Genomic DNA, 72,089 nt, shown 5'->3' with positions numbered 1-72,089 from the left:
AAAAGTACTGAGATTGTCTCTCAGATACATGTCGGTGGCTGACCACCAATAAAAATAGGATCAACTACCTACTAGACACACACACGCGCGCGCGCACACTCACACACACACACATACACACACATATATACAGGGTGTTACAAAAAGGTACGGCCAAACTTTCAGGAAACATTCCTCACACACAAAGAAAGATAATATGTTATGTGGACATGTGTCCGGAAATGCTTACTTTCCATGTTAGAGCTCATTTTATTATTTTATTACTTCTCTTCAAATCACATTAATCATGCAGTGGAAACACACAGCAACAGAACGTACCAGCGTGACTTCAAACACTTTGTTACAGGAAATGTTCAAAACGTCCTCCGTTAGCGAGGATACATGCATCCACCCTCCGTCGCATGGAATCCCTGATGCGCTGATGCAGCCCTGGAGAATGGCGTATTGTATCACAGCCGTACGCAATACGAGCACGAAGGGTCTCTACATTTGGTACCGGGGTTGCGTAGGCAAGAGCTTTCGAATGCCCCCATAAATGAAAGTCAAGAGGGTTGAGGTCAGGAGAGCGTGGAGGCCATGGAATTGGTCCGCCTCTACCAATCCATCGGTCACCGAATCTGTTGCTGAGAAGCGTACGAACACTTCGACTGAAATGTGCAGGAGCTCCATCGTGCATAAACCACATGTTGTGTTGTACTTGTAAAGGCACATGTTCTAGCAGCACAGGTAGAGTATCCCGTATGAAATCATGATAACGTGCTCCATTGAGCGTAGGTGGAAGAACATGGGGCCCAATCAAGACATCACCAACAATGCCTGCCCAAACGTTCACAGAAAATCTGTGTCGATGACGTGATTGCACAATTGCGTGCGGATTCTCGTCAGCCCACACATGTTGATTGTGAAAATTTACAATTTGATCACGTTGGAATGACGAAACTAAAATGAGCTCTAACATGGAAATTTAGCGTTTCTGGACACATGTCCACATAAAATCTTTTTTTTATTTGTGTGTGAGGAATGTTTCCTGAAAGTTTGGCCGTACCTTTTTGTAACACCCTGTATAAAATCTTGTATGTATTGTATGTTATCCGGGGACCTAGAAACGACGGAGAGGCTCCGTCCCCGCCGCAGCCGCAGTGGTCCACAACCCCACGACGACTACCGCAGTCCACTTCACCCCTCCGCCTCCCACACCGAACCCAGGGTTATTGTGCGGTTCGGCCCCCGGTGGTCCCCCCAGGGAACGTCTCACACCAGACGAGTGTATCCCCTATGTTTGCGTGTTAGAGTAATGGTGGTGTACGCGTACGTGGAGAACTTGTTTGCGCAGCAATCGCCGACATAGTGTAACTCAGGCGGAATAAGGGGAACCAGCTCGCATTCGCCGAGACAGATGGAAAACCGCATAAAAACCATCCACAGACTGGCCGGTTTACCGGACCTCGACACAAATCCGCCGGGCGGATTCGTGCCGGGGACCAGGCGCTCCTTCCCAGTCCGGAAAGCCGTGCGTTAGACCGCACGGCCAACCGGGCGGGCCATCTAAAATCTTAGTTGGTCATCATTTTTAAAATATTATAAAGCGCAGAACATCTCACACGCAGACGCAGAATAAAATAAAATATGCAGATGTATCTGGCTGGTTGACCACTCAACAATAGGATGAAACAGCTACTCTGGTGTTAGGAAGGAGTTCTTACAATTCACAAAAGTTTTAAATGCGCACAAGACATTTCGTCCTTCATTAACTAATATTGTGGGCCAGACCTCATTTAAATCAAGGCCCAACCTTCTGTCAGCGCACAAAATGTGTTTCACTGGATGTAGTACGTTAGGTTTTCCGTGATTTTCCCTAAATCGCTCCAGGCAAATGCCGGGATGGTTCCTTCGAAAGAGCACGGCCGTCTTCCTTTCCCATCCTTCCCTAATCCGATGAGACCGATGACCTCGCTGTCTGGTCTCCTCACCCAAAACAACCTAAGCCATTACTAACGGGCGTGTTCTAGCTGGAGGACGAAGCTATACATTAAAAGAGTATAGCTCTTAAGCAAGAACGTAAGAAGAATTTCATATCTTATTCGCAACAGGTTGAAGGTTGGCCACACAGTCCTGCTGTGGACTTGGAAAAGTCGCGGCTTATTGCCGTCACCTAGTTTCCCATTGGCGCAGCCCTTTGTGGCTTAACAGCAAATAATGTGCAGAAGAGAGGTGAGGAGCTAATGTCCTGATCTCTAGACTTAAAATCAATGACGTGGCATAATGACTCAAAGAGGGACGCTTTTGATGGCGATTCATCCGCTGGATGGGGACAGTGAGATCCATGCTCTTGTAGACAATGTTCCTTAGGTGCAATTGGTCGCCGTACGACGTTGCCGCCAGAAGTTCAAAGTGTAGTTCGAGTACGCGTTTAGTGCGCAATCCCAGTCCAGCATGAGCAACTTCGACGTTTCCAATGTTCCAGACTGCGTGGCAGACGCGTAGCCCTTGTTTCGTGTCTCGAAGAACCCTGTCGATTGCAGCGTCGTTAATAAGTTTCACATAGACGGTGTTACTTACAATCGTAAAGAGGATGCTGACGATGTCGGCAGCCGGTATCTTGGCCTCTTTCCTTAAAAAATGCTCGGTATCCAGCGCTTTTGGTCTAGCAAAGTCGTTTCTAAATGCGAATCTCAGTTTTGATTTGCGGTGTTGATTCGCCAAGATCTTTTCGCGCTACGGCGTCACGGTAGTGTCGGCCGAAAAAAGTAAACACGCTCGGCCGCTAAAGCCGTAGGCCTATTGTGTTGTTAAGAAGTACGACGCAATATTCCTTCGGACATGCATGTAAATGTAAATGTAAATTTTCGTTTGTACAAAATTGTAAATCTCCGAAAGTTCTTCCCCGAATGCTTTAAAATTCCAACACACCGTTGTATTCAAATACGCTAGTGTTTTTACATAACTATTTTTGTAATATGTATTATACATAATAAATATGTAATATATAAAGGGGAAAAGTCATTATGAAAAATCTGGAAAAGCTCTTGAGCAATTTTCTCCAGATTTTTCCACAATACTCTACTGAACATTCGGGCGAACATGGGCTATAAATTTTTCGAATATATGGGCTATATATAATGCTGAAACGTTGTTAGCAAAGAGGAAAGTTGTATTTATGGCTTATCAGCTTATGAGTACAACCCTAGTACAGAATCTGAATATGCAACAACAATGAACAAGATGCAAAGTCAGAAAGTGGGAAAGAGGAGATGGAGAGAAGGGAGGGAGGAAATGGAGATAGAAAGCGGAAAGGAGGAGATGGATGGAGAGAAGTGGCAGAAGTGGATGGAGAGACAGGGAGAAGAGGGATATAGAAATGGGGGAGGAGGTGGTGGGGAGAGGGAGGAGGAGGAGGAGGAGGAGGAACAGGAGGGAGAGAGGGCAGCAGGAGATGGAGAGAGAAGTGGAAGCAGTTGGAAAGGGGGGAGGAGGTGATGGATAAAGAGAGGAGGAGGAGGAGATGAGCAGAGACCGGGAGGAGGGGAGATGAGAAGAAGATTATTACGTATATCCAATTCCCATCATGTTGGAAACGTGTGTTTTCTGTTTTTTTTTTTCTTTCCCATTTAATCAGTCTGAGCCACACAACGTGTGGCTGCGAACAGTTAGTTTGTTAATTACTTTCTTTTTTTCCAAGTTAAGAAAATCGCACGTACCAGAAGTGTCTCTACTAAAAGAATCCAGTAATAACACCAGTAAGTACACTGATCAGTCAGAACATTATGACCACCGGCCTGCTGTCAATATACACTCGCCCAGGCGATAGCAGCGTCACCTGGCGAGGCGTGACTGCTGCTCAGACACACGCACAGTGAACGTACCGTGCGTGTGTAAAATGGGGAAGGCGCGATCTACCTGGGTTTGACCGAGGGCAGACTGCGATGCCTCGGAGGCTCGTCACGAGCATTTCGGAAACTGCAAGACTTGTCGAGTGATAGAGGAGTGCTGTGGTGAGTGTCTTCAACACGTGGCGAAACCGAGGTGAAACCGCCTCCAGATGTCGTGGGATTGGGCGGCCACCCCTCATTACAGATGTCGCTTGTCGTAGGCTGGGCACACTGGTAAAATAGGACAAGCGGTGAACTGTGACGGAACTAATATTAGATTTCAATCCTGGACAGAGTACAAGTGTCTCTGAACACACGGTGCACCGAATACTCCTAACGACGCGCCTCTGCAGCCGACGACCAATGTATGTGCCAACGTCAACTACGCCGCAAACGATGACTGAAAAGGGCACGTGACCGTCGGCACTGGGCGTTGGCACAGTGGCAAAGCGTTGCATGGTCTGATCCATCCCGATATCTTCTTTTTCATCCTGATGGAAGGGCGCGAATCCGTCGTCTTCCGGGGGAACAGTTCCTTGACACCTGTACTGCACGATGCAGACAAGTTGGCGGCGGCTTCATTAGGCTCTGGAGAACATTCCATGGGCATCCGCGGGTCGAATGGAGCTGGTGCAAGACACCATGACGGCCAAGGAGTATCGCACGCTGGTTGAAGCTCACGGACACCCCCTCATGACGATAGTATTTCCCGACGACAGTCACATTTTTCAACAAGATAATGCGCCGTGTCATAAAGCCAGGAGCGTCATGGAGTGGTCTGAGAAACATTGTGGCGAGTTCTAATTGATGTGCTGCTCCCCCCCCCCCCCAACTCGCCAGATCTGTTTCCAATCGAACACATCTGGGCTATGATTGAAAGTGGCGTCAGAGCCCATCGCTTCCCTCCCCGTAATTTACAGGAATTAGGTGACTTCTGTATGCCATCTCACTCCAGTGCCTTACAAGGCCTCATTGCTTCCATGGCACGACGCGTCATGTTGTTATCCGTTCCAAAGGTTAGTTAGCGTTATGTTAGTTTACTGCTATTATTTGTGTGCTATTTATCTTTCAAAGTTTGTTTCCTACGTTATTGTAATTGTTTTCGAAAATATTTTAACTATTGATTGTGTGAGAATATGTTATTCGTGATGGGCTTCATAAATTTGTATGACGGAGGTGGGAGGGATGTATGTAATTATTTCTAGTTATTTTCTATAGTTTCCCGCTTTGTCATGAGTCTACGAAACTGTACTCACTAGCAGACATGTGCTGCTGTTCCCGAAACATTCACCTACACTGCTATCTAGTTTCACGGTTCTGGTCGTGAATTTTGGACTTATATTTCCGCAGACTTTGATGGCAGATTTTGATCAGATTGTCTGTTCTCGTCTGTGTGTGTGTGTGTGTGTGTGTGTGTGTGTGTGTGTGTCTATGTCAGAGCGAGAGACAGCGGCAGAGAGCGCTTTAGTTCAGTTTTCTATTTTCATTCTTTGCATATAGCATTGTCTTCTATTATTAGTTTGTGCTGAGGGCTCTTACTGCACCAGTGCGTGTGTTGTTGGCCTGTGGTTCACACTGATAAGGTGCTATGCGGATGTAGAAGGTCAGCTTACTCTTCAGTGTCGTTCTGCGTATCTGATACTGAGATTTCTACAGTCTGCCCGATATAAATTGAGCGCAGTCTTGACACCCGAGCTGATAAATGCCAGATGTATCACATTTGCCTGCGCTGGTATTTGTTGTCCTCAGTTACTTTCAATTTTGTCCATTAGAAATGATTGGCGAAAGCCTACGAATAAAAAAAAACAATGGGTTTACTTATAAAATAATTTTTTCTGCTAGAAGTCACAATTTTATTATCATTTATCTTTTGCACGACGCGTTTCGGGAAATGGTTCCTGTTATCGAGGGCGTTCTTTGTTTATTACGTCGTTTACTTCTGATTTTTCGATGTTGAAAGCGCTGTATTGTTGTGTTGCCTTTACTGAAATAAAAACCACTTGCAATTTTGTAATTAATTATCGAACTTTATACAGAGTTAACGACGGAACGCTGGCTCGATGCAAAACAGCGCGTCATAAAAAAGAGGAGAAAATTTGGGGCTTGGATGGCTTCGTGGATTCTGTTGTCAATGGCCTTGTTATCAGTGTAGTAGGTGACCAGTAATGAAATGTATTCCTCGGATCCAGATATGGAAGGCGTTCAGCGATTACCGTACGACAGTCAGTAGGTAATACCGTCAGTGGAATCTATATTTAACTATATGATAAAATCCCTGCAATTACGTCACACGTAGCTCACGGAGAAAAATTGCCCTGTGTTTGAGTTGTTATTACAGCAATATGTTAGCTAAGAATGAGAGCATGTTGTGTTTTCCGTCTGGTCCCTTAAGAGACGTATTGTCGGAGTTTAGCCGTATATTATTTGGTTCTGTCTAAAAAATAAATGACATTCGAAGCTACGTTGTTTCCCGGCTTGTCTCTTTTTATCTATTAAGTCTGGTCTACACGTAAAGTTTTGTCGTCAGAGTCTTACATGATCATGCAAGACTGTCGGGAAACTGACACAAATCGCTTGGCTACGCTGTTCAAACTTTCGCTCACTTTTTTGCTCAGTCTTTCGCTCAGTCGTTCCGAAATCGTCATGGAGGAAGAACTGTTAGTGACGACGGATGCAGTATGTTCACTTAAACTGAAGAAAAACTCTGCACTCCGTCCACTGTGGTCCCGGGACTGGTTATCGAAGAGAGGAACATTCTACCACGTGGATCTTCTCCGAGAACTACAGCAGAAACCATAAGACTGGTTGGGTTCAAATGGCTCTGAGCACTATGGGACTTAACATCTGAGGTCATCAGCCCCCTAGAACTCAGAACTACGTAAACCTAACTGACCTAAGTACATCACACACATATCCATGCCCGAGCCAGGATTCGAACCTGCGACCGTAGCGCTCGCGCGGTTCCAGACTGAAGCGCCTAGAACCGCTCGGCCACTGCGGCCGGCTCCAGAAGATTGGTACGATTACCGATGTATAGTCACAGAAAAGTACCCTAAACTGTTAAATCTGGTAACCTCAAAAACTGAAAAAGAGGATAATGTCAGAAGAGCGGCTGTCAGCCCCCACGAGAAACTCACCGCAACGTTAAGAGTAATAGCGACTGGCAGAAACGACATGGACCTTGAATTTGCAGAAAATATTTTGTGGGTAGATTAACGTCCGCATAATTTTAGCTATCATTCCCGAAGTTAGCAAAGTACAAGGGGCGTTCAGTAAGTGGTTGAACACATTTTCTCTGAAAGCACTTTGGTTTTATTCAGGATTCCAATAAACCGTATTATTCCCAGCTCTTTCGGCTACAAAACCCTACTTTTCAATATAACCTCCATTCAATGCGACGGCCTTACGCCACCTTACTGGGAAGGCCTGTTACCGACATGGGACCACTCCAATGGTCGACTCCCGAGCCAACGTCTTGCTGCATCAGTAACCTACACCTACATCTACATCTACATGGTTACTCTGCAATTCACACTTAAGTGCCTGGCAGAGGGTTCATCGAACCATTTTCACACTACTTCTCTACCATTCCACTCTCTAATGGCGCGTGGGAAAATGGAACTTCCCCATAATCCAGTTGCCGCTTGTGCATCCTTCACTGGGCCAAACAGATCGAAGTTGGAAGGTGTGAGATCCGGGCTTTAGGGTGGAGGAGCTCCTTTCGGATGCACACACTTGTGTGAGGCGTTGCGCTGTCATGAGAAAGCAGAAGTTCGTTTGTTTTTTTGTGTGCCGAAGAACACACTGCAGGAGTCACACAGCTGTGTGCAGCCGACCCGTACGCGGGAAAAATGAAATGATTGTATGGCATTGTTAGCCGGGGAGGCCCCATGCTTTCAAAGTTCGGCCGCCGTATTGTAAGTCCTTTTTAGTTGACGCCACTTCGGCGACTTGATGATGAAGAACACACAACACCCATTCATCACGAGGCAGAGAAAATCGCTGACCCCGCCGGGAATCGAACCCCGGATCCCGCGCGCGGGAAGCGAGAACGCTACCGCAAGACCACGAGCTGCGGACACACTGGGCGGCAGATCAGAGAGGTTTGCGCGACCTCGCGATTGTGACTGACTCCTCGCCCACAACCTCGCAGTACTTTTGTTCACTGCCAGGTCTCCGTAGACATTCTGCAAGCGTCTACGAACGTCTGCGATGCTGCGGTTTTTCGCCAAAAGAAACTCCGTGAAAGGAACATCGTTACTGCGCTCTTCCTCAAACGCGTCTCCGTTACAGACGCAATTTTGAAAGATACGTATAGCGACGCCACCAATCGCAACTGCATGAAACCGTAGGGGCTGAAGTGGAATATTCCACGATGTTTCACAGCAAATTCCGAATTTGTTCAACTGAAATTGGCCGAGAAAAATGTGTTACATTAATTATTGATCGTCCCTCGTATTTAGAAATTCCTGCTATGCTTGAGAAATCTATATATATAAAAGAAAGTCGTGTTAGTTACCCTATTTATAACTCAAGAATGGCTGGGCCGATTTGGCTGAAAATTGGTGGAGAGGTAGCTTAGAACCAGGAGACGGACATAGGATACTTTTCATCCCGTTCGACGGCTATACAACGTGGTGTAACAAAAACGCTTCTGGCATGGAATAACAAAACGCAAATGTCGGCTAAACGTCACTATAAAACGTGGTATAACAAAAACGCATCTGACATGGAATAACAAAACGCAAATGACAGCTAAACGTCTATGGTTAAGTATCAGTATATATCATTAACTAAAAATTTAAAGAAATAATTTGTATTTTCTTTGAATCATCATTCACAACGCCGCGACCAAGACGATCGAATATTTCTCGACAAGGCCGTAATCGAGCGGATTGATGTCATTTCCTCATAATTTCTGTAACTTTGTCTCATCGATAGACGAACTTATCAACAAAGTATTCCCAAACATCATTACTAACTACAAAAGTAATGAATGGTTGAGTGAGCGAGCAATGTTAGCGGCTAAGAATAAAGATGTAGATGACCTAACTACATAATTCAGAATGAGATCATTGGTAAAATGTATTCATTCAAATCTATTGACTGTGTAACAAATGAAGATGAAGCCACCAACTACCCAATTGAATTTTTAAACTCCTTGGATGTGCCTTGCTTACCATCGCACAATTTACGCCTAAACGTTGGCTCCGTAGTAATCATGCTTCGAAACATAAACCAACCAAAACTGTGCAACGGTACGCGTTTGGTGGTGAGTAAATTGATGAACAATGTTATTTGCGCGACGATACTCAAAGGAAAATTCGAAGGTGAGGAAGTTCTCATTCCGAGGATCCCGATGATCCCAACCGATACGTCATTTGGCTTTAAAAGACTTCAATTTCCAATCCGTCTTGCATTCGCCATGACCATCAACAAATCACAATGCCAATCCTTGAAATTTTGTGGTTTAAATCTGGAATATCCATGTTTGTCACATGTTCACGGGTCGGGAGACCATCTGCGTTGTTTGTTCTTGCCCCTGATAATAAAACAAAAAATGTCGTGTATCACAAGGTACTTAATTGAAGAGTGGACGCTATGCACCAAAAAACATAAAGAATAAAGAATCATTAAAATACTTAATTTTTTTATTTGTATTTCCTAATAAAAAATTGAACTTAGCATCCAAAATCTGATTATTTATTGGCTTTAAGGCGCAACAGAGTTCGCCCGGTCAACTAGTTATTTGTATTCATTATATTACTACTTGAATTGTAAGATTCTCATATGTTTTCTACAACTGTAAATAATTCACCTTTACTGTACTGGGACAAAGATGAATAAGCGTACTGTGTGAGTAGTGAACAAGATCCTTGAATCCGTGTTTAGTTTCATCTGTGGCTGACTTGTTAGTCAGTCAGTTGTGCAGCGCCGAGACATTCTTATTTGAGGCAAAGTAGTGTGGGGTTGAGTTGTTCATAAAATGAGATCTGTTTTCTGAGTATTTGGGAGAAGCTATCTAGAATAATTTATTATAGAGATGAAAGACAGGTGTACAATACTTTCTTGTTCTTGTATTGATGAAGATTTTGGAGGAATTTTAAAGGTATGTTTTTAATTTTTGTAATGAGATAATTTTGTAACTGCTAGAGTCTTCTTACGTTGTGCAGTCTTTTGTCAGTAAAAAGAGTTTGATTCCTCAAACATGACTTTCTTTAAAGTAAAACCGACTTCCATGACTCATAGTAAAGTTTTGAATTTTTGCCCCTTATGCCACATGAAGCAACAAATTGTTTGTGACAAAAAGAATTTGGAGTAGATTATTTACCTTTAGTTGCTACGGTCGCAGGTTCCAATTCTGCCTCGGGCATGAGTGTGTGTGATGTCCTTTGGTTAGTTAGGTTACAGTAGTTCCTAGTCTAGGGGACTGATGACCTCAGATGTTAAATCCCATAGTGCTTAGAGTCATTTGAACCATCTTTAGCTGCTGCATCTGCTGATTTCTATTTGGTTTCGAGAATGTAAACACTACGTACACAAGAACAACATGCTGAGCAAGAGGTAAATCACTTTTATTTCAGGACAGATCTCATGTTGCATTCTTGGGCGAACAGTGTGTAGTCAGGATTTTCAGGTGTCGTGCTAGGAAGTACATTATTATTCAGTGAACAGAGTTGCTAATTTCAAAAAGTTATTTCATTCCGAGTAGAGCAGTAATTTATTTTTGTGGATCTTCTTAGTCTAACATTACACTTCATATCACGCATCATTCATAATGTGCTTCAGTACTGAGTTTTATAGTTTTCATTAGGCACACAATAGTATTCCTTGGCATGTAATAACAGACATCAATAAAAGTTTTGCATCATCCCGGTTCTCAGAACTCTTGAAGATAGTTGACTGTGAATATATCGCAGTATCACAGACACAGTCCCTTTGACTGTTCAGAGATGTCACTGAACCCAGCGAAAGATGTAAACAACCAAGCATGAGCAGCGCCTATTAGACGGAGGGGGTCAGACAGCCGATCAGTTCCAGTCATTCCACCAGGAAAGAGGTATACGGCTCTTGTTGTGTATAGTTCAGCCATGCCTAGACGGTCAATACCGCGGCTCGATCGCTTCCGCTTTGTTACCTTGTGCCAGAAAGGGCTCTCAACAAGGGGAGTGTCCAGGCGTCTCGGAGTGAAGCAAAGTGATGTTGTTCGGACATGGAGGGAGGAGATACAGAGAGACAGGAACTGTCGATGACATGCCTCGCTCAGACCGCCCAAAGGCTACTACTGCAGTGGATGACCGCTACCTACGGATTATGGGTCGGAGGAACCCTGACACCAAATCCACCACGTTGAATAATGCTTTTCGTGCAGCCACAGGACGTCGTGTTACGACTCAAACTCTGCGCAATAGGCTGCATGCTGCGCAACTCTTCACTCACGTCCATGGCGAGGTCCATCTTTGCAACCACGACACCATGCAGCGCGGTACAGATGGGTCAAACAACATACCGAATGGACCGCTCAGGATTGGCATTCCGCTCTCTTCACCGATGAGTGTCGCATATGCCTACAACCAGAAGATCGTCAGAGACGCGTTTGTATGCAACCCAGTGAAGCTGAATGGCTTAGACACACTGTCGAGCGAGTGCAGCAAGGCGGAGGTTCCCTGCCGTTTTGGGGTGGCATTAGGTGGGGCCGACGTACGCCGCTGGTGGTCATGGAAGGCGTCGTAACGGCTGTACGGTACGTGAATCTCATCCTGCGACCGATAGTGCAAACATATCGGCAGCATATTTGCGAGGTATTCGTCTTCATGGACGACAATTCGCGCCCCCACCGTGCACATCTTGTGAATGACTTCCTTCAGGATAACGACATCGCTCGACTAGTGTGGCCAGCATGTGAAACGTCCCCTTAGATAAAATTAATGAATTACTGTGCTGATAAACCTCTTACATTATTTGCTTTTCAGACAGCTGAGCAAAACTGAAAGTACTCAGACATTTCGCTCTTTACCTATTCTGGTCAACACTAAACTGACACACAATATTTTTAGCGCAACGCAATCTGACTTTCAAAAATCCCTACAAAAGAATGGCCTGACTAACATTAACCTATACCTTTCATGAATCACTTAGCTCACAAAAATCTTCGTTACTCGAACTACTGCAATACAGCGAGCGCCAATACTGCCAGCTAAATAAAAGATTCTAACTACTGAAAGCACTAACTACTGATGGGCATAGTTAGCAAATGAAAGCTTTTATAGAGAATAAACAATGTATTTACCTTAAAAGTGTTCAAAAGTCATAATATATATTTCAGTTCATGACATCCAGTCTTACAAATTTCCAGATCGTCCGCTCTCAAAACTCTGCCATGTCTCTCCCCACATCCACCACTGCTGGCGACTCACCTCCAACCGTGCAACGCTACGCGCTGTTAACAGCCAACTGCCCAACACTACAATAGCCAACAACAATGTAAACCAGCCACAGATTACACACAGCACAGCCAGTGATTTTCATACAGAGCGCTACGTGGCGTTACCAATATAAAAACCTAAACAGTCTACTTACATAGCCCCCATGCTCCCCACAAAAAGTTTTACAAATTGTTTTGGGCAGTGGCCAATACAGATTTGAAAAAATTTTTCATAATTACAATTACAAAGAAATCAAATGCACACACTTATTGATACAATGTTGGTCAAAACCTGAAATTTTCTCACAGTCCATAAAGATAGTCCTGATCGTTCATCACAGTAAAATTGCAGTGTTTTTCTCAAAGTCTGAGCAGTAAAGAAAATGCACACGGAAGTAGTGGATTTCCATGCAGTCTTGAAGAAGTAGTGTTGTCCTTCCAACAGAAAGACAGTGCTGACTCTTGACATGCAGACAGGTAATGGGCCACAACAGAGCAAACCCACAGCAGAGTCAGTCGAAGTTTTGAAGAATATAGGTAGGTAGATGTAGTCCTGGTAGAGATTATGGTATTGGTGGGCCACCAGAGGTGCAGACCCACTGCAGTCCTTGTAGAAATAATGGTATTGGTGGGCCATCAAAGATGCAGACCTACTGTAGTCCTTGTAGAGACGGCCAGCAGACATCTGTTGCGGCTGTGCGGGTGCACAGTCACCATTAGAGAGTCTTGCAGACAATATAGTAAGTCCATAAACCACCACTTGAGCACTCAAAAACTTTTTGGTGTGTCCTTAGAACCAGCAATGCTGTGAACCAGACCCTTGCTGAATTATTAACACACGTGCAAACACTAACAGTTCCAACTTCTCACATATTGTGCATATACTATGACCAACAGAAACGTGTGCACTGAAATGAATGCTTACAAGTTACTTAATTTGCTGAACTGGTGTCCATTACAATTTTATAACATGAGAATACAACTACAAAGATACAGAAAACATCATTAAGGAACATAACAATATAGATAACATTTGTAGGAAAACAGGCTTTACAAAAGAATAGAAATAAACATGTACATCAGTGTTACAAGAATTATGACATAAGTACATACATAAAAGATCAGAATAACTTTTGAAACATCAACTTCACACATGAGCATTAAAAGAAAACAGAATAAATAATGTCTAAACATCTTTACAAAGTAAATAACATATTATCAGAAAAATTCTACAATGTAAATCTTATTAGCTAAACACATAAAGACAGGAGAAACACAAATTCACATAGTGTAATAACACCAAAGTACAGGACAGGGTTTGTTTTCAGTGTGACATTTGGTACTGCAGTCCAACCCAAAACTTCATTCCGTAGATCTTTCCTCTTATGTCATTTGTTTCCACCAAAAAAATCCTATCCAAGCATGCTTTCTATATTCTGTTCACATCCTCTTTCAAATATAGTTTTTCTCCACTGTACACTACTTTTTTGGCCAAACCATTTTCTTGTAGCTTCTCAATGCATTTCTTACAATTCATCACAACTCGTTCTCTTATATAACCTACCCCCCCTTAAGCTAACTTAAATCTACAGAGCTCAGATGCTAAACTAAGGGACGAGGCAATGCAGCACCACAAAACAATTAACACAAACAGCAATGACAAAAAATGGAAATTGTCAAAGCAAGAAGCATTATAGAAATCTGCAAAGCAAATACAACTAATATGAGGCAATGAGCAGCAACAAGAAAATAAATCAGTAGTAAAACTAGCTTAATACAATGTAAAATTCAGTAGAACTATGCCTGGCAAACAGTGGCAGAAAATGCAATAACTTATACCTAAACGTGACAAACCCACAAGCAGAAAAAATTAGTACAGTAAAGATGGCTATGTCTAATACCTATGTCACATCTTTAACACTAAAGTGATGCATCACAAAAACTTACTCTGCAAGAAAGTTACCAAGTCGTAAAAAAAATTATTTATACAATTCCTGTGAGGGGAAATGTCTATTTGTGTTCCCTTTTTTTTAAGAAAGTAGATCATAAAATTATTCTTCACTGGGTCTGTAGACAGAAAATAGTGATATTAGTACATCTATTAAATTTTATTATAACCAATGCTACAGTGAAACTAGAAACTAGATATTAAACAAAAGGAGCAATCTCTCAACTAGAAAGACAATAGGTGTAAAATGTTTCTCATCAATTTATTAATCATTTTAGTAAGTATCATAAATTAAGAGCCCAACAGTGTAATCATATGTTTTCAAGATTGAGCGTGTCGTATTTGCGATGCTTTCTACAAAGAAATGTCAATAGCGAGGAAATGGCCTCCTTTTTTTTCCACCTGTACCTCTGAAAGGCGCACACTAATGGCTTTTTTCCAGGCAACTGTCGCACAGCTGGGTGCTTACAATGCATTATGTCAAGGTGACCTACCTTCCTTACCGAAATATTTACGACATCAGTTTCCGCTGCAGTGACAGTTTGATACAAATAAAATTTCACAGGTCGAAATATTTGCGTTACAAATCTGTAGAAACAAAATCCTATAAATATAACAGTGTCCAAAAAAATTTTGGCGGCACTGTGATACATTCACGCATGTACACACATTTCATAACTCTTAAAGTACGATTCTTGGCTTCCAACATCCTTTTTCACATATCAGAGTCCCTAACCACTATTCATTACTCCTTACCTTATTGCACATATACATATTCGTCGACACGTCAATCTTGCGTTGACACTTCAATATTTCATCATAATAAATACATAGCATAATCAAATTCCCCATATAACATAAGCTTATTGATCATCAACATACCTCAACAACATAATACACATAGTCATCGTAATAATAATATTATAACATCTCAGTCAAATCTCAAAAATGTCGTAGCTTTCTGCAATAATTTCAAAACCTAAAAAAAATTCTCTGCTCATTTCAGTAGTGTCATCTACCTCAAACATACTTTAAAAATCATGATCCTATACCAAATACATCATTCAAAGTTCTCATAGTATCACAATGGTTCTGAAAAAATATGAACAGTTCACAAAGTACAGACAAAATACAGTTTCATAAGTGTGAAATTATCCAACTGTGTAATTCTGTAAACATGTGTCACTGATGTAGTAAAAAGATGTTTGCTTCTCTGTCAAATAATCAGATAGCTGTGTAGTTCTGTTTTAGAGGAATATGGTACCGATGTGTAAAGTTGTATAAGCAAATACCATATTAGCTAGGGCTCCTTGTGTTTGCCACACAAAGTAAGCGTGTACCCCCCTGAGGATTAATGTAATTATACCCTCAGGTGTTACAGATTACAGCAATGGAATGAAATGTATCACGGAAAACTTTCTTTGTAATTCAAAAATCTTTAAAAATAAATGTTTTAAGTACAAAATTAATCACTCAAATACGTGTCCTGTAGCGCTAAATGTGCGTCTTGCTGTAAGATAATTCTGTGGAAGTGTCGTAGTTATCGGCCTCTGTAAGCAAAATCATGTTGCATACATTGGTAAGGAATGCAAAAATTTTTTTCAAGGTTAGCGTCTATGTTTTTTTTCCCTGAGCCAGTCAGCGCACGTGGCTGCCTGCGGTGCGAGTCATTGTCTGCTATCTCTTTGTTGGCGTGCGTCGTTATTGGGATTAGGAGACCTAACTTCTACAAATTCACCTTGCCGAGAGGGCCCAGCCCTGTTTGAATCCCGCCAGTTCTGATGAAATTCTGGTCTGTTGTTATGATTATATCGTCCGTCGTCATGTTCGTAGTTCCTGTAGTTTCTTTCTTGTCGGTTAAATGGTGGAGAATTTCTCCCTGAATTATCACTGCGCGGTGGACCGTTGCGTCTGAAGTTATTCTGTCTCCCGTGATAATAATAGTTCTGGTTGCCATATTGTCTGTTTCTATGATTGTCTCTGTGATAGTCACTACTGCGGAGAGGTGATCTTTCCCTGTAATTATTACTACTCTGCCAACGGTTGCCATACTGGGGGTGTCTGTTTTGGTCACGATTTGTGTTGTGAGAATAGCCTTGTCGTGTCCAGTTATTATTTCTTTAATTGCGGAATTGTGACGGATGTGACCTGTAATTGTTGTGTTCCTGTTTTCGCGTTCCGAGATTGTCAATGTCAATTTCTAATTCTTGTAAGAGTCCCTGAAAAGCTTCAATTTCGTCTTTGCAACGTCCTGCCAAAATAATATGTCGTAAATGTTCAGATAATTTGATTAAGCAAATGCGGATGAGTTCTGAGGGGCTGTATGGGTTTGACAGGTACAGATTCTTGTGCAACATGTCTTCAAAATATTTCACAAGACTGGAAAATTCAAATTGTTCGAAATGTTTCATCATTATGATGCTATGTTTTACTCGGTCTTGTGTAGCTTGAGACCAATATGCTGAGAGGAAGGCATGGTAAAATTCTCTTTCACTGTGGCAATCGTGAATGACCGATCGCATTCTTACAGCTGGTTCATTCTCTAAGTAGCCACACATAAATTCTTATCTGTGCTCTAATGACCAGTTGGGAGGAAAACAATGAGAGAATTGATGAAGCCACGCTTGTGGATGAATGTCGTTGCCAGAATTCTTAAATGTTTTGAATTTACGTGTAGTAATGAACAGCTTATAGTCAAAATCATCGTGTCGGCGAGTTGCATATCGGTCATTGTTACGTCGTGTCGGCGGTTCCATCTCAAAATTCGGTGCACCTTGCCAATATCTTTCATAATTTCCGAAATGCCCTGTGTTATTATTTTGTGGCTTTTCCGTATTTCTAGTCCCTCTTCCTGTGTTGGAGCGCGAGTGTCCTCTGAAATTTCTAATTTTTGTATTACTTGTGCCAACTGATCTTGTACTTCCCGGATTTCTCTTTTGTGTTGCGTATTAATTTGATTCTGATTTTGTTTGAACTTTCTAATTTGTTCATACTCTTCTGTGTCAGTGAACGCTACAGGGCTTGTGTCATTCAGATCATCATCTACCTTTGTAGATAAGTTAGTGAACTGATCCGAAAGTTCGGCTACTTTCTCCGATAATGAGCTAATTTCCTCCATGTGTCTTTCTGAACCAATTTTCAGAGTATCTACTGTGTCCTTTAAGTTTTCCTGAGTTTTTGCAAGTTGCGTAACCGAATCGGTAGATGCAACTGAGTCAATATTAGCTTGCAAGGTCTCATGATTTTCATGAACAATGGTTTGCAGTTCTTTTATGGCTGCTTCGTGATTCTGTAATACATTTTCATGCCGCGAAAAAATAGGTTGAAAATGCTCACAAATTTGTGTTTTTACGTCATTACAGACTTTTTGACATTTCGATTCAATGTTATGTAACTCAGTAGTTAAATCTTCACGTGTTTGTTCAAGTGTGGTGTCTAACTTCCGAAGATTTTGTTCCATTGTGTCTAACTTTTGAAGCTTTTGCTGTGTTTGTCTCTGATTTTGTTTAATTGTGTCTAACTTTTGAGGCTTTTGCTGTGTTTGTCTCTGATTTTGTTCCATTTCTTGCATTAATTGCAATAATAATGTATTAGTGTCTGGAATCTGTTTCTCTATGCTTTTTGGCAGTGCATTTTCACCGGCAACATTCACATTTTGACAAGCAGAAAATGTGGCTTGACTCATTTGAGAAAACGGTGAGGACCCAAAACCTGAGTCTACAGTATTTGCAATATTGTGTTCTGGCATTTCGGATTCCTGAGGCGAGCTGTTGCCGACCGATCCATCGATAATGCTTCCCTGTTCACTACTTGTTTCACTGTCTACACCATTATTTGCCGCCCTCTCCATTTCCCTATGCACAATTACCAAATTACTACTTTGAATGTCTGTTAATTCATTACACAGTGGTGCTGATAAGCTACGCTCGTCGTCACTATTATTTCTCAGTTTACTTTGGAGCCTAGTGTTATGTTTTTCACACGCCATTATTGTCACAATATTTCACACAATAACACAGAAAAGCACAATTTGAAGAGCAAAAATAAGAGAACACATTAACATAGCACTGAAAATAAAATCTAGTTAATTGCAAGCGCAGCTGCGAAATACTTGGTGCAAATCTACATGCATGCCACAACTGTTTTACTGTACAACAATGAAAGACTGCAACTACAAAGGAGATTCTCTCTACAACTACGCGCTATCAATAAACAAAAGCTACACTAATTACACAAACTACAAGAAAAAATTAGAAGATTCCAGTGAGGTATCCTCGGCTAAGGGTCGACATATGAAACGTCCCCTTAGAGAAATTAATGAATTACTGTGCTGATAAACCTCTTACATTATTTGCTTTTCAGACAGCTGAGCAAAACTGAACGTACTCAGACATTTCGCTCTTTACCTATTCTGGTCAACACTAAACTGACACACAATATTTTTAGCGCAACGCAATCTGACTTTCAAAAATCCCTACAAAAGAATGGCCTGACTAACATTAACCTATACCTTTCATGAATCACTTAGCTCACAAAAATCTTCGTTACTCGAACTACTGCAATACAGCGAGCGCCAATACTGCCAGCTAAATACACTCCTGGAAATTGAAATAAGAACACCGTGAATTCATTGTCCCAGGAAGGGGAAACTTTATTGACACATTCCTGGGGTCAGATACATCACATGATCACACTGACAGAACCACAGGCACATAGACACAGGCAACAGAGCATGCACAATGTCGGCACTAGTACAGTGTATATCCACCTTTCGCAGCAATGCAGGCTGCTATTCTCCCATGGAGACGATCGTAGAGATGCTGGATGTAGTCCTGTGGAACGGCTTGCCATGCCATTTCCACCTGGCGCCTCAGTTGGACCAGCGTTCGTGCTGGACGTGCAGACCGCGTGAGACGACGCTTCATCCAGTCCCAAACATGCTCAATGGGGGACAGATCCGGAGATCTTGCTGGCGAGGGTAGTTGACTTACACCTTCTAGAGCACGTTGGGTGGCACGGGATACATGCGGACGTGCATTGTCCTGTTGGAACAGCAAGTTCCCTTGCCGGTCTAGGAATGGTAGAACGATGGGTTCGATGACGGTTTGGATGTACCGTGCACTATTCAGTGTCCCCTCGACGATCACTAGTGGTGTACGGCCAGTGTAGGAGATCGCTCCCCACACCATGATGCCGGGTGTTGGCCCTGTGTGCCTCGGTCGTATGCAGTCCTGATTGTGGCGCTCACCTGAACGGCGCCAAACATGCATACGACCATCATTGGCACCAAGGCAGAAGCGACTCTCATCGCTGAAGACGACACGTCTCCATTCGTCCCTCCATTCACGCCTGTCGCGACACCACTGGAGGCGGGCTGCACGATGTTGGGGCGTGAGCGGAAGACGGCCTAACGGTGTGCGGGACCGTAGCGCAGTTTCATGGAGACGGTTGCGAATGGTCCTCGCCGATACCCCAGGAGCAACAGTGTCCCTAATTTGCTGGGAAGTTGCGGTGCGGTCCCCTACGGCACTGCGTAGGATCCTACGGTCTTGGCGTGCATCCGTGCGTCGCTGCGGTCCGGTCCCAGGTCGACGGGCACGTGCACCTTCCGCCGACCACTGGCGACAACATCGATGTACTGTGGAGACCTCACGCCCCACGTGTTGAGCAATTCGGCGGTACGTCCACCCGGCCTCCCGCATGCCCACTATACGCCCTCGCTCAAAGTCCGTCAACTGCACATACGGTTCACGTCCACGCTGTCGCGGCATGCTACCAGTGTTAAAGACTGCGATGGAGCTCCGTATGCCACGGCAAACTGGCTGACACTGACGGCGGCGGTGCACAAATGCTGCGCATCTAGCGCCATTCGACGGCCAACACCGCGGTTCCTGGTGTGTCCGCTGTGCCGTGCGTGTGATCATTGCTTGTACAGCCCTCTCGCAGTGTCCGGAGCAAGTATGGTGGGTCTGACACACCGGTGTCAATGTGTTCTTTTTTCCATTTCCAGGAGTGTAAAAGATTCTAACTACTGAAAGCACTAACTACTGATGGGCATAGTTAGCAAATGAAAGCTTTTATAGAGAATAAACAATGTATTTACCTTAAAAGTGTTCAAAAGTCATAATATATATTTCAGTTCATGACATCCAGTCTTACAAATTTCCAGATCGTCCGCTCTCAAAACTCTGCCATGTCTCTCCCCACATCCACCACTGCTGGCGGCTCACCTCCAACTGCGCAACGCTACGCGCTGTTAACAGCCAACTGCCCAACACTACAATAGCCAACAACTATGCAAACCAGCCACAGACTGCACACAGCACAGCCAGTGACTTTCATACAGAGTGCTACGTGACATTACCAATATAAAAACCTAAACAGCCTACTTACACATGTTCTCCAGCCATGAAACCTATCGAACATATCTGGGATAGATTGAAAAGGGCTGTTTATGGACGACGTGATCCACCAACGATTCTGAGGGATCTACGCCGAATCGCTGTTGAGGAGTGGGGCAATCTGCTCTAACAGTGCCTTGATGAACTTGTGGATAGTATGCCACGACGAATACAGGTGTGCACCAATGCAAGAGGACGTGCTACAGGGTATTAGAGGTACCCATGTGTACAGCAAATTGGACCACCACCTCTGAAGGTCTCGCTGTATGTTGACACAACATGCAATGTGTGGTTTTCATGAGGAATAAAAATGGCTGAAATGATGTTTATGTTGATCTCTATTCCAATTTTCTGTACAGGTTCCGGAAATCTCGGAACGGAGATGACGCAAAACTTTTTTTGATGTGTGTATATTCATTTTCTTTATTTCAAATTTTGCATTTCGTGAAGTTTACATTTCGCGACACTGTGCGTAACACAGGGCCAACGAACAGACAGTTTTGCTCAGCAGCGAATACGTTATCTACAGTACACGGTACATGAGGGAAAACTTTTCGAAATTAATGTATTCAGTTCTCCCACAAATAGACAAAGTTTTATAGAAAGCTTACAGAACTAGTAATAGGTTGAACTGGATGATTGGGTTGTGCGTAACCATTCTGCTACTGGGAAAATTTCCCTCATACGTATAAGGAAAACTATTGTTTTAAATTCTGACCTTCGTAACAACCAGCACAGTTAACGAGAATAATGTCTTTTGTTAACGCTTCCAGCTTATATTAAAAAAATAACATCATTAATGAGCTTTCACGCAAGTATACCCGTTTTCGCGTAAGTATATGTAGATTCCCAGTAACATCACGTAACTTATGCGCTATATATTTTCGGCTGGCATCAAATTTATCGTTAGGACGAATGGTCTTCTATATTTGACTGTGAGCGTCCCGGGTGTTGGTCTTCGAAATCCAAGTAGGAAAGTAAATCAAGGTACCACAAAGAAGGTTTATAAATTTCTTCCGTTCTAGCATTCTCTTAGCGGTAAACTGTTGTAAACGAGTTGATTTGTTTCGTGACATACTCTTTTGTTACTTCAGGATCCACTTCATTGTACTTATTAACCAAAGCGGCGAAAGTCTAGTTTTTCTTGTAGGTTGCAGTAAATCTCAGATTTTACTTGCCGCATGCAAGGAAAACGTTGGTACGACCCGATGGACTCCGTGAAAATTTCGTGAGTTCCGCGTCGTAAATCTGTCATTTTGTTTCTTCACTACACGCACTAAAATAAGAGTTGTAATCTCTGGCGTCAATGTGAGCAATCTGGCAGCGCAGCTAATTTCGAGCGATAAGACTGGCGTGCCTCTTCAGATGTGCATGCTCAGACCAGTCCCGCATGTGCACAAAGCTCAGGCCATCAGTCCTTTGCGACTTTGTCAAACTTCAACCAGTTCATGCAAGACTGTCAAACTCCCGTCCACATGTAACGTTTTATTTGACAAATCTGGCTTAACAATGCAAGACTGACTATCAAACGTTACGAGTAGACCACGCTTTAACTGCAACTGTTCGTAACCTCATATAACACCAGGTTTGTTGGACGAGCTGGCTGGCCAGTGCTGTCCATGTGAAATGCACCGGTAAACCTGTTGTCCCGTTTTATCGCAACTACGTCCATTGACGTCACTGCAAGTTAGATGAACCAGCCGGCTCGCCAGTGTTGCCCAAGTTAAAGTGACGATAAAGCTGTTTTCTCGTATTATCGCTGAGTCGATGTGCGCGCAAAGCACATCATAAAAATGGATTCTTATTATCGTACTTTACTGTACTCGAGACAGATTCCCTTCCGCTCCACGTGAAACGAAATCCAGTGACATTCCAGCAAACGCAGGAGAATACGTATTGTACTGTTTGCATCAGGTTCATTCTTATGACGAACCCATTATAGTGATGAAACACTCCATCATCATCATTGTCAACCAAGTGAGGCAATGCGACAGAACTCTTACAAGGTCTAGAAAGATTTTCTTTGTTACATAATTCTTTCAGACCTGCAATGAGAGGACTGGCCGTTGGGGTTGGGATTACCTCTGATCATCTGCTCTCTGGTCTAGAAGCCGGCCGACGCTACATTCACTATATATACCTTGTGCCACAACTCTAGCTCCAAGCATCGTTGTTGCCGTAAATATCACCATCGCTACCATTACTAGACGCATCGCAACACGACCTGATGGCCTTTACTAATAGCTGGCCAATTACGGCTTGTTTTGTGAACGAGGGACTGATGACCTCATAGTCTAATCCCTTAACGTCCAGGTTCAAATGGTTCAAATGGCTCTGAGCACTATGGCACTTAACATCTATGGTCATGAGTCCCCTAGAACTTAGAACTACTTAAACCTAACTAACCTAAGGACATCACACAACACCCAGTCATCACGGGGCAGAGTAAATCCCTGACCCCGCCGGGAATCGAACCCGGGAACCCGGGCGTGGGAAGCGAGAACGCTACCGCACGACCACGAGCTGCAGACCTTAACGTCCAGGTAATCAAACAACCAACGGGCCGTGATCAACAACGTTGGTTTCACGCATCTTGGCCACCCCGCGTTGAACTGTTACGACGACCAGGACAAGAACTGACAGTGTGCTGATGAAGGGGAAGGTAGGGTGAAGTGGCCACTCTAGGGGGAAAACTGAATTTTCACAAAACCATGGTTTTTGATGGAAGATTGTCGCTTTCGTATGTTGAATCTTCATATCACTAGGCATCATACTAAAGTCTTGCAAGTATATATAAAGAACGTGATCTGCACGCATTTTACCACGCTAACGGGACTAGGTGGCCAGTGCTGACATGGAGTACGTACTCCGAGTGTGAACACCAACCCTCTTTCGGCTTAGGTAACGCCACCTGCTTGGCATCTCGCTTTACGTGAAAATACAGGGTCATTCAAAAAGAATACCACAACTTTAAAAATGTGTATTTAATGAAAGAAACATAATATAACCTTCTGTTATACATCATTACAAAGAGTATTTGAAAAGGTTTTTTTTCACTCAAAAACAAGTTCAGAGATGTTCAATATGGCCCCCTCCAGACACTCGAGCAATATCAACCCGATACTCCAACTCGTTCCACACTCTCTGTAGCATATCAGGCGTAACAGTTTGGATAGCTGCTGTTATTTCTCGTTTCAAATCATCAATGGTGGCTGAGAGAGGTGGCCGAAACACCATATCCTTAACATACCCCCATAAGAAAAAATCGCATGGGGTAAGATCAGGGATTCTTGGAGGCCAGTGATGAAGTGCTCTGTCACGGGCTGCCTGGCGGCCGATCCATCGCCTCGGGTAGTTGACGTTCAGGTAGTTACGGACAGATAAGTGCCAATGTGGTGGCGCTCCATCCTGCTGAAATATGAATTGTTGTGCTTCTTGTTGGAGCTGAGGGAACAGCCAATTCCTGGGCTGTGAACAAATGCTTGCTGGACGCGTGCTACATTTTCATCACTCGTTCTCGGCCGTCCAGAACTTTTCCCTTTGCACAAACCCCCATTCTCTGTAAACTGTTTATACCAACGTTTAATGCACCACCTATCAGGAGGTTTAACACCATACTTCGTTCGAAATGCACGCTGAACAACTGTCGTCGATTCACTTCTGCCGTACTCAATAACACAAAAAGCTTTCTGTTGAGCGGTCGCCATCTTAGCATCAACTGACGCTGACGCCTAGTCAACAGCGCCTCAAGCGAACAAATGTACAACTAAATGAAACTTTATAGCTCCCTTAATTCGCCGACAGATAGTGATTAGCTCTGCCTTTTGTCGTTGCAGAGTTTTAAATTCCTAAAGTTGTGGTATTCTTTTTGAATCACCCTGTACTTTGCTCTTCTCTCCCTTCTTCTTCTTGTTATTTTTTGAACACACTCATAGACTTAACACAATCTTTTTTTTACCACCTATTGCATCTCAATTTTTCCTAGAAATCATATTTTCAGCTCATTGCGGGGAACATGAAATTGCTTTGCTGTTGTAGAAGAAGGTATCTCATCATTATTTACCGCCTCTGTCGCATTTCCTGTCGCAACATGTTTGATACTGCGAATTCTGAACATATTATCTAGTCACGTTGATGCCCTAGTATCCCAAGCAATACAAAGCCAAAAGATGTTGAACGTTTGAACGTTCTTCAACTGGGGTAACAAGTGAGCTAACAACCGAAAATCAGGAAATGTTGTTAGGAAAGAATAGCGGATCAAGCTTCTTCTTCCAGACTCACGGACAATAATGATAGTGTGTATTATAACTAGTTTTACCTATTTTCGGCAGGTAGAAACACCGTTCAGGGAAAGTATTTTACCCACATTTTCTCCTGTCTCCCTTATTTTCAATGGGTCTCTCGTATTTGACGGGTTTTCCCTTATTTTATCTGTCTCGCGTATTTGACGTATTTGGTAATTTCTTGCCTCGTATTTCATAAACTTTAATTTCTTTATTTATCCTGACATTTCCGTACCATTCAAAGACTGTCGTTCCCAAATCAACAGCCGATACTCCCAGTTTATCGTCCTTGAATTTTCTCTTTTTCATGTTGGCAAACTTGAAGCTTCCGTGACGAAACTTGCGTCATGTGCTTCTCTGCCGTGTAGACATGCAGCTTGATGTCAGTTCAGCGTGTCTGATTTGTATTTAGTACATCTATTTAACTGTTGGTACGGAAAGTGATGACGAGGATCTATCGATATTGTTAGACTGGTAAAATTCGTCAATTATATTAATTTTTTAGTTAAATCCTGAGCCTAAGGCTATATTAACAGAGAAAAAGAATTTATGAAAGCCTGCAAGTTAGAACAAATTAGTAATGTTAAGTCAACTTTTGTATGTCACTGTATCACGTATTGTTAATTTTCAACCTGTTTTGTGAAAGGAGTTTCAATTCGTGAAAGTTTCTGGAAATATTCATTATTTGTGTACACCCCTGTGTACAGTTGTTTACAACAGCCTCCTAAAGCTAAAACATGTCGATAATGTCAAGGTGGGACAATTTTGGCCATCAGTTCCAAAATCTCCCGTATCTATAGTTTGGAAACCTGGCAACCCTACCTATTGGTATTCTAGATGAATACGAAATGGAGAAATAAGAGAAAGTAAAATCTAGTGCTAGTGGACAAGTATAAAGTGCTCCAATGTGAAAAGAGACAACATTTTGATACCTATGTCATTAGAGATGGAGCTCTAGCTCAGTTAGAGAAGTATGAAAACTGAATTATAATTTCTGTAAACCAATCAAGTGCAGCCCGTATGGAATCGTGTCAACATTATCACCTCCCCCCCCCCCCCCCCCCCCACACACACACACATCTCTTCACTGCTCTGTAACTTACTGTACTTTGCGTCGAACTTACCTAGTATCTCAGTAAACAGTGTTTTGATCAGAAACTGTTTCCTCCAAATCTGGAGGTCATGGTAGCCGAATTCGAGTGTTGCTAACTTCCAATAGCGTGATTCGAAATCCGTTTCTAGCGTTACTAGCGGTTTAACCAGTATGATGAAAGAGGTAAGCTGAAATAGGATAGATAATCCTATTTCTTTCTTCAAACTGGTGTTGTTGTTACCAGCACGTCTCTCTTTTTGGAGATACACGATTGTTTTTCACAGTCCTCAGTTTTGAACATCACAGTTGCCAGACGTTTCTGTTTCCTAGGGATGACATGTGCCGCTGAATTCCTACACTGATGAAGGCATATGTACAGCCATTCTGTCTGTGTTTTCGGCATATCTTCTAATGCAGGTTGTTCAAGGTTAACGCTTGTTATGACTCGCATGTAAGTGAGAAAGCAACTCCTCTTGACTAACTGGGTGTTAACAACCGCCCTACTTGCTTGCACGCTAGAACATCAGCCGTTAATCGCAGTACCAGAATCGCATTGGCGTTTAGCCATCTCTCAGTTGTCAAAGCCAACTATTTAACATATTCCGCTATCCTAGCGGTTCTCTACTTCTCCACTCTTAATGTGTGATGTATTCACGAGTAGATTTGTTATTCTTCCGAATGAAAATATTTCTGATAACAGACACAAATACTTCGTTCCAATTTATCTGAAATGTGCTCATAAAACATTCTAGGAGAAACGAAGAGTGTGAACTCGTGGCAAATCGACCATAAATGTGCTAGTCAGAGCATGCGGTCACTGCCTTCATGCCGAGGCACACACGTAAAAACTGCACTGACTCTCATACAGGTGCGCGTCATAGTGTTTATAATTAATATTTGTGTTCCACTTTGACCCTGCTCCTTTCTTATTCCAGTCAGGAAAAATTGTGAAATTCTCTGCTTTCGGCGCTAAGTAAGTCTACTTTCTTTCCAGTCTTACTCAAACATGATAATCAGCCACGAAGCTATGGACGCCAAACAAGAATATGAGGGATAGATACGACAATGATTATGTAAATGCAAAGCTAAAGGTTATTAATCATAAGATAGTCTATTGAAAGTGGTATGTGAACCTTGTAAGTAGGTTCCGTTGACAAGTCTTAGCAACACAACGGTACAGATGGGGTTTTGCGCGTACGTTAAACAATGAATATTATTTTCAGTAATGATTGCATCATTTACCACAGGTGTATCTATAACTATTTCTTTGTGAATATTTTCCTTTTTCATTTCACATCGGGACTTACTTTCTGAACGACTCGTAATCTGTCCTACACATCCGACCAGCTCGTCTCTTCATCTAGCGAAAAACGACTTTCACGCGATAACTTACTTTGTTTCAGTTTCTCATAATTACTTAGATACGAAATACTACTTTTCTAGAAAGACGTTCACCCGCTAAATTTGCGCACAAAAGTAAAGATGACTTAAAGTCAAAGAAATAATATCGACGACAGTTGAGAGATATGTACCAGATAAATTAATAAGATGTGGTACTGATGTCCCATGGTACACAAAACGGATCAGAACACTGTTGTAAAAGCAACGAAGAAAGCATGGTCGAATGTAAGAGACGATGGTTTACGGAATTTCAAAAGTTAGCACGGACTTCAGTGCAAGATGCTTTTAATAGTTTCCTCAACGAAACTCTTTCTCGAAATCTGGCAGAAATTCCAGAAATATTCTTGTCATACGTATAGTACACCAGCGATAAGAGACAATAAATACCTTCACTACGCGATAGCAATGATAATTTTGCCTATAACACTGACACTAAAGCGAAGTTACTAAACGCAGTTTTCTGAAATTCCTTCACCAAAGAAGACGCAGTAAATATTCCAGAATTCGAATGAAACCGAGCGAGATGGTGCAGTGGTTAGCACACTGGACTCGCATTCGGGAGGACGACGGTTCAATCCCGCGTCCGGCCACCCTGATTTAGGTTTTCCGTGATTTCCCTAAATCGCTCCAGGCAAATGCCGGGATGGTTCCTTTGAAAGGGCACGGCCGAATTCCTTCCCCATCCTTCACTAATCCGATGAACCGATGACCTCGCTGTTTGGTCTCTTCCCCCAAAAACAATCACACAATTCGAATGAAGAACAGCTGCCGTAAGTAACTTAGAAGTAGCTATGCTCTACGTAGCTGAGAACCTTAAATCAGTCACCAAAGGCAACGCCTCCAATCCAAATTGTACACAGATTAGGTTCTTTTCAGAGTATCCTGACACAATGGGTCCGTACTGAGCAATTATATACAACCGCTCACTCTACGAAGGACTGTACCTAAATACTGGGAAGTTCCACAACTTACACCAATGGCCAAGAAAAGAAAAAGGATTAAACTGCTGAATCTGAGACCCATATCACTGACGTCGATTTGTAGTAAGAGTTCGGAAGATATGCTCTGTTCGAACGTTAAGGACTAACGCGAACAAAACGATTTACTGACGAAGAGTCAGCAAGGATTCAGAAGATACCGTTCTCGTTATTCATATGAACTTACGAGTGCTACTGACAGAGAATCTTAAATTGATTACATACTTCAAGGTTTCCAGGAGGATTTCACATGGTTCCTCACAAGCGACTTCTAAACAAATTGCATGCCTACGAAGTATCGCTTCCTGCCACAAAGGTCGTAGCTATCGACAGAAAGTCGTCGAGTAAAATAGAGATGATATGTGTCGTTCCCGAATAAAGTTTTATAGTCCCTCGTATACAACTGATTTGGGAGACAATATGAGCAGACCTCTTAGCTACTTCGCAGGTAATGCTGTCATTTACCGTCTAGTAAAGTCATCAGAAGACCAAAACCAATTTCAAAGTGATTTAATGCGATATTTGTATGGTGCAGAAACTGCCAACTGAATCTAATTAATGAAAGGTGTGAGGTCATACACACGATTTCTAAAAAGAATCCGTTAAATTTCGGTTACACGATACACCACACAAATCTGAAGGCTGTCGTTTCAATAAAATACCTAGGGATAATAATTACTGACAACTTAAAGTAGATAATGTTGTGGGTAAAAGGAACTGATGATTGTGTTGTATTGGCAGAACACTTAGAAAATGTAACAGAAGCTGCCTACACTATCCTTGTCCGCCCTCTGTTTGAGTACTCCTGTGCGGTGTGGGATCCGTGTCACATAGGACTGGCGGAGGACGTCGAAAAAGTTCAAAGAAGGGCAGCTCGTTTTGAATTACCGCGAAAGAGGGAAGAAGGGTCAGGGATATGATACGCAGGTTAGTGTGGCAGTCATTAAAACAAAGCCATTTTTCGGTGCGGGGATGATCTTTCCAGGAAATTTCAGTCACTAACTTTCTCTTCCGAATGCGAACATACAGGGTGATTCAAAAAGAATACCACAACTTTAAAAATGTGTATTTAATGAAGGAAACATAATACAACCTTCTGTTATACATCATTACAAAGAGTATTTAAAAAGGTTTTTTTTCACTCAAAAACAAGTTCAGAGATGTTCAATATGGCCCCCTCCAGACACTCGAGCAATATCAACCCGATACTCCAACTCGTTGCACACTCTCTGTAGCATATCAGGCGTAACAGTTCGGATAGCTGCTGTTATTTCTCGTTTCAAATCATCATTGGTGGCTGGGAGAGGTGGCCAAAACACCATATCCTTAACATACCCCCATAAGAAAAAATCGCAGGGGGTAAGATCAGGGCTTCTTGGAGGCCAGTGATGAAGTGCTCTGTCACGGGCTGCCTGGCGGCCGATCCATCGCCTCGGGTAGTTGACGTTCGGGTAGTTACGGACAGATAAGTGCCAATGTGGTGGCGCTCCATCCTGCTGAAATATGAATTGTTGTGCTTCTTGTTCGAGCTGAGGGAACAGCCAATTCCTGGGCTGCGAACAAATGCTTGCTGGATGCGTGCTACAATTTCATCACTCGTTCTCGGCCGTCCAGAACTTTTCCCTTTGCACAAACACCCATTCTCTGTAAACTGTTTATACCAACGTTTAATACACCACCTATCAGGAGGTTTAACACCATACTTCGTTCGAAATGCACGCTGAACAACTGTCGTCGATTCACCTCTGCCGTACTCAATAACACAAAAAGCTTTCTGTTGAGCGGTCGCCATCTTAGCGTCAACTGACGCTGACGCCTAGTCAACAGCGCCTCAAGCGAACAAATGTACAACTAAATGAAACTTTATAGTTCCCTTAATTCGCCGACAGATAGTGCTTAGCTCTGCCTTTTGTCGTTGCAGAGTTTTAAATTCCTAAAGTTGTGGTATTCTTTTTGAATCACCCTGTATTTTGTTGGCTCCCACTTACATAAGGAGAAATGATAATCGAGATAAAATAATCAGAGTTCGCACGGAAAGACTTAAGTGTTCGTTTTACCCGCACGCTGTTCGATAGAGGAACACAAGGGAAATACTGGGTGATTGAAAAAAAAAAAAGTAAACACATTTCAGTTGTTTATTAGAGACAAACTATAAAAGATAGTACCACACTGCGCATGTCACTAGATACGGAAGGTTCAAAGTTTCATGTTCGCACAGGCACTGTACCATACACCCAACACGAACACCTCGCGTTGCTCGAGAAACATCGAAACTGTAGTTCGTTTCACTGCACACACGAATCAACAAGTCCTTGTTTACTGAATCGACAGCTTCAGCAATTCGATTTTTCAGCTCTTAAAGAGTAGCTGCCATAGGTGGGACAAAGACTCTGTCGGTTATGTACCCTCACAGAAAAGAAATAGCGAAGTATGAAGTCAGGTGACCTGGGAGGCCAAAAACAATGAGCAAAATCTTGTTGTTCACCTCTTCCAGTCCACCGTTGTGGCGTGGCGTGGTGCTCTTAACAGAAAGCCGGACGTCAAGGTGAAACTGAGCCCAGGTGTCGTCACTCATAAAAATGAAATCTTTGAAGTCTTCGTGAAGATGAGGAGACAACCAGTTTTGCAGCGTGTCTAGATATGACATTCCTATCACAGTTTCCAAGGTCCATAAACCTTGTGAATAGAAACGGCACAAAACGCATCTAGTTTCGGTGAGTCTCTTTCATGTTCGACGAGGACGCCAGGATGTTGTGGCTTCCAAATTCTTAACATTACGACGGTTCACTTTACCCGATAGATGGAACGTCGACACGTACGAAAAGAAGAGTCGCTCGGAAAAATGGTTCAAATGGCTCTGAGCACTATGGGACTTAACTTCTGAGGTCATCACTCTCCTAGCACTTAGAACTACTTAAACCTAACTAACCTAAGGACAGCACACACATCCATGCCCGAGGCAGGATTCGATCCTGCGACCGTAGCGGATGCGCGGCTCCAGACTGTAGCGCCTAGAACCGCTCGGCCCCTCCGGCCGGCCGGAAAAAGTGTACTCTCCCGTATCCCGGAGAACTGAAAGGCAAATTCCGTAGCTTCTGTTATCGTCGCCCGGATACAATTGCTACAGTAACTGTAAGGCTTCATATGCAGGAGCATTACACATTCCTGAGCTATAGGATCAAGTTTCGCACGTATTCTAACGAATTTGGCAGTTCCCTGTGTATTTTATCGACCGTACTGTGGTGGAGGAGCAGTGGCGGCAGCCGCTAGCGGCTACCGCGGTATGTGAATGACGCTGGCGATCGCCCTGTTGACTTGGCCGAGTGTGTTGGCAGGGCCGTCACCCGAGGTCCCGGTGACCGCGAGAGGCTGGGCTGGCACCGCGCTGCCTGCTGGCGCTGAGGACCCGTGGGGTCTCCTGGAGGGCGCTGAGTTGCTTGGTGTAGAGAATGAGGGCGCCGTTGGACTCCTGTTGTCGAGTTTTGCGTCGACTGTGTTGGAGGCTGGCCTCGTTTTATGAATGATCAGCCGGCCGAGGTGGCCGAGCGGCTCTAGGCGCTACAGTCTGGAACCTCGCGACCGCTCTGGTCGCAGGTTCGAATCCTGCCTCCGGCATGGATGTGTGTGATGTCCTTACATTAGTTAGGTTTAAGTAGTTCTACGTTCTAGGGGACTGATGACCTTAGAAGTAAAGTCCCATAGTGCTCAGAGCCATTTGAACCATTATGAGTGACCAGGTTGTTTCACGACGTTATTCACTCTAAAGTTCTTGCAAGACAAAGAAGTTTAGTTGCCATTCGAATAAAACCCAGAGAATTTGCTAGGGCTTGAGTATAACGGAAGTGGGCACTGAGCATTAATTTGAACTGGTCACGAGGTTCGGCCACATTTCTTTGACCATTGTCCTCATAGTAATTATGTGCGATGGGGAAGACACTAGCCATGGAGAGATGCAAGCACCAAGCAATAAGATGGGCGTAGTTTCTTCATTTTACCATCAGCATGCACCGTGACGCATTGTGATTCAGACCTTCTCCCGAGTGTCAGTAAGTACTGTCGCAGGCATCAAACTCAGGTAATCGAACTGATTTCTGTAACTCAGCTACAGATTTTTCATAGTTCCGTGGCTCAAGAACAGCGTTCCCTCAAACCCAAGATGACAGTTTTATGCAAATACCATGCCATACGACATGGAGAAAAGGGAACCAGTTGTATGAATATCAGGAGCTCAGATGGAAACCGAGTTCTAATCAAAGAAGGGAAAGCAGAAACGTGGAAGGGGTATATAGAGGGTCTATACAAGGGCGATGTACTTAAGTATAATAGTATGGAAATGGAACAGGATGTAGATGAAGATGAAATGGGAGATACGATACTGCGTGAAGAGTTTGACAGAGCACTGAAAGACCTGGGTCGAAACAAGGCCCCAGGAGTAGACAACATTCCATTAGAACTACTGACGGCCTTGGGAGAGCCAGTCCTGACAAAACTCTACCATCTGGTGAGCAAGATGTATGAGACAGGCGAAATACCCTCAGACTTCAAGAAGAATATAATAATTCCAATCCCAAAGAAAGCAGGTGTTGCCAGATGTGAAAATTACCGAACTATCGGTTTAACAAGTCACAGCTGCAAAATACTAACGCGAATTCTTTACAGACGAATGGAAAAACTGGTAGAAGCCGACCTCGGGGAAGATCAGTTTGGATTCCGTAGAAATGTTGGAACACGTGAGGCAATACTGAACCTACGACTTATCTTAGAACAAAGATTAAGGAGAGGCAAACCTACGTTTCTAGCATTTGTAGACTTACAGAAAGCTTTTGACAATGTTGACTGGAATACTCTCTCTCAAATTCTGGAGGTGGCAGGGGTAAAATACAGGGAGCGAAAGGCTATTTACAATTTGTACAGAAACCAGATGGCAGTTATAAGAGTCGAGGGACATGAAAGGGAAGCAGTGGTTGGGAAGGGAGTGAGACAGGGTTGTAGCCTCTCCCCCATGTTACTCAATCTGAATATTGAGCAAGCAGTAAAGGAAACGAAAGAAAAATTTGGAGTAGGTATTAAAATCCATGGAGAAGAAATAAAAACTATGAGGTTCGCCGATGACATGGTAATTCTGTCAGAGACAGGAAAGGACTTGGAAGAGCAGTTGAACAGAATGGACAGTGTCTTGAAAGGAGGCTATAAGATGAACATCAACAAAAGCAAAACGAGGGTAATGGAATGTATTCGAATTAAGTCGGGTGATGTTGAGGGAATTAGATTAGGAAATGAGACACTTAAAGAAGAAAAGGAGTTTTGCTATTTGGGGAGCAAAATAACGGATGATGGTCGAAGTAGAGAGGATATAAAATGTAGACTGGCAATAGCGAGGAAAGCATTTCTGAAGAAGAGAAATTTGTTAACATCGAGTATAGATTTAAGTGTCAGGAAGTCGTTTGTGAAAGTATTTGTGTGGTGTGTAGCCATGTATGGAAGTGAAAAATGGAAGTTTTGAATAGGATTGGGGAGAAGAGAAGTTTTGTGGCAGAACTTCGCAAGAAGAAGGACCGGTTGGTAGGACATGTTCTGAGGCATCAAGGAATCACAAATTTAGCATTGGAGGGCAGCGTGGAGGGTAAAATTCGTAGAGGGAGACCAAGAGATGAATACACTAAGCAGATTCAGAAGGATGTAGGCTGCAGTAGTTACTGGGAGTTGAAGAAGCTTGCACAGGATAGAGTAGCATGGAGAGCTGCAACAAACCAGTCTCAGGACTGAAGACCACAACAAACAACGACATGCTTGTGAGGTAACGGGCGAGTTGTGGCGCGCTGAAAATATTCCAAGTTGGGAGTTGGCGTGGCTGCACCGGCCGCTCGGCAAGCCGGCACTCTTCAGCAACCGTGTGGTGCCGAACAGTAGCCGGACCAAGTGGGGCAGCCCCAGGGCGTGGTCCTGGCCGACAGCGTGGCTGCGAATTCCACGTTGACGCTGTGTCGAGGAAGGTGCTTTGTGCCGATGAAGGCGATTTGTATGCCGGGAGTGCCACAGATGGTGGACTTTGTGAAACCATAATGGCAGACATTTCACAGTTCATGTAGAAATTAATGGTAGCCAGAGGAATCATGATAGCTCAAACACGTCATTACCATTATTTGCTCGACGACTCTGATGGTGTAACAGATTTTCAATATCTCTATTAGTTTGAAGTTCAGTATCTCACAGTAAATTATACAAGTAACACCCAGCAACGAATTTCCAATATCTAAACGGTTCATTCGAATTTGTTGATCGACCCGTCTTTAGAAAGCTATTAGTGTAAACCGACATTGGTATGAATTACAGGCATGTACCTTGAATAGTACATGAGTTATTGGAGGTCAAAGTGGCCGATTGCTGTTGATCGCACCAGCCCATAAGTACTCAACAGTTACATCAAAAAACGGTAGCAGCATGCTTATAAATTTATATTAATTCGTCTGTGTCATTGTTTATATCCGATATATACTATTAATGAACAAATTGGTAAATTATTTACTGTGTTTTAGAAAGCACAGAGACATTAGGCTACTGGCCTACTTTTGCTTTACTCCTTTGATATATATTTATTTAATTTGTTTATGTATTTAATAATGTGTGTAAGAGCGTGTTTATGGTCCAGCCGTAGGAAAACTTTTTTAATTTCGAGTTATTTAAATGTAAATCCAGTATTTTGTATGTGTTTCAATATGTTTGTGAGTGTACATTCGCTTGGAGACATGGCGGAAGCGCTCTAGCCAATCACAGGACTCGTTACTACGGTAGGCGACTACCGAAGTCAATGGAGAGACTGTATGGAGGCGGGGGAGGAGCAACGGGCCGCACAGGACGCGGGGGAGTGCTGGATGGCGAGGCGTGACGGAGCGTCACATGAAATACTTGGAGAGAGTTGAGAAGTTTGCGCGTGGTCGCGGGAGATAGAAATATTTCGTAGTGCCGACTTGTGCACTTGTGTCATTTCCGTGGCTTCTACAGAGAACTCGTAGTATGCGCTTAGAAGTGAATATCTCGTGAGCTATGTTGTTGTTCATAACTGATTACGTGAAGTAGGAATCCATTGTTTCCCTGTTACTCAACTTATATTTTATTTAATTGCTGGACCATCGACACCAATAAGTGTTTTGCAGAAATATACCGCATTCTCAAAAGTACTTCTACCACCGTTCTCATCATTTAAAGGCGTTACGATAGTACCTGCAGATTTGATTTAATTGCAATCTTTCATTTATAAATTTCTATGTTACGTTCAAAATTCGCAGTTGGCGAGTGATAGGAACCTTCGACCACTCGGTTCATGTGTGTATTCATATTGTATACTGTAGACTCAGCAGTATTTGGCTTGTAAAGCGGCAACTACGTATCCCAGCCCATAGACAACGGAACCAGCCAAAACTTTTAATATTTCAACTCTGAATCTGAGGATTCGTAATTGAGGGCCACATTTTTTGTTGAAAGCCTGCACGCTCAACGAGTGATGAAAGACAGTGAAGATATACTTGCAGTGCCATGCTGCGGTGTACAAATACCGTTTAGTTGAGATTAGTTTCTGTTTGAGAATGACATATCTGCTTGCGAAGACCAGTGAGTCACGAGCGGTTTACTCCAATATACAGGGTGATTCAAAAAGAATACCACAACTTTAGGAATTTAAAACTCTGCAACGACAAAAGGCAGAGCTAAGCACTATCTGTCGGCGAATTAAGGGAGCTATAAAGTTTCATTTAGTTATACATTTGTTCGCTTGAGGCGCTGTTGACTAGGCGTCAGCGTCATTTGATGCCAAGATGGCAAGCGCTCAACAGAAAGCTTTTTGTGTTATTGAGTACGGCAGAAGTGAATCGACGACAGTTGTTCAGCGTGCATTTCGAACGAAGTATGGTGTTAAACCTCCTGATAGGTGGTGTATTAAACGTTGGTATAAACAGTTTACAGAGGATGGGTGTTTGTGCAAAGGGAACGTTTTCTGGGCCACTTCAGCCAATAAAGTTTTTGGTCCCTTTTTCTTCGAAGGTGCTACTGTAACTGGACTACAGTATCTGGAGATGTTAGAGAATTGGCTGTTCCCTCAGCTCGAACAAGAAGCACAACAATTCATATTTCAGCAGGATGGAGCGCCACCACATTGGCACTTATCTGTCCGTAACTACCTGAACGTCAACTACCGGAGGCGATGGATCGGCCGCCAGGCAGCCCGTGACAGAGCACTTCATCACTGGCCTCCAAGATGCCCTGATCTTACCCCCTGCGATTTTTTCTCATGGGGGTATGTTAAGGATATGGTGTTTCGGCCACCTCTCCCAGCCACCAATGATGATTCGAAACGAGAAATAACAGCAGCTATCCAAACTGTTACGCCTGTTATGCTACAGAGAGTGTGGAACGAGTTGGAGTATCGGGTTGATATTGCTCGAGTGTCTGGCGGGGGCCATATTGAACATCTCTGAACTTGTTTTTGAGTGAAAAAAAACCTTTTTAAATACTCTTTGTAATGATGTATAACAGAAGGTTATATTATGTTTCTTTCATTAAATACACATTTTTAAATTTGTGGTATTCTTTTCGAATCACCCTGTACATTTGCGCTTTCGTCAGCGTGGTCATTTGTCGCCTACCCCGGTTTACGGTACTTGATACCATGTGACTAGTCCACGTACACTATGTTATCAAAAATACCTGGACACCCCTAAATAATGATGAATGGCAGGTAGCTCTAAATGTAGAAAAATGTATGTTAATGCAGATGAGTAGGAGAAACAAACCCGTAATGTTCGAATACCGCATTAGTAGTGCCCTGCTCGACACAATCACGTCGTTTAAATATCTGGGCGTGTGAAATGGAATGAGCATATAGGAAACTAGAGCGAGCTATTCTTGAGTATTGCTCTAGTGCTTCGGATCCACGCCAGGTCGGACTAAAGGACGACATCGATCACTTCAGAGGAGGTCTGCTAGAATTGCTACTGGTAGGTTCGAACAACACACAAGTATTACGGAGACGCTTGTTAGAGAACTCAAATCGGAATGGCTGGGGGGGGGGGGGGGGAATGCGACGTTCTTTTCAACGAACATTATTCTGAAAATTTAGAGAACCGGCACTTGAAACTGACTGCAGAACGATTCTACTGTCACTAACATACATGTCGCGTAAGGACCACGAGGATAAGATACGAGAAATTGTGACTGATACTGGGTACGGAGATAGTCGTTTTTTCCTCGCTTTATTTGCGAGTGCATAAGATACGAGAAATTGTGACTGATACTGGGTACAGAGATAGTCGTTTTTTCCTCGCTTTATTTGCGAGTGGAACAGGAAAGGGTATAGCAGTGGTATAGCATACCCTCCGCAACCCACCGTGCGGTCACTCGCAAAATATTGTGTAGATGCAGAATGCGGAATTGACCTCTAGATTCTGGAGACTAGAAATCTACTCTGTAGGAATCAGCATGGGTTTCGAAAAAGACGGTCATGTGAAACCCAGCTCGCGCTATTCGTCCACGAGACTCAGAGGGCCATAGATACGGGTTCACAGGTAGATGCCGTGTTTCTTGAATTCCGCAAGGCGTTCGATACAGTTCCCCACAGTCGTTTAATGAACAAAGTAAGAGCATATGGACTATCAGAACAATTGTGTGATTGGATTGAGGAGTTCCTAGATAACAGGACGCAGCATGTCATTCTCAATGGAGAGAAGTCTTCCGAAGTAAGAGTGATTTCAGGTGTGCCGCAGGGGAGTGTCATAGGACCGTTGCTATTCACAATATACATAAGTGACCTTGTGGATGACATCGGAAGTTCACTGAGGCTTTTTGCGGATGATGCTGTGGTGTATCGAGAGGTTGTAACAATGGAAAATTGTACTGAAATGCAGGAGGATCTGCAGCGAATTGACGCATGGTGCAGGGAATGGCAATTGAATCTCAATGTAGACAAGTGTAATGTGCTGCGAATACACAGAAAGATAGATCCTTTATCATTTAGCTACAAAATAGCAGGTCAGCAACTGGAAGCAGTTAATACCATAAATTATCTGGGAGTACGCATGAGGAGTGATTTAAAATGGAATGATCATATAATGTTGATCGTCGGTAAAGCAGATGCCAGACTGAGATTCATTGGAAGAATCCTAAGGAAATGCAATCCGAAAACAAAGGAAGTAGGTTACAGTACGCTTGTTCGCCCACTGCTTGAATACTGCTCAGCAGTGTGTGATCCGTACCAGATAGGGTTGATAGAAGATATAGAGAAGATCCAACGGAGAGCAGCGCGCTTCGTTACAGGATCATTTAGTAATCGTGAAAGCGTTACGGAGATGATAGATAAACTCCAGTGGAAGACTCTGCAGGAGAGACGCTCAGTAGCTCGGTACGGGCTTTTGTCAAAGTTTCGAGAACATACCTTCACCGAAGAGTCAAGCAGTATATTGCTACCTCCTACGTATATCTCGCGAAGAGACCATGAGGATAAAATCAGAGAGATTAGAGCCCACACAGAGGCATACCGACAATCCTTCTTTCCACTCAAGGTACCCTCCGCCACACACCGTCAGGTGGCTTGCGGAGTATGGATGTAGATGTAGATGTAGATGTCACAAGAGGCAGACCTGACGGTGTAAAAGCAGAATGGGTCGGCCACGAGAGTTCAGTGTTCCGTACGTGGACTAGTCACTGGATGTCACCCGAGTAACAAATCGATCAGGAACATTTCAATGCTTCTACAGCTGGCCAAGTCGAAGAGTAAAGTCGATTGAACAACCACACCTGAACCAAGACCAGCCAGACCTCATATACTAATGGACAGCCACCGTCGAGCATTGTTGAGAGCGACTGTAAAAAAATCGCATGAAATCAGTGGAATGGATCTCTCGTTCTAAAGCGCCGCCAGAAGTCCAGGTAGCACAGTGACTGCGCGCAGGGAGTTACAAAGAACGGGGTCAACGCTGGAGGAGCTGCTGGTAAGCCACGCATTTCTGCAGTGGATGCTAAGCAGCGCTTGAGGTGGTGAACAGACCTGGACCCTGGATGAACGGAAACGAGTGATACGGCGTGGTGAGTGGCGCTACAGTTGTAGCAATCAGTTGGAAGGGTCTGGGTTTGGAGAATGCCTGAAGAACTTCTAACACCGAAAATGCAAGATGCATGGTACCTGCTACCGATATATAAAATTTTTTTGCTGAATTGTGTATAAATATTTGCAATTAAATGCTTTCTTTTAATAAGTATGTATGTGTGAATTTAGGTAGAAGTCTGTTGACATTTCATTCTATTTATCTGTATCTTACTGTGGAACTTATAAGTTCTGGGTAAAAGCCAAAAGAAGTGCTATTTGCATCGACTAGCAACGATAATAGCAGTGCTTGTGCGTTGTAAAATCTTTGGGTAGGAACTTCTTGTGCGGAGGGAGGGAGAGGGGTTCCAGCGCTTGTAGTGTGCGGAAGTGTGGTGTTAACGCTCTCGCGGTAGAGTATACCATTTCGGCGGCATCATGTACGCGCGTCGGCCAGATGACTAGTAGCAGGAGGAAGGACAGTGGACGGGCGGAAGAGGCTGCATTAAGAACGATTGCCCGTTCCTGTAATTAGCCGTGGCCCCACAATATGCTACCGTCTTCAACAACAACAGCAGTTCCAGCAACACAGTTTCGTCGTCGGCTCCGAGTTTCGTCGTGTGCACAGCACTGAAGTAAGACTGTTCATTGGTAGAAAGTATTAACGGCTAACCCAGGAGCACAACTGAATGTGACTTGATTGATAAAATTTATTTAAATAATAATCAGTTAAACTCAGGGCGATTGTGTCCTCATTGTCCTCAGACATTGTTACCAAGCAGGGTCCTTCTTCCTTTTTTTTCCCCTTATATGCTAACCGAGTGTCATAAGAAACAAATTGAATAGTTACAGCCAGTTTATTAATCAATAATTTCACTTTTAAGAATTTTAGCCTCAGTCTACTTTCAATTAACTGTCGTACAACATAGCCTTCAGTATATGAGTAAAGTAAAGGAATTTCATTTTTCAAGTTTCAGAATCAATCACTGAAAAAAATCCAACTCTAATTAAGAGTGCGGAAGTTTGATTTATTTTACATATAGCTTGGAGCACATGGCTGTTTGGTTTGGTACGTATTCTATTATTTATTTCTGTTCAAGTCAGTAAAAAAGGCTCAGCTGTTCAGACAATAATTTGAAATCCAATTTGCAAAATAAGTAAGTGCAAAGTAAAAGTGCTTGCTTTTTTTCTAAATTTCTTTGATAACGTTATGATGAGGCCACTGAAACTCATCATTCATGTAACGGAGTTCAATACTAACATACAGTTTAATTGCGTATTTTCAAATCATTAGTCGATTTTTTTTCAAAATTTAATGACAAACATAACTTGTTTTCTTTATCATTACATACTCACTTAAAATTAGTGCCAAGAAAACGTGACAACCTTCAGTTGCCACGTCAGTGTTTAAGAATACATGTTTTTCTTTGTCATCATCTAGGACAGGATTTTGGATGTAAATTACCCTAGTAGGTTGGCGACCGTTAATTATTACCTTTTCGTTCAGTAGTGTAACTTCTGGATTCATGATAAGTGGTACCCCTTTTCTGTCCAGTGTTGTTCGTGAGTGAATGCACAAAATCATTTTCATTTTTCCTAAATATAACCCCGTTCGGTTTAATTACTTTTTATTTTTAGTACACTTTTCCGTCAGAAGGTTCTGTCGAACACTTTCCTCCTACTTACCGGTATTTTTTCTTCGGGAAAGATAGCCTTATCCAATTAGTAAAAATCCATTAGGCGTACATACGATCCACGGTCATATTTTATATCGCAAGCGGGAGAGGGCGGTTAGTAAGGTGGATGTTACAAACTTCCGCTGTCCATCACGAGTAGCGCCAACAGTGAAGTAAGAAGAAGGCGAAGTTATGGTACGGAGTGTTTTACGTGGCTGTGTTTGGTCCCCCTTATTGCGCTTAAGAAAACGCTCAGGACACGAACACATTTTACAGCCTTGTTTAGGCCTACTGCGTACAGTAGAGGAGCGCTTTGTCGACGATGATTGGCTGTATCAACACGACGATGTGTCTTGCCATATGGCAGCATCTGAAACTGCGAGAAAAAAGGAAGCAGAGAAAGCAAAGAGGACATCACGAACATTTTTGAAATGGACTGCCTTACTCAGAGTACAGGCCTGAATCTATTGAAACACTTTTGGGCTGAATTAGAACGCTGACTTTGATCCAAACTTGGGCGTCCAAATACAGCACGTTCTCCAGTTTCGGATCTTGAGGAAGAACGGGCTGCCATTCGTGCACAGACATTCAGACACATCACCGAAATTGTCCCCAGCAGAGTTGAAGCGGACATACGTTGGACACACCCCATTTTAACGTAGGTGTCCAGATACTTCTGATACGGTAGTGTAATTGGATGAGAAATGGACGTCTAACTTCTCCTAGACATCGTATCAGCTTCATGTGGCCGTTTTCCGTAGATGGCAAAACGTAAACTTGCATCAACCGCTTATAAGAATAGCTCGCTTCTTCCTCTGCACTGAATTGCCTAAATCATTCACGTGTTTCTCCTCTACATCTTTCGTACCTCGTAATGTACTCTCCATATTACAGAGGCATTCTCACTCCTAGAAAGTGCTACTGATTTCAATACAACTGTGAAAATTTCGGCAAAGAAATATCGACAACTACAAAATATGGTATCTAGCCCGCAGGCAATTGCATGACGCAGTACCACAACAATAGGTTACAAAATCTCATACAAAGATAGGAATGTGCAGTTAGTTACAAGCATTACCCACAATATGTTACAGGTTATTAAGTGTCATTAAGGTGTATTTACACTATATCAAATAATATCACGCAACATTTTCGCGAGGCGTTCTAGCGTAATGTAAAAGTGGTCCTCACTGAAAAATGTATTGCGTGAGGCATTTTCACGTCGAGGAACACACAGAACCAGGTAGTTTGGGCCGCATGAAAGTGACTCGCCTCTTCCATTCTCCTTAGAGTAAATGTTGCGTGGGAGATAGTGCACCAGGGGCGAAAGTATCCGCCTCGTCTGTTTGTACAAGATACCAAAGAAACAGTAAAAGGGAGGATTTGTGGGAATGAATAAGCCTGATCCTTCCTTCACCAGCCATTTCAACTTTAAAATTAAAACTGGAAACTCTGGTGGGGACATGAAGAAGTAAAAGTAGTGGAGGAAAAACCAGGATGACTGGATTGGTAATTTTGTACTCTATATTTATAAGCACTTATTATTTTGTAATATTTCACATAATGAAGTTGCTAGTGTTGCCTTCAGTGGGTCTCACTGCCATTTCTGCATAAACTGGTCTCTTTATTGGCACTTCAGAAAGAATAATTTCTTGCTCTATCACCATCGACCAGTTTTCCTTCCTTTTTTCAAATGTAGCAGCGTTATGAGAGCGAAGCAACTGAGCCGGGTGTGCGGCTGTATCACCCACACTGACAATTCATCGTTATCGTACCTGCTTCGTGCAATGTTTCGCTCTGTGGATGAAAGGGCGACACAGTCGTCTCACCAAACAGCCTGGAGCAACCGTCTCGAGAAGTTAAGTCCTCAGTCTAAACGCACTTTTAGCATGTACGCATGCTCACCCTTCACGTACATCCTAGCGATGACTGTTGGCAAGTTCTAATCTTTTATTTGGGACTGTTGAAATCACAATAATTAGTTTAGATGAATAATAAATATGGTGAATGAACAAACATTGATTCTGTTTCGCAATGTCCGAAAAATAACAGGTGATGAACTACTGGCTCGTTCAATAGCTTTTTTTCCTTTTTTTGTGAGGAGAGATGGCATGGAAATGGAAGAGAGTTTGAGGTGAGGGAGGCTATGAACAACAAGCACAACATCGCAACATCATTCCCTTCTCTCTTAATTGTTCCCTATTTTCCAAACAGTTTTTCAAAAAAATAGTTCAAATGGCTCTGAGCACTATAGGACTTAATTTCTGAGGTCATGAGTCTCCTAGAACTTAGAACTACTTAAACCTAACTAACCTAAGGACATCACACACATCCATGCTCGAGGCAGGATTCGAACCTACGACCGTAGCGGTCGCGCGGTTCCAGAGTGTACCGCCTAGAACCGCTCGGACACAACGGCCGGCCAACAGTTTTTCAGCTTCTCTCAAGGCCAACAGATTACATTAATTCGTACTCTTCCTAACTACGTGTTTCCTCACTGCATTAGTACCCTAAGTTAGTATTTATTCATAAAACTAAATCTTCAAATTTTTTTACTTTGGAATGTTTCCTTTTTCTCTGTGTTATTCGTCATAGAATTGATCGCATTTGGAATGTACAACGTAATGTTTGTTTTGTTTCTCAAGTTTTCTTAGCGAAGAAACTTATTACAATTATCATAGCTGTAAAATGTAGTGGGGAAGAAGAATAAGAGGATCTGTGTAACACACTGACGGAAAAAAATCACAGCACGAAGAAGGAGCTGTGCGGCATAATCGAAAATTGGTAGGCGTATATCTACATCTGAAGCCACGAAGTCAGAGTTTTTCGCTTCAGCATGAGAATGCAAATCAGGTTTGCTTTAAGTACGCGCCGTAGCGATCGTGTGCGTTAGATACCTTTGCGATTAGATGCGGTGAGTCGATTTTAGTCAAGAACGAGTTTAAGGCGACAAAAATGCCACTATCAACACCTCAACGAGTTTGAACGAGGTCATGTAATAGGGCTACGAGTAGCTGGGTCCTTCTTCTGTGGTACTGCAGAAAGATCTACATCTACATCTACATCTACATACATATTCCGCAATCCACCATACGGTGCGTGGCGGAGGGTACCTCGTACCACAACTAGTATCTTCTCTCCCTGTTCCACTCCCAAACAGAACGAGGGAAAAATGACTGCCTATATGTCTCTGTACGAGCCCGAATCTCTCTTATCTTATCTTTGTGGTCTTGCCGGTAGTGAAATTATACTGCAGTCAGCCTCAAATGCTGGTCTTCTAAATTTCCTCAGTAGTGATTCACGAAAAGAACGCCTCCTTTCCTCCAGAGACTCCCACCCGAGTTCCTGAAGCATTTCCGTAACACTCGCGTGATGATCAAACCTACCAGTAACAAATCTACCAGACCGCCTCTGAATTGCTTCTATGTCCTCCCTCAATCCGACCTGATAGGGATCCCAAACGCTCGAGCAGTACTCAAGAATAGGTCGCACCAGCGTTCTATAAGCGGTCTCCTTTACGGATGAACCACATCTTCCCAAAATTCTACCAATGAACCGAAGACGACCATCCGCCTTCCCCACAACTGCCATTACATGCTTGTCCCACTTCATATCGCTCTGCAATGTTACGCCCAAATACTTAATCGACGTGACTGTGTGAAGCGCTACACTACTAATGGAGTATTCAAACATTACAGGATTCTTTTTCCTATCCATCTGCATTAATTTACATTTATCTATAGTTAGAGTTAGCTGCCATTCTTTACACCAATCAAAAATCCTGTCCAAGTCATCTTGTATCCTCCTATAGTCACTCAACGACGACACCTTCCCGTACACCACAGCATCATCAGCAAACAGCCGCACATTGCTATCCACCCTAGCCAAAAGATCATTTATGTAGATAGAAAACAACAGCGGAGCTACCACACTTCCCTGGGGCACTCCAGATGATACCCTCACCTCCGATGAACACTCACCATCGAGGACAACGTACTGGGTTCTATTACTTAAGAAGTCTTCGAGCCACTCACATACTTGGGAACCAATCCCGTATGCTCGTACCTTAGTTAGGAGTCTGCAGTGGGGCACCGAGTCAAATGCGTTCCGGAAGTCAAGGAATATGGGAATCCGTCTGATACCCTTCATCAACGGTTCGCAAGATTTCATGTGAAAAAAGGGCGAGTTGCGTTTCGCAGGAGCGGTGCTTTCTAAAGCCGTGCTCATGCATGGACAGCAACTTCTCTGTCTCAAGGACAATCATTATATTCGAACTGAGAATATGTTCGAGAATCCTGCAAAAAACCGATGTTAAGGATATTGGTCTGTAATTTTGAGGATCCGTCCTTCCACCCTTCTTATATACAGGCTGTAACCGCCCCACAAAATAAAAATAAATAATTAATATGAATATGATTCTAATGTTAGTGTAACCTCAAAACAAAATTCTTTCTCATTTGCAACCTCCCTACAGAATTCTTTTCACATTAACCTCAACACAAAATTCTTTCTGATTTAATCTAAGCTCAAAATTCATTCACATTTAGCGTAACCTCACAACAGAAAAATTCCTAAACCTCTCAATTAAATTGTCGCTCACTTATAACTTTTCAAGAATTCACTGTGAATTTAACATGGTAAATTTTGGACGACAGCAGTGCTCCGTCATGGCCCTGAAAGATCATTCTGAATGAAAAAAGGAAAAATTCTTACCTCAATGAAGTCGCCGGATATATCTGCTCTTACAATAAATTTTTCCGGCGCAGCTCTGTGCAATGCTGGCCGACCTATCTGTCATTTATGAAACGGAGCAACTGATTTTTCTATTGCAATAATCGGGATGATCATGGATGGGAGAAATTAGTAAATTGTTTAAATTGAAATGAATGCTTGTTAAAAGTTACTTTTTATGAGGAAGATTATTATTACGAGAGTTTTAAAACATTTACATGCGACTTGAGATAACATTACTAGATATGCGCGAGGCTGCTTTTTACCTTATACAATAATATCCAGGCTCCGGCATCGCTGCACCGCGACCCGCCCAGCCAACACGATACACCAGACCAGACCAGAGCAGACTGCAGACTAGCGACAACTTACTGCTACAGCTACACAGTTCCTACTGCAGTCAACACTGGTCTCTGGTCAGCGATTCTCTTATACCTTGCATATCGCAGGCAGCGCATGAGCAATACATCGAAATTACATCTGCTCGGACCTCTTACATAAAATTACATCTGCTCGGACCTCTTACAAGGCTTCACCTGCGCTTTTTTCCAGTCGCTCGGGAACATCATCTGACAGGAATGTAGCCACTGTACACGGTTGCTGGGAGCTGTGGTCACAGGAATGTGCGGTCGCCGGAAGGTCTGGCTCCGGACGGCCAAGTGGTACTACCGAGAGGGAAGACCATCGTGATCGGCGTGTGGGTGTGGCGCTTCGTAGTGCATCTGCAACAGCTATCTGAGCAGCATTGGGCACCGCAGTGGGGCGAAGAACTGTTATAAATCGGTTACTTCTAGGACAGCTCCGAGCCACACACCCTGTAGCGTCCAAGCCACTGAGCTCAAACCATCTCTATTTGTAACTTCAGCGGTGTCAAGCGAAGGCACATTGGACGGCAGGGTGGAGCTGTGGTGTGTTTTCTGATGAACGCTGGTTCTGCCTCAGTCCCAGTGATGGCCATGTGTTGCTTAGAATGAGACCAGTTGAAGGCCAGCAGCCAACCTGTCTGCGTGCTAGAGACATTGGACCTGCACCTGGAGTTATTGTGTGGGGTACGATTTCGTGTGACAGCAGGAGCACTCACGTGGATATCCCACGCAATCTGACTGCAGGTCTGTTCCTCAGTCTAATGATTCAACCTGTTGCGCTGCCTATCATGAACAGTATTCCAGGTGGTGTTTTCCAACAGGATTACAGTCTCAGACACACCGCTGTAACGGCCGTTGGGGCCGAGCGGTTCTAGGCGCTTCAGTCCGGAACCGCGCGACCGCTACGGTCGCAGGTTCGAATCCTGCCTCGGGCAGGGATGTATGTGATGTCCTTAGGTTAGTTAGGTTTAAGTAGTTCTAAGTTCTAGGGGACTGATGACCTCAGATGTTAAGTCCCATAGTGCTCAGAGCCATTTGAACCAGTTTTGAACCATACCGCTGTTGTAACCCAACATGCTCTACAAGGTGCTCGATCGCCCGATCTGTCTCTGGTCGAGCACGTACGGAACGTCATCGGACGACAACTCCAGCGTCATCCGCAACCAGCATTAACCACCCTTTATTGACTGACCAAGTGCAACAGGCGTGGAACTCCATCGTACAAACTGACATTCGGCGCCTGTACAGCAGAATGCATGCTTCCACTCAACATCCTGGCAGTTCCATCTGCTATTAATGTACCAGCATTTCACACTGTCAGTGGCTTATCTCGCTCTTACGTTAACCTGTGAGCTTACAATACTAATCACTTAAATATGGTACCTAGAAATTTCATTACTTTACATTAATTATTTGTTGGTGTAGCGATTTTTTTCCGTCAATGTAGTTGTCTGAGTCTTTAATGCATCGGCAGCAGATATTCTAGGCGGAGAAATTGAAAGGAATCCACAATAGGTAAATTCCCGCGAAAGGAATTCTTTACTAAATGGAAAAGCAAACAACGAACAACGTAAAAAGTGAGGGTTGGTTGTATTAAGCGAGTCGTCGTCTTTTCCTTTTCCTTCAGCCTTTCCCTCCGTGTTATAGGATTCACCAATAATGGGCAGTTTTCCAATCATGATTACGCTATTAAATTAATTCCGTGGCTGGATGATCTTCCTGTGGCTCTTCACCTCATCCATGTGTCCGCGAATTGTGTGAACATTGAACTGTCGTTATTCGTATTTCAATGATTGTGTCTAAAGTTACGATCGAGACCAGCATGTCATTTATTTTTATTACTATCGGAAGCCGCCTAAAAACCACACTTAGGCTGGGCCGATGCACCAGAACATCGGTCGTTCATGCGGTTTAAAGATTCAATTTGGATCTAACTCACCTCCCTGCCTCATAAATCTGAGCACTGTTTTACATGTGGATGCCACGGTAACGAATTATGATCACGCAAATCGATATCAAACTGACAACTCTATGATACAGGAAAGATTTAAGAGAAGCCTCAGAACGCTTAGGTACTTCCAGGGCTTTTATCATTTCAGAGATAGATAACAGAGTGAAGAAAGTATCCAAATGCAGATAATAAAAAAATCCGATAAAGAAGTAAAAATATAAAAGAGGACACTCTGTGCCATCAAAATTCCTAAACAATTGAGACAGATCTACAATAATCATCAGAACTCTTAACTGGGAAAGCTGAGTGCAGAATGTAGCGGATGAGACATAGGATAATAAAGGAAAACTGGATTAAGTTATGGATTACACACGAATGTTGAGAGATGTGAAAGAAAGAACCTCTTGGAAGAGTCTTAGCAGAGAGGTAGGTCAAAGAAGCTATAGAACTGTCAAAACATACTCAGTATAGAAATGGCTAAGTGGAAGAAGTATACTTGCCGTGGAAAGTCAAAATATAGATGTGTAAGAGAGAGGAAGCTATGGTTTAAATTGGCAGAAGCAAAGACCCGTAAATCAATATGGGTGACAGAAGACGGAAATGATAGGGAACTAATATACAAATAAGAAATGATTAGTGAGTGACAGAATTAAGCAGAACAATTTTATGGAACAAAAAATACTCCAATCGCCTTAAAATTGAGCAACAAGAAAAGTTAACAGAAATTAAAAAGAAAATTCCAGCCTATAGAGAAGACGTGAAATCAACACTGAGACAAATGAGGAATAGATACAACGTCCAAATATGTAACTCATATTGAACTCATTAAAGGACTGTACAAAGGGAAGAGAGGATTAATGTATTCTTGTTACATTATTAAGGTTCATAGAATATTCTCATTCTTTATCGAGTCAAAAAACAATTAATGTTGCAAAAAATACATGTACAGTTTTATTGGAACTATATATTAATCAGCCAAAACTTGCTATGAATCATTACGGGAAACATCTGAAATCTAGACAAGAAACAATTCGTATTTTTTTTTTTAAAAAGGGAAAGAGCGGATGGAGCAAAATTATTGTTATGAATAATTGATGAAAAATATCTTAAGAACGAGTTCATAATAAAAGAAATAAAAGTAAAAATCTAATGAAGAATTAACAGTGAAAAGTAAAAATAACACCTTCATAAAACAAAGGTGCTGTTTATCACACATTTCGGTCGGCATTTGTTTGGAAATAATGTTAAGTTATTCTCAAAGAAGTCATGATAGTGACTGATAAAAAAATCAGCCATTTACTATTCGTTGGTGACAAGATTTTATTAGATGAAAATGAGTATCTAGGTGATAATATGTGGAAAAGGTAAATATTAAGTAGACGGTAACTGCAACATAGAACAGGAAGATAGATATGGAATTTGGCAGAGAAATGAAGACCATTAAAAAAAAATTAAGTACTCGAGGTGCAGAATAATTGTGACATTAGGCACAATGAAGACATAAAGGCAACCAAATTAATCGTAAGGAAATTTTTGTATGGCGAAAAGAATTATTTTTACGTAGACTGCACTTTAACATGTAGATTAACGGAACGTTCGTATTGAACCTAGCATTATGTGGCGTTGAATCACGAATGTCATACAGACGTGAAAATCAGCATTTAGAAACTTTGGAGGCTGGATGGAGGTACAATTTGTAAGCTATAAAAAGAGACTAGGAAATGAGACGTTATAAGAAATTGTAATGAAAGAAGACACACTTGCTAAGAACGATCTTCAGTATGGAATGATACTGCCTGGAACACTGGATGGAAACGCTGTGCACGGTACAGGAAGATTTAGGCGAGAACCAGAAGAGGGCTGTCGATATTAAGAGAAATACTTCATATTCTAAACAAAAAAGATGGTGGAAAACAGAAAAAATATCAAAGCTTTAATTATTATTAGTGAAATTAGTAATAACTATTATTATTACCATATGCATTCACTCTTCAAAGATGTCCAAAATTCATATAGCTATAGTAATTAATTTATTTAATTTAAGAACCAGTATTAGAAGATGTCTGTCTAAAACGTTTGTCATTCTCATTGTACATGTTACGTAGGATAACAGCATGAGAGCTTAGGCGTCATATCAAGGCATGTAGACAGTCATTTCTCCCTCATTCAAGACGCAAATAAAATAGCACAGAAAGTTGGTAGTGCTGGGCCGAAACACCCTTCGCCATTCCGTTCAAAATGGTTCAAATGCCTCTGAGCACTATGGGACTTAACATCTGTGGTCATCAGTCCCCTAGAACTTAGAACCACTTAAACCTAACACACACATCCATGCCCGAGGCAGGATTCGAACCTGCGACCGGAGCGGTCACGCAGTTCCAGACTGAAGCACCTAGACCGCACGGCCACACCGGCCGGCCGCCATTCCGTGTAAAACCGTTCGTGGAGTATAAAAGCATTAAGATAAATGAACTGTCTATGTAAAATGGACTGAATGGAGATACCAGGAGGAAGTAGTTAGTTCCATAACAAACAAAGGCTGACTGAAAACTGATAACTAATAAAATTATCTAAAATAACAAAGAATGTAGAAAGTGACGCCAAGCCGTAAGAGATATGATTTTTGGTCATCTTTGAAGTTTGGATGAACGTTACGATAATAATAACAGCCTCATGCGTGAAATAGTTCTCAAAGCTTATCTCAACATACGATGGGTGTATCATACTGATTTACCCTTTAATTTTCCCCATCATTTATGATGCGCCACTTGACTAATTACGTTGCAAGTAGTACTTTGGTAGGTGTCAGGACAATCACTAGAAGTATAATCTCTGGGCAGTGCAGCCCATGTTTCTAACTACCGTTATTACGTGAGTGGACAACATGGAATGTGATCATCAAGGACTGTATTGAACGAAGTGGTTTATGTGGAAAGAAGGCATAAACACCGTGGATATTCCAGGCGGTTGGTGACTGTGTGTGGAGAGTGGACACCTTCACGAAAAGTGCTCATGTAACACAGCGTCATGTGTCACAGTGGGACAAGTTCTCAACATCCAGGGTCAGTACTTCTAACATGCAGGTACTGGTTTTTGTAATTATGCCTCCGGCTCGTTTCTTTTCGAGCGCCCGTTATATGTAGGAACACTTGGCGCTTGTAAAGACTCGCTTCGCGTATGGACAACAACCGTCATCCTAGAGGTAAACCATTCAAACGCCAAAGAAAAAGGAATGTCATACCCATGCAGCAGATATGGAGCTTGACGTAAAGCTTCATACTTGTACGGTTACGAACAGTCTGCCTTGCGCCTGCCGTGACGCCAGCATTTTGTTCTGTGTACTACACAGACGTTTCAGCTGAGGGCCCTACTCTCTAATATCATCGGCAACACCGATATTTTATTTTTCACATACGACTGGAAAGCAACAAATAAAAGCTTAGAATGACCTTTAATTGCTTTTGCACATAGTCATTACCATCGAACCTGCTATATCTTTTGCTTGGTGTCTCAATTACTTTGTTTTCATCTCTCGTACCTCACTGTCATATTAAAAAGGCTTTGCTCATAAGTGTTCATTTATCTTTCGAAAAAAGTGCAAAGTTACATGATGCAAAACATGAACTGTGAAACAGACGCCCTAGAAACTTTCACTATGAGGATCGTAATATTTTTTACGTTCCACTCACAATATTGCGTAGACGGGCGCTGTCCTGCTGTAAACTAAATCACTGCGACAGGATTCATCTCCAGGTCTTTTGAATCAATCAACACGTCTACTTTAAAGTCTCATGGCAGACATAAATTTTGATACTATGTTGAGCAAGAAATACCGTGTCTCCCAGAAATCTTCCCTTCGTTAACACTCATAGGGCATAAAATATGACACATAGACAAATAATTTTTATCTTGAAGTGCATGTGGCATATTCAAGTCCTTGTGACCACACATACTTACTGTCACTTTGTTTGTGTTGAACAGCGGAATCTGACCGCGGGAGAAAGCTCAATGTGTCCTCTGGTATCACGAAACGGAGTCATCAGAAACAGTCCAGAGAAAATTCTAGACGGCATACCATAGGCAGTCACCAGGTGTTAAAGCACCAAGATGTGGTATGCAAAGTTTAAGGAAACAGAGGGCGTCTGTGATCTCCCTAGAATAGGTAGGCCTGCATCAAGTGCGCACACAACTCAGACGGTGAGAGATGCCTTCGTGAGAAGTCCCAAGAAGTCAGTCCGCAGACCCTCCGGAGACGTCAGTGCACCCTAGCCAACTCTTCCGTGCGCACAAGAAGACACATTGGGCTTTCTCGTGGTTTGAGTACATGTTGTTTGCAAATGGTGTCGAATTCCGCTGTTGTTACGTCACTGAGCCCTTAACAAACAAAGTAGCGGTATGCATGTACTCGTACAAAAAAACTTGAATAAGTCACTTGCAATTCAAGATAAAAATTACTTGTCTATGTGTCATATTTTACGCGTTATGAATGTTTTTAATCAGACTTCTGGGACGCCCGGTGTATCAATTAAAAGTAACCATTCCCATCTCAAGGTCCCAAAAGTAAATTCACCGTGAGATTACAAACTGTAACTTGAAGTTGAGGTTTCAAATATTGCCATCAGCTGCCCAAATTGCATATTTATCACAGTCCCACTCACAAATTCGTACCCTTGTATGAATATGACACACGTAGCGATTTGGAATTCAGCAGCATCTGTTTAAATTCTGCTGCTGCAACTGTGGCCTGATGAATGATAATGTGCAGTCGAGACGATTGAGCGAGACGCCTATTAATATGGAACTGTCCTTCCATTATTTTTAGACTTCTAACGTTGATCAATGAATAATCAACGTGCTGCGAGAAACAGTTGCTTTAAAGGGTGAGATTTGCCCTTCTGACAGTGACAGCATGACTTTACAGACACATATACAAAAACATACAGTAGTTGCAAGAAACTGAGTTAGAAAAAGTTGCTGTGTTTTGGAGAAAGAATTGCCGTCACCACGAGCAATAGTTCAGAGTGTCACCTTGCTGACACTGGAACGCAGGAGTGCCCCGACGCGAGATATCAGCACAATGGGATTCTGCGCTTTTCGTGTGTCAAGTGAGTTGCGTGAGTACCTCGATCGGGATAAAGCCAACACCAACAGATCTACTGCTGCGGATAACAGTGTGTTGATGACAGGAATCATCTTCAACTAACGCCAACTGCAATTTTGATATCACCGTCAGACAATAAATGGAGCTCGCAATTATTCGAACAACATCGAGGGCGTTGATAGCGCGTCGGGTGTCGTGGGCAAAACCTCTGGTGGCGGTCTGTTCGCGAGGAGGCCGACCCTGCATCTCACATCCAGCGATGTGTTTACAGTGAATGTCGTCTTTAACTGCTCTCTACACCAGCTATTGGACCCCAGCTACGGGGCTGCTTTCTCTTGTGGGCTGTTCTTCTGTTTTATACCTGTGTCTCTGGTATTGGCACGACCATGCTTCTGTACACTTATCATTGTTTGTGTCTTCATCCACTCCTCTAGAGGTTCTACTGTCTTCGTTGTCTTCTTCTTCTCCCTCTTTTGCTTTTTCCCGTTTTCACCTACGGCGTCGGCGTTGTTATATAGGTCGAGGCAATCTTGGTGGTAGTTCGTGGCGCCACCTGGGACGGAATTTATGTTTCCTAACTTTCTGCGTTTAGAGTAAATCTATTTTCATGTGCGAACGTTTTCTAAACCTTTGCTTAACACGTATCTGAGGCGAAACGTCGTCACCTAATGGGATATGGGAAACCGCCTGAAAACAACATTTTGGCTGGCCGGCTCACCAGCCCCCGTAACCACATTTCAACCGCGTCGATTCTCTTCTGGTTTTTCCCACAGTCCATGTTTCACTACCATACAATGCTGTGCTCCAATCGTACATCCTCAGAAATTTCCTCCTCAAATTCTCGCCAATGTTTGATACAAGTTGATACAAGTAGACTTCTCTTTGCCTGTGCTAGTCTGCTTTTATGTCCTCCTTCATTCGCCTGTCAAAGGTAATTTTGCTACCAAGGAAGCATAATTTCTTAACTTCGTTACTACCAATTTTCATGTTAACTTTCTCGCTGTTTTCATACCTGCTACAATTCATTACCTTTGTCTTTTTCCGGTTTACCTCAGTCCATATTCTGTACTTATTAGACTGTTCATTCCGTCCCACAGATCCTGTAATTCATGCTGGTAAATCTTTCGATAAGGTCGTTGTCCACGAAACTCTTCTGTTCTTCACGTTTCGTCCAAAACTGCGCTGGACGTCTTCAGGGCGTTACCCCTCCCTTGAGTCTTGCCGATTGACATGTCGGACGCCTGAGGGCGACATATATACTGCAGAAAAAGGGGCGTGGCCGAAGTTACGGGTGATAAGCAGAGACTTTTGTGTTCCTTTCGCCGTGTATTCGCTCTTCTCTTGGTTGTTCCAATATAAACTTTACCACACGCACATGAAATTTTATACGCGCTACATGCTGACAGAGGAGGGCGTTTATCCTTTACTTATCGGAGAGCCTGACATATTTTCTTTGTTGGTCTAAAAACTGGTCTAATGTCGTGTTCCTGTAAACTCTTTCTCATCTGATCTGTTACGCTTTCAATAAAAGGGAGAGAAACTGAATTCTTCCATCGTTGTTTTTCGTGCTTGTCCTTCGACCTTCAGTTATTTGGTCGTAGAGTTCTGTTTACTTCTTTCCCCGAGTCACCATTTCTCTCGAAAGCCATCTTTAGATGTTTTAATTCGGCGTCTGGGTATTCCGGCGTGCCAATTCTATTGGCTCTATTGACAAGAATTTTAAAGGCACCTATCTTTTGTTATGGATAGTAATTATGTAAATATCTCCCTGTATGTGTTACTTGTCGAAAAACGTAATGTTCCAAAATTCCATCTTTCTGCCTCAAAACTGAAATATCCAAGAAAGGTATTTTGCAGTCATTTTTTATTTCCATTGTGAACTGTATTTCTGGATTTATTCTATTTAAAAAACCAAAGAATTCCCTCATAGCTTTTTTACCGTGTAGCCAGTCCACAAATGTGTCATCCACAAAGTGATAACAGCGAGATGGTTTCTTGTATCCTTTTTCTAAAGCTGACTATTCGAATTTCTCCATACAGAAATTAGCTGTTGCAAGACGTAAAACGTTGCACATGGCTACACCATGAAGTTGCTCATAAAGTTTATCATCACACTGGAACTGACTGGAAAAACGGCAATCTCTGAAAAGAACAGACAGATCGCCTGGAAAAATATCCGTTATAAAAATCATAACTTCGTTGACTGGGATCATAGTGAAAAGAGACATCATGTTGAAACTTACAAAAATATCCTCAGGAGACACAATTAGCCCTTCAGTCTTCTCTAGAGTCTTTTGTGTACGAGTCAGTTTTCCCAATAAATGGTTGTAAATGAGTTGCCAAATATCTTTCTATTTCATGCGTGGGAGAATTAATAGCACTAACAATGGGTCTCAAAGGCAGATCAATTTTATGAATTTTGGTAGGTCGTAAACGCGAGGAAACAAAGCTTCAGTTTTCAATAAAGTTCGTTTTTTCTTCTTTTTGAATAGAAGTAGATGACTTTATCAGATTATTTGTTTTCCTCAGTACGCCAGCTGTAGCATCTTTCTTAAGTTTTTTGTGTTGTCTTGAAGTTCTTCTCTTCTGTAGTGGTCAATCCAAGGATTGGTTTGCAACAGCTACAATGACAACTTGTCTCCATTCTGTGCGTCTTTCAGCTTTTCTCTTCATTTCTTTATAGGTGTTACATCCCACATCTTTCACGATTTGATCCATGTACCTCAGCCGTGGTCTTCCTCTTGGTCTTTTCCCCTCGACATATCCCTCTATGATTGTGTTCAGGAGTCCTTTATGTCTTAATAGATGGCCTGTAAATTGCACTCTTCTTTTAACAATGAAACTCCAGAAGCTTCTCTTCTCATCTGCTCTTTCCAGAACCACTTCGTTTGTGACCCTGTCGATACATTTTATTTTGAGCATGCGTCTATAGCACCACATTTCAAAAGAATTTAGCTTCTGGTCTTCCTCTGTCCCGAGAGTCCATGTTTCACACCCATAGCATGCCACACTCCACACATATGATTTGAAAAATCATTTCCTGATTTCAAGGATGATGCTCTTAGATGTTAAGATATTTTTCTTCTTTTTAAAAGCAGTCTTTGCTTGAGCCTTGCTCCTTCCATCTCTGGTAATATTACTGCCCAGATAAGTAAATTTATCAACTTGTTCAAGCAGTTCATTGCCTACATGAACTTGAACTTTCACTTGATCTTTTTTGTCGCATGTCATTACTTTTGTTTTTGCTTTATTAATTCTCATATTATATTCTTCCCCCATAACTTTATCCATTCTATTCAGTAGGAAGGTTCAAAGTTAAAAGGTTCAAACTTTTTGCTTCGTTAGCATCTCGCTGGCATCGGTTTGTGGATGACACGTTTGTGGTCTGGCCACAATGTAAAAAAGCTTTGAGGTATTTCTTTGATTTTCTAAATAAAATAAATCCAGATATCCAGTTCACTATGGAAATAGAAATTGACAACAAAGTAACTTTCGGGGTTGTTCTAGTTATGAGGCTGATTAATGGAAGTTTGAAACATTAGGTTTTTCGAAAAGTACTGCACACCGTCAGAATTTACATAATATCTCTTAACACAGCCCACAACAAAAGACGGTGTCCTTAAAATTCTTGTCGATAGAGCCAACAGAATATGCACGCCGGCATATCCGGACGCCGGATTAAAACATCTAAAGCAGACTTTCGAGGAAAATGGCAACTCTGGGAAAGAAGTAAACAGGACTCTACGACCAAATAACGAATGGCCGAAGGTCAAGCATGAAAAACAACGATGGAAGAATTCAGTTTCGGTCCCCTGTATTGCAAATGTAACAAATCGGGTCGGAAAGATTTCACAGAAACATAACATTAGGCCGGTTTTTAGACCAACAAAGAAAATACGTCATGCACTCCGATCCGTAAAGGACAAATGCCCTCCATTGTCAGCATGTAGAGCGTATAAAATTCCATGGGCGTGTGGTAAAGTTTATATTGGAGCAACCAAGAGAAGAGAGAATACACGGGTAGAGGAACACAAAAGTCTCTGCCAACTAGGGAACATAGACAAATCAGCTGTATGGAGCATGCTCTTCAGTCAGGAAGTCGCGAAGTGTTCTGAAACAAAAATTTTATCTACGACGACGAACAGTTATCCACAGCTACGTAGAGAATCCATTGAAATATAAACTGAAGCGCAAAAGAAACTGGTACAGGCATGCGTATTCAAATACAGAGATATTTAAAGAGGCAGACAAGTGTCCGGCGCATTTGTTAGATCGGTTACTGCTATTGCAATGGCAGGTTATCAAGATTTAAGTGAGTTTGAAAGTGGTGTTATAGTCGGCGCACGAGCGATGAGACATAGCATCTCCGAGGTAACGATGAAGTGGGGATTTTCCCGTACGATCGTTTCACGAGTGTACCGTGAATATCAGGAATCCGGTAAAACACCAAATCTCCGACATCGCTGAGGCCGGAAAAAGATTCTGCAAGAACGGGACCAGCGACGACTGAAGAGAATCTTTCAACGTTACAGAAGTGCAACCCTCCCGCAAATTGATGCAGATTTCAATGCTGGGCCAACAAGTGCCAGGGTCCGAACCATCATCTATATGAGCTTTCGGAGCCGAAGGCTTACTCGTGTGTCCTGGATGAATGCACAATACAAAGCTTTACGCCTCGCCTGAACCCGTCAACATCGACATTGGACTGTTGATAACTGGAAACATGTTGCCTGGTCGGACGAGACTCGTTTTACATTGCATCGAGCGGATGGACGTATACGGGTATGGAGACAACCTCATGAATCCATGGGCCCTGGATGTCAGCAGGGGACTGTTCAAGCTGGTGGAGACTCTGTAATGCTGTGGGGCTCGCGCAATTGGAATGATATGGGACCCCTGATAAGCCTAACTACGACCCTGACAGGTGACACGTACGTACGCATCCTGTCTGATCACCTGCATCCTTTCATGCCCATTGTGTACTCCGACGAACTTGGACAATTCCACCAGGACAATGCGACACCCCACACGTCCAGCATTGCTACAGAGCGGCTCCAGAAACACTCTTCTGAGTTGAACACTTCCTCTGGCCACCAAAGTTCCCATACATGAACATTATTGAGCATATCTAGGTGCCTTGCAACGTGCTGTTCAGAAGAGACCACCACTCCCTCATACTCTTACGGATTTATGGAGAGCCCCGCAGGGTTCATGGTGACAGTTCCCTACAGCACTACTTCAGAGATTAGTCGAGTCCATTCCACGTGGTGGTAGCGTCACTTCTGCGTGTTCGCGGGGGCTCTACACCATCTTAGCTTGTGTAACTATTTCTTTGGCTTTTCAGTGTATAAAAATAGGGACAATTTTAGTAGGAAAGAAGAGACGATGAAACTTTTGCTCTGCATAATCGCTAAACAGTCTTTTTATCTTTGACAAGGCGACAATCCAAAGTTACGTTATATCTTTGACAAGGATCATCTCTGCCAGTGATCTCTGTTCAGCCTGGGATGTAGAAGTCTGGTCTCTGAGCATAGAACTGCTGTGTGTCTTCAGATTCATGTGCTTTGCGACGTCCGCCATGTAGTTTGGCAAACAAATTTCCATCGGTCTGTACATGACAAAGAATTGCATACTGATTTTTTTGTTTTCAAATGTGTGTCAACATGAGTCGTAGCAGGCTGATGTCGGAGCGGAATAGAAAAGAACTTTCTTTTCGTGTTCTAGTGACATTTCCCAGCAGTCATGTTGAAGTTTGGCAAGAAACGTAGTACGAGCATCTATGGCTGGCACGATCAGACAGCTGAAGTTCAACATCTATACAGTGTAAAGATCACTGACGTCTGCTGATCACGTGTAACTCTGGCCATGTCCCTTTTTCTGCAGTAGATTGCCGCTCTCAGACGTCCGACCCGTCACTCGCCAAGACTCAGCGGATGAACAACGCCTCTGAAGATGCTCACCGCAGTTCTGGACGAAACGTCAGGAACGAAAGAGTTTCGTGGATCACGACCTTATACTCTGAGACGTTTGCCAGTAGCAATGTCATCTGGTCGTGGAAGCCTTCACTCAGAGCCTGTAATTCTTCTTCGCATTCACAGAGGATAACAATGTCATCAGCGAATCTTACCACTGATATGCTTTCACCCTGAATTTTAATCCCAGTCTTGAACCTATCTGTTATTAGCAATATTGCTCTTCGATGTATAGATTGAACAGTAATGTCGAAAGACTGCATCCCTGTCTTACACCCTTTTTAATTCGAGAACTTGTATCTTTGTCTTCAGATCTTACTGTTGCCTTTTGATTCTTGTACGTGTTGTATATTACCCACCTTTCCCTACAGCTTACTCCTATTTTTCGCTGAATTTCGGACATCTTACACGATTTTACATTGTCGAACGCTTTTTCTAGGTCGACGAATGCTGTGAGCGTATCTTGATTTTTCTTCAGCCTTGCTTCCATCATCAAACACAACGTGAGAACTGCCTCTCTGGTGCCTTTACCTTTCCTTAAGGCAAACTGATCGTCATCCAACCGATTCTCACTTTCTTTTCCATTCTTCTGTACATTATTCTTTTCAGCTGTTCTGGTGCGTGAGCTGTTAAGCTGACTGTTCAGTAGTTTTCGCACTTACCTGCCCTTGCTGTCTTTGGACTTGTGTGTATGATGGTACGTCGCCAGTCTCATAGATTTTCCACACGAATTTGAATAGCCCTCAGGGGCTCGGAATCAATTTTCTGGGTACGGGCTTGGCGACCCCGGGGTTCCTGAGCTGGGGACTGGTAAGCGCCGCCAGTCCCCTGTCACCATAAGCTCTGGGCATGCTTCAGCGACCACTGTGCGGCGTGGTAGTGGAACGTTGTGTGCCTGAGGGAATGGGGATCTTGGCTTGATCGCGAGGATGGAATAAACCTCTATAAAAAAAAACTCCATCTCAAGGAGTGCTGCGCGCTGATGAGATGCATGGCTGTTGAGGTGGAACAGTCGTTAGCGGGCAACCTCTGGGAAACCTGCCGCACCTCATTTGTGTAAGGCTTACTCAGGCACGCGGGGCTCTGTCTGAGTGGACCCTTATTTCCCTAGCTGCTCGTGGGACCGAGATGTAACCCTTGAAATCTTCTTCTTTTTCTCCTCCCAGCGGGAAGGGTATACCACCTGGGAGTTCTCACACCCATTCATCAAAAAGAATGAGGGAGGTTAGTCGTCCTGATAATCAACTTGTTGTCAATAACAGGGCTCAAGGAGTCATGAATCACAATGTCTTTGTAGTGACCAAGAGGAAGGATGGGACGTTTGAAAATGTGTCCCCCTTCTATATCCATAAAGGCTCAGAAGGGCTGGGTGGTACCCTAAAGTCTATTATGCAGTTGTGCAAAGGTTCCTTGCTTGTTGAGACTAACTGGGCAAAGCAGGTGGAACTCCTTAAGAAGTCACAGAAATTGGGTGAGTATGACATCATTGTTGAGTTGCATAACTACCTTAACTCCAGCAAAGGTGTGGTAACCTGCCGTGATATTATGGATCTAGGCGTTGCTGAACTCAAACAAGAATGGGTACCACAGGGGATCATAGAGGTGGAACAAAGGACACGCAAGAGCAATGGAGAGACTGAGAAGACTGTCATTTTTATTGTGACCTTCAATTCTCCAACGCTACCTGAACACATCAAGGCAGGTTTCCTCCAACTTAGGGTTGAGCCCTATGTACCTAGCCCTGTGCAGTGCTTCAAATGCCAGCATTTTGGCCATACAACGCTGAGTTGCAGAGGTGAAGCGACTTGTGGGAAGTGTGGAAAGGCAGCCCATGAAGCTGGGACTGATTGTCCATCTCCAGCAATCAGTATTAATGGCTCTGGAGCCAAGCCTGCCCTGTGTTTCGCAGAGGAACCCAAAATTCAGGAAATCAAAGTGACTAAGCAGAACGCATATGCAGAAGCCAAAAAGGACTATCAGGCGATGAAAGCCCCCTGTCTTTGCCACTTCTTATGCTTCTTTGGTTCAGAAACTTATTACTAAGGTCGACGATTCGACTCTGACGAAGTTCAGTGTTCCCTTATCCACCTCTGGCACCTGTACTTGCACCTGCATGTGCCAAAGTAAAGTGAAAGACATAGCGATTCAAACAGCTACAATGGAAGAGACCAGTAATGCTTCCACACTGCACAGCCCGAAGGCACCCCAAAAGCAGAGTGTCCCTCAGCGCCAAGTTTCTTTAAAGAAAGGTGGCTCTCAGCGCCCCCTTTCCCCCTCATCCTTGCTGGGAAAGGGTGCAGGGAAAGGATTCCAACATATAGGTTGAAAGCTGACCAGGACGCCATCAGACATCATTCTGGCACATCTGGCAGATGATGAGGACATCATGGAGTTTGATGCTTCATCACCAGACCCAGTCAGCCCCAGAACCCTGCTTCAATCTACAAGCGCCTCACCACCTTGGCACAAAGACAGGGCTAAATCAAGACCACATTGATTGAATGGCTCCCATAATTCAGTGGAATATAAATGGATACAGGACTCGTCTGGCAGAACTGAGACTCCTTGTACAGGACAGACCCTTTTGCCTCTGCCTTCAAGAGATTCATTTTAAAGAGACTGACACACCTGTACTTGGAGGTTATCACCTTTATAGAAACGACGACCTTACCGGTGACAGGGCAAAAGGTGGGGTTGCAGTGTTCGTAAAGGACACTTTTCACTCCTCACCTATTCCCTTAGCAACAACAGTACAAGCAGTTGCTGTTCGGATAGTGGCCCATGTTGACATCACAGTGTGCTCTGTGTATTTACCGCCTCATGAGCCTCTTGATAGTGGAGTCCTCACTCATCTTCTTGATGAACTACCCTGACCCTTTCACCTTTTGGGGGACTTCAATGCCCACAGTAAACTATAGAGTTCTAACACCACATGCCCCAGTGGTCGGGTACTTGAGGATACACATAACAGATCTTACACTGAACATGGATCAAGCCACACAGTTTAGCACCACTACAGGTTCGTCTAAAGCCAAAGATCTCTCCTTCTGCTCGCCTGCTCTTAGGGACACTGCTCAGTGAGCAGTGGACGATGACCTTCATGGTAGTGACTATTTCCCAATCTGGATCCATCTCCCTGATGGAGCAGATCCTGAAAGAAAGCCACCAAGATGGTTATTCAAGAAGGCTAAATGGTTGCTTCACAGGCATTTAGCTGTTTTCGAGCAATGTGAAGCATCCAGGAGTGGGTGGATCACATTACAGCTATGATTCACCATGCTGCTGATGCATCCATCCCACAGTCTGTAGAAGTGCCTAGGAGGAATTTTGGGTGTCGTTTTGCGTTCAGGAACAGGAGGGCAGCAATGCGCAGATTCAATTGGTGCCCTACAGATGAGAATCTTGCAAACTTTCGAATGGCGCGTGCAAAGGTGAGGAGAATAATTCGGGAGCGTAAGCAGAGGTCTTGACAAGAGTTCCTGAACTCCATCAATAGGTCCACACCCACATGCAAAGTATGCGAAGCCATTAGGAGCATCTCAAGGCACAACTCTCGACCGCGAATAGTAGCTGTATGAATACAGGGGTCTCTTGTAACATCGACAACGAATATAGTTCAGACAATGGCTGAATCATATAAATCCATTACGACCGATTCCAGCCAGGATCCCACCCTCCGTCAATATTGGGAGGCACAGAAGAAGGCTGATCTTGATTTCTGTTCCACCAACATGGAAGAATACAACCAGCCTTTCTCTCTGTGGGAGCTGGATTCTGCATTGTCAGTTGCTTGTGATACGACCCCTGGAAACGACCAGATAACCTAAGCACGTTACAACAGTTGGACCGACAGTCGAAGGAAGTCCTCCTTCCGCTCTTCAATAAAATTTGGATAACTGGCGACTTTCCCAAGTCGTGGAAGGAATCTTTTTTAATCCCAATTTTATAACCAGGAAAGGATCGGACAGACCCTGTTAGTTATCGTAATATTAGCCTGACAACCTGCATAGGAAAGACACTGGAGCGTATGGTCAATCGGCGCTTAGTGTGGGTTCTGGAAATCAGGTCCCTACGCAGTCTCTCCCAGTGTGGGTTCAGGAGGTATCGCTTCACTCTCGATAACCTGACCCTGTTCGAAACTGCAATTCAACAAGCTTTGCTTCGTAAGCAACACCTTATCGGTGTTTTCTTCGATTTGTAAAAGGCCTATGACGCTACCTGCAGGCATAACATTTTGTCGCAGCTTCACCAGTGGGGTTCCGTGGACGTCTACCGACCTTCATACGGTCCTTCCTCTCGGACAGATATTTTAGATAAGGGTTGGGAATGTCTTGTCTGACCGTTTTAATCAGGAGAATGGTGTCGCTCAAGGGAGTGTTTGAAGTCTCACGGCTTTCGCCATCGCAATCAATAGTATTAAAACCACAGTGCGACGTCCAGTACTATGTTCCTTATTTGTGGAGGACTTCTCCATCTTCTGTGCATCCTCCAGCCTCGCCACGGCTACTCGACAATTGCAACTGAAGATCAGACGGTTAGAGGAATGGTCTCGCACCACAGGTTTTAAATTCTCATTAGAGAAAACAGTTTGTGTTGCTTTTAATCGTTCCCGCTCTCTGTTTAATTTGCCCGTTTTAAAACTGGGGGACAGCGATCTCACTTTTAAGGAAAAGGTGAAGTATCTGGGTCTTATCTTTGATGAGAAGTTAGCGTGGTTGCCACACCTTAAAGAACTGAAACTGAGATGTCTCAAGGCCTTAAACATCTTTAAATGTTTTAGTCACATGTCTTGGGGAGCCGACAGAGCGCGCCTGCTCCAACTTTATAAGGCCTTCGTGAGACCCTGGCTTGAATACGGATGCCAGATTTATGGGTCAGCAAGGCGTTCATACCTTAAAATGCTGGATGCAGTCCACCACGAGGGTGTTGGGCTGTCGACAGGGGCCTATCACACGAGCCCTGTTGTTAGTCTGTGTGCAGAGGCTGGTGAGCCTCCGCTGTCTATTCGACGTCTCCTTTTCGTGGTACGTCAAGCATACAGGGCACTGTCCGTTCCTACATCGCCAGCATCCAGTTACGTTGTTCAGCCGCCACAGGAACGTCTGCTCGATCATCGACCACAAGCAAAACGCCCATTTGGGACCCGTGCAAGTGAGAGCCTTGAATTATTACAGATTGGGGGCATTAAGGTCCAAAGCCAGGGGTGGAGTAGGGTATGTCCCTCGCTGCTACCAAGGCCTAGATTGCTTTTAGAACCGGCTGCTTACGAGAAGCATTGTACCCCAGACCATGTTTTTAAAATTAAATTTAATGAAATTTTACGTAGCCACCCAGATTTTATTACCGTCTACGTGGATGGTTCTAAGCAGAGAGATGTTTTCGGTTGTTGTGTCGTGTTCCCTGGCACTGTCCTCAGGATAGGGCTCCCAGAGCACTTTTCAGTTTATTACGTGGAATTGTTTGCTATCCTGAGAGCAATGGAGCAGATGAGACGGCGCCGTGACAACAAATTTATCACCTGCTCTGATTCTCAAATATCCCTTCTCGCTGTTGGACAGAAGTACCCAGCAACAAGTGCAGGACGCTCTCCTTCTCTTGCACAGGCAAAACAAGGAAATCATTTTTTGCTGTGTTGCAGGGCACATAGGCATCCAGGGAAACGAACTCGCTGCCGCTGCTGCTAAGGAGGCTTGCTCCCTTTCTCCTCCTGTCAGCTGTCCAGTCCCTCTGCGGGCTGTCACTTCATCTGTGATCAGGAAGGCCACATGTTGGTGGGAGTCCCATTGGCTGGAAGTGAGGAACAATAAACTGCGTCCCATTAAGACTTCAGTGAGACCATGGATCACCTCCTTCCGCTCGCGACGGTGTGAAGAAGTAGCCCTTACTCGGCTTAGAGTGGGACATTGCCCACTGACACACGGCTTCCTCTTACGTCGAGAGGAGCCCCCAGTATGTCAGAGATGCGGGACACAGCTGTCAGTGCGACATACTTTAACTGAGTGTGTTTTATATGACGACCTGAGTGTTGAACTTGGTCTCCCACAGGATCTTCCCTCTGTTTTAACTGATAACGAGGCGAGTGTTGTTCGTGTCCGGAATTCTTCCCAAAGTCGTCATCCAGCCACGCTTATTTGTCTCTTTCTTAACAGCATCTTAACAGGTATTTCCTCCATGATTTCATTTAGTTATCCCGCTGTGTCTCGCTGGGGTCTTATTACGGGCTTTTCTGAACCTCACCTTCTTGGTGTTGCTTTACATTTCCTGTGGTGGGACCAAACGTAGTTTTCCAGTTATTGATCTCCATCCATAGATTATGAAAATCTTCTTCAGTATAACATTAATGCAAGGGCGCTGATGACATAGATGTTTAGCGCCCTCCACCATAAATCATCATCATCACGAATTTGAATAGTCGTTTGGTTGCACTTCCACCCATGAATTTAGAAATTCCGGTGTCAAAGAGGTACTCCCCTTCACATAGGCCTAAATGTACTCTTTCTATCTACCCGCTCTCCTTTGTGCGTTTACCAGTGGAATTCCCATTGCATTCTTAATATTAACACCCTTACTTTTAATTTCACTTTTCTATACGCTGAATCGGCTCCCTTGACGATCGATCATTTCTTTTCTATCGTCTCCACATTTTTCCTGCAGCCATCTCGCCTTGGGTCCCATAACTTGATATTTATTTCATTCCTAAGGGATTTATATTGCTCTATTCTTGTCTTGCTAATTACTAATAATACAAACGCAAAAGAGCATATGGTCAGATTTTACGTATATCTCTGCACATTGTTCTGCACTGTTGTAGGGACAATTGATTCTCAGTCATCCTGTACGGCAGGTGTAGTGTTCTCCCGATAAAAGCGAGTTCCTCCTCCGCGAGCGCTTCTCGCTTTCCGTTTCACAGGCTGACTCTTGTCTCCCCAGCTTTTCCTGTCCAGTTCTCTTCACCGAGCTCGTGTTTATTTTCAGTTTCCGCTTATTTTAGCTTCAGCAACTGAGTATTTACTCGCAGTTGTTAAAAGGGCTATTGTGTAAAAAAGCTCAACAGGTGGAGCTGTCAACAGTCTACGACAGATACGAGCCTGCTCCAGATGTAACATGCTAGCAAAATGTATTCGAGAATGGCGATTTCATTGTCTCCACTATCAATGGCTGGGATAAGTTTCGCAGCATGAGGGGTATCAAATGTATAACCTCGCACCCAGCTCCTCCAACTTCTCAAGAGGCCCAGAGGCTTAATTTGGCTCCCTCTGTAACAAAACTTAAGATATTTAACAAGTCAAGAAATGCAGTAGAACAGATTATTATTCTACGAGGGCAGTTCAATAAGTAATGCAACACTTTTTTTTCTCGGCCAATTTTGGTTGAAAAAACCGGAAATTTCTTGTGAAATATTTTCAAACATTCCCGCTTCGTCTCGTACAGTTTCATTGACTTCCGACAGGTGGCAGCGCTGTACGGAGCTGTTAAAATGGCGTCTGTAACGGATGTGGGTTGCAAACAACGGGCAGTGATCGAGTTTCTTTTGGCGGAAAACCAGGGCATCTCAGATGTTCATAGGCGCTTGCAGAATGTCTACGGTGATCTGGCAGTGGACAAAAGCACGGTGAGTCGTTGAGCAAAGCGTGTGTCATCATCGCCGCAAGGTCAAGCAAGACTGTTTGATCTCCTGCGTGCGGGCCGGCCGTGCACAGCTGTGACTCCTGCAATGGAGGAGCGTGCGAACACACTCGTTCGAGATGATCGACGGATCACCATCAAACAACTCGGTGCTCAACTTGACATCTCTGTTGGTAGTGCTGTCACAATTGTTCACCAGTTTGGATATTCAAAGGTTTGTTCCCGCTGGGTCCCTCGTTGTCTAACCGAACACCATAAAGAGCAAAGGAGAACCATCTGTGCGGAAGTGCTTGCTCGTCATGTGGTTGAGGGTGACAATTTCTTGTCAAAGATTGTTACAGGCGATGAAACATGGGTTCATCACTTCGAACCTGAAACAAAACGGCAATCAATGGAGTGGCGCCACACCCACTCCCCTACCAAGAAAAAGTTTAAAGCCATACCCTCAGCCGGTAAAGTCATGGTTACAGTCTTCTGGGACGCTGAAGGGGTTATTCTGTTCGATGTCCTTCCCCACGGTCAAACGATCAACTCTGAAGTGTATTGTGCTACTCTTCAGAAATTGAAGAAACGACTTCAGCGTGTTCGTAGGCACAAAAATCTGAACGAACTTCTCCTTCTTCATGACAACGCAAGACCTCACACAAGTCTTCGCACCCGAGAGGAGCTCACAAAACTTCAGTGGACTGTTCTTCCTCATGCACCCTATAGCCCCGATCTCGCACCGTCGGATTTCCATATGTTTGGCCCAATGAAGGACGCAATCCGTGGGAGGCACTACGCGGATGATGAAGAAGTTATTGATGCAGTACGACGTTGGCTCCGACATCGACCAGTGGAATGGTACCGTGCAGGCATACAGGCCCTCATTTCAAGATGGCGTAAGGCCGTAGCATTGAATGGAGATTACGTTGAAAAATAGTGTTGTGTAGCTAAAAGATTGGGGAATAACCTGGTGTACTTCAATGCTGCATAAAACAACCCCTGTTTCAGAAAAAAAAATGTGTTGCATTGCTTATTGAACTGCCCTTGTATATTTAAACACGATCATTCCTATTCCATAAGTTATATTGACACCCACCTAGCGAGATGTACTGTAGATGTGCGGTAAGTGGCTCTAATCAGGGCAGCTAACTTTACAACTGCCAGCAATTCCTGAATAGAAGAGATTTGCGTACTCTACCAGTAACATAATTAAGGCTCGTTTCACACTGGGACACTTGTGACGGTCACTGATAGAGATACATTCGTTTGAATTGGAGCATTCACACCGGGACACTGCACTGAGTCACCGAGTCTAGGTGACCCAGCAGTGACTCACCCTCGCCACATGTGACGGACACCGACACTGTGTTCGCTGCGGTCACCGCCGGACATGCATTAGCTTGTATGGACCTAGAGATGGGTCGAACTCGTTCATTCCAGTGAACTACTTCATTCATTTCACTCTTTGCCGTGAAGCGTTCAAATGAAGTAGTTCATTCGTGAAGTACGGAAGCCTGTCGAAGTTGCCCAGTTCGCCGCTCAGCCGCTGCTACGCTCGCTTCGCCTCGCTCGTACATGAAGCTTCGTAATACTTCATAATTTTACCAACAGATGGCCGAACTATGCAGTAACGTGAACGCAACGTTTTACGCTCTTACAGCGTCAGAGTTATCTTAAATAGAACACGGTCGAAGGGGACAAAGAAAAGATAAACAGAGAAGCCTGTCACATGTAAAGAAGGTATTACATTTAATCTTGCTCGAAATTTTCTCATGAAGCGTCCAAAAAAGCCTTTATCTGCCAAATGAAATATTATTTGTTGTATTCATGAACTGAAAAATAGGGCTACCAACGAAATGCAGTCCAATTTTATGTTCCTTGTAAAATTTAATCCAAAATAGAATGAGTATGTTTACCACTGTCACAGTCTATATACCTACGTTAAGTAATTATTCAGAAGTTTTCCTGTAGATTTTATTTTTGTTGAGAATAATAACCCTCCAGATTCAAAACGTAAACTGTCACCTGTAGTCATTGGTACGATTTCAGGTGAAATCCCTCTTTCAGTGTTATTAACGAACCTTTTATTTTCATGTTGGCTGTGCGTGCTCACACAGCCAGCCCCTTCGTTTGTATCTTTAATATTCATTTGTCTGCAAGCGCTGCCAACGGTAGGCTACCCGTAGACGCGAAGTTTAACTGCACAAATAGTCACGGGTAATGATGTCAGCACTGCAGGAAGCAGCTGACGTTGCCTTCCCCTCGCCCCTCACCACCCCGACCCCTCATAAACCTATCGTTCCCCACAAACACCGCATGATTGGTCGACAGGCAGCAGAGGGAGGACTGAAGTGAAGGGAGGATGAGTGACGTAGCGCCGATGTAGTGGGAGAGGGAGAGGGGAAGAGAGTGAGTGAACTAGAAAGAAGTGTGGAGTGTGCTATCTGTGAAGAGTTTGAAGTACCAGTTCATTGAAATTGAGTGGTTAGTTCACACTTCACGGAAGTGAAGCGTTCATTTGAACGACTCATTCACGAGCTCCCCATCAATCGGAGTGTTCACACTGGGACACCGATCACAGACACAGCAGTGCAGGGTTGCCAACAGACAGGCAGCCGTTGCTGAGCCCAGTGGTTCTCCACACAGAGCAGCCATGAGTTTAGAGTTCATCAACACAGAAGATTTATAAGTGAAGTGGAAAGTCGTCCCGTTATTTGGGATATGAAAAGCGATGACTACAGCGTGGCAAGAAATTATTACGAAGTTTGTGCCTGATTTCGATGATAGGAGCATAGATGAAAAACAAAATTGGTAAGTTCTATATTCTTTTTTCACTTTAATACCGTATTTTTCGGACCACAAGAATAGCGAAATATATTTTCTAGCCCTGTACGAGGCTAGGAGGTTAATAACCTACAAGGAGAATGCTATCCCTCACCCCTTTTCTTTTGCATTGCCAATAGCAAGTGTACTGTTATGCGGTCTCAATGCGAGAAGAATGGACAAAATGGATGAGCGCAGAAACCATGTACTCACCCCTACAGGGCGAATGAAAGTAAAATATAATAAATAGTTTTATTTCAACATTTTCATAACAAAATTAAGGGTACGTCTTTTCGTAGTCTAATAAGTCTTATGGTCCGAAAAATACAGTTAAAATATTATTCAAAACAACAATAATTTACGCATATGTTGTTACTATAATAATGAATTTTATTTATTTACCATAATACTATTGACTTACAAGTTTTTGACACCCGAATGAGAACAGTGCTCGTGCTTGGGTTCTGTTCAATTAGGTACACACAACTGTAATACACAAAAGTGCATTGTAATTATAATTTTAATTGCAAGTTTTAATCAGTTCAGTGAACGCAACAGTATGGTTTGTTACAGTTAACATGGTAATAATTGAACACTGCACATTTCAAATACAATTCCAATGAACATTTAGGCCTAACGACATTAATGTTCACATAACATTTCTAGCACTTAGATTTTTTGCAGCTGCCATGGCACTTCGCCTTCAGGGCTGATGAAGTAGTTTGCGAAATCTTCTCTGATACCGTTCGTAATATTTCCTCCACGGACCAAGCAAGGTGACATGTCCTGCAATCCCTGAATAGTTAACGTATCCTCAAACTGTATTCCATCACGATCACGCACAAAGTTATGGAGGAGGCAACATGTCTTCACAACAGACTCTGCCAACTCTAATTTAACATCCAGTGGTCGATAGAAAATGCGCCACTTGTTTGCAAGAATTCCAAAAGTACACTCGATATACCTTCTAGCTCTGCACAGTCTAAATACTTTCCACCATAAGGGCGCAAAATGAATTTTGACAATCCGAAACCTTCATCTCCTACTAACATGAATGGCATAGGTCTTACAAACGATAATGACAGTTGTTTTGGTGCAGGTAAATCTAGCGTACCATATTGTACACTCCTGGAAATGGAAAAAAGAACACATTGACACCGGTGTGTCAGACCCACCATACCTGCTCCGGACACTGCGAGAGGGCTGTACACGCAATGATCACACGCACGACACAGCGGACACACCAGGAACCGCGGTGTTGGCCGTCGAATGGCGCTAGCTGCGCAGCATTTGTGCACCGCCGCTGTCAGTGTCAGCCAGTTTGCCGTGGCATACGGAGCTCCATCGCAGTCTTTAACACTGGTAGCATGCCGCGACAGCGTGGACGTGAACCGTATGTGCAGTTGACGGACTTTGAGCGAGGGCGTATAGTGGGCATGCGGGAGGCCGGGTGGACGTACCGCCGAATTGCTCAACACGTGGGGCGTGAGGTCTCCACAGTACATCGATGTTGTCGCCAGTGGTCGGCGGAAGGTGCACGTGCCCGTCGACCTGGGACCGGACCGTAGCGACGCACGGATGCACGCCAAGACCGTAGGATCCTACGCAGTGCCGTAGGGGACCGCACCGCCACTTCCCAGCAAATTAGGGACACTGTTGCTCCTGGGGTATCGGCGAGGACCATTCGCAACCGTCTCCATGAAGCTGGGCTACGGTCCCGCACACCGTTAGGCCGTCTTCCGCTCACGCCCCAACATCGTGCAGCCCGCCTCCAGTGGTGTCGCGACAGGCGTGAATGGAGGGACGAATGGAGACGTGTCGTCTTCAGCGATGAGAGTCGCTTGTGCCTTGGTGCCAATGATGGTCGTATGCGTGTTTGGCGCCGTGCAGGTGAGCGCCACAATCAGGACTGCATAAGACCGAGGCACACAGGGCCAACACCCGGCATCATGGTGTGGGGAGCGATCTCCTACACTGGCCGTACACCACTGGTGATCGTCGAGGGGACACTGAATAGTGCACGGTACATCCAAACCGTCATCGAACCCATCGTTCTACCATTCCTAGACCGGCAAGGGAACTTGCTGTTCCAACAGGACAATGCACGTCCGCATGTATCCCGTGCCACCCAACGTGCTCTAGAAGGTGTAAGTCAACTACCCTGGCCAGCAAGATCTCCGGATCTGTCCCCCATTGAGCATGTTTGGGACTGGATGAAGTGTCGTCTCACGCGGTCAGCACGTCCAGCACGAACGCTGGTCCAACTGAGGCGCCAGGTGGAAATGGCATGGCAAGTCGTTTCACAGGACTACATCCAGCATCTCTACGATCGTCTCCATGGGAGAATAGCAGCCTGCATTGCTGCGAAAGGTGGATATACACTGTACTAGT

Source organism: Schistocerca serialis, chromosome 2 (assembly GCF_023864345.2).
Source record: "Schistocerca serialis cubense isolate TAMUIC-IGC-003099 chromosome 2, iqSchSeri2.2, whole genome shotgun sequence".
NCBI classification, from domain to species: domain Eukaryota; kingdom Metazoa; phylum Arthropoda; class Insecta; order Orthoptera; family Acrididae; genus Schistocerca; species Schistocerca serialis.
Note: the sequence above shows the minus strand (reverse complement) of the source record.